The sequence below is a fragment of the Lepeophtheirus salmonis genome, chromosome 13 (assembly GCF_016086655.4).
Source record: "Lepeophtheirus salmonis chromosome 13, UVic_Lsal_1.4, whole genome shotgun sequence".
Taxonomy (NCBI): domain Eukaryota; kingdom Metazoa; phylum Arthropoda; class Copepoda; order Siphonostomatoida; family Caligidae; genus Lepeophtheirus; species Lepeophtheirus salmonis.
In genome coordinates this window covers 11408155-11480243 of record NC_052143.2, presented here as the reverse complement: position 1 = coordinate 11480243, position 72089 = coordinate 11408155, and the positions used below count along the sequence as shown (strand labels likewise).

General features: G+C 30.5%; 1 protein-coding gene across 1 annotated transcript; it reads right to left on the bottom strand.

The window, feature by feature from the left end:
- Positions 1-26585: 26585 nt before the first annotated feature.
- On the bottom strand, positions 26586-33428 carry LOC121127821 (latrophilin Cirl). The gene is made up of 7 exons (XM_040723352.2): positions 32958-33428; positions 31125-31329; positions 29736-30229; positions 29033-29668; positions 28328-28968; positions 28092-28259; positions 26586-28030 (listed from the first exon to the last, which is right to left on the bottom strand). The coding sequence occupies exons 1-7, from the start codon at positions 33031-33033 to the stop codon at positions 27248-27250; spliced, it is 3003 nt and encodes a 1000-aa protein (XP_040579286.1). The 5' UTR covers positions 33034-33428; the 3' UTR covers positions 26586-27247.
- Positions 33429-72089: the final 38661 nt, after the last annotated feature.

The following is a 72089-nucleotide window of genomic DNA, read 5'->3' as shown; positions in this document are numbered from 1 at the left end:
TGTTGAAAAAACTTTTTAGCGAAAATATAAATTTGTAGGATAAATTGAATCTTTTTGTAAACACTAATTTGTAAAATTAAATTAATAGGTTCAATTTTTTTTTCGTTCTGTAGTTGTTTAATTTGATTTATAATATGAATACAATAGTCATGAAATAAATAGATTGCATTGAATAAATCTACTTTTTGTACGAAAGTTGTTGTTTTTTACATCGTTTGATCTTCCTTTAAATTATGCATTTCAAATGCAAATATATATATATATTTTTAAGACAAAAAAGACACAAAAGATGCATGCTATTTTTTCTTATTTTAAATGTCTATTAAATTATGGTATAAAGTTTTTAGCGTAATAAAATCTAATAATTTGAAAGGTAAAAATGCACTTTCACTGTATGAATTTAAAGTACTTGAGCTTTGAGTCCAAGGATTGATTTTATGCATAGTTATATAATAGGAGTGTTATTTGAACAACATATGGCAAAAACTGTATTCGTAAAGCTTTATATATATATGGACTCACGCTTGTAAAAATAATATGATTTGTCTGTCGAAATCGTGTCAAAAACCATTGAAAACTGTTTAAAACTAATTGAAGTTTTTACAATTTGATTATAATCTTATGCACATTGTTGTAAGATACAAGCTCCTCCATTTTAATTTTTTCTAGTATTATTTATCTTTTCATTGTAAATCTGTTTGTAAAAAAAAATATCAAAGTTTGTGGATATGCACAAAAACCATATTAATTGTTGCAAAGTTTTAAATCATTTTACCCAAAATAAAAAAAGCACAAAAGGACAAATGCAATTATTGTGGCAAAACTTTAATGGTTAAATACTTAAATACAACTAGACTTTGCGTACCAGTGAGGAAAAAATATGAAACTAACATAGATGAAAACAAAACATAAACAAAATCAATTTGTTTAGAAATATTTCAACGAAATAATATACAATAAAAAAGATCTTCATGTATTCAAAAAAGTGGGATGAAATATAACTGTTCGAAAATTACAGAATATTCTTGTAGAATATTAGCCACTGACTACAACCCATCATTTAAAATTATTAGTTTTTTTATATTTGGCTCTAAGGCCCTTAACTATAGCTGCTAGTAAAACTAATTTCTTCATGCATATTTTTAGCATAGGGGAGCAAATGTACTTAAATATATATATATTTTTTTAAATATTTTATATTTTTCTTTTGAAATAAAGAAATGATTGATCATTTACTCACTCATTATCAATGTATGGATATTGTTATGATATTCATGCATATATATGTATGCAAATATAGCAGTTGCACCTAGTTGGTAAAAATAGTGCAGATATAGAACTTGAATAAAGCTCATAAGGCTTTACCTGCTTGAAACCCTTCGCAAATTGATTATCTGCACACTCTTCCCCTTTCTTTTATTTATTTATTTTTTCCAAACGCTTTTTTCAAATTTCTATCAGTCGAATACCATGTTATGAAATGAAAGAAGAAGTTGAATTAAACCAATAGGATTTTAAAACAAATATAGAAGTTATAATATTTTTTTATTAATTGATTTATTTTATCTTATCAGAATAATAATTAATAGAAAAGTTTTTTTTAATTCATTGAGACAAATATGAGTACTGAATTTTTTGGTTGTTTTACTTCAATTTTCTGTTTCATTTTATAAAAGGGTATTCGACAAAAAAGAAAAAAAAGTGAGGGAAGTACACGTAGCATGAATAGAGTTTTCTTTCGACAATTTTACACATTTCTAGTGGCATTGAAGTTCCAATATCTGGTCTGTTCAATGTACAAAACTATCCTTGTATGCTTCACAAAATAAAATTTTCATTTTTAGAAAGATTAAATAGAGTAAGTCTCTAGTCTTACAACCAGGAATATGTTTTCGAAGCGAATAGTTAAAAAAAACTATACTCTATTTGGACTTGTGGCTCAAGTCAAGCGATTTGTTTATTCTACTTGAGAGTAGTTGAATGTCCTTATTTTAAGTTCTTTGACTTTAATGTCAAGTTAAAAAATGCCGACTCAAAGTCCTAAAGTTTGAGTGGACTGTGACTTGTCCTGATATCTTTGCTCACAAGTATACATGTAATAAGTTATGCTGAATTTTTATTTATTTAACAATTAAGAACTTTAACTTATTAAAACCAAAATTTTAATTATGAGGAAGTATTTTTGATTACTTAAAAAAGGATTTTTGTTAAATAGAATGGAGTTTTTATCCTTAGTTTTCATTGTACTATTCAAAGCATATTTATGATTCGATGAAAGAATCAAAAGTGGGTTCGTCAATTGATTTTAAAAATTAAAGTTGCTTTTATATCAACTTTTAATTGTAGATTAATTTCAGTTTTATTTATTATTTTCCTTTGGCTTTGCCGTCTTAAACATAAATTTAATTTAAACAACTAAAATTTTATTATAGGTAAATAACATTTCATGATGATGAGAATTGATGAACGTGATTTACTTAAATGAACCAAATAAACGGATGTACCTGTACATACTAAGTTTTCGAGGACACAACTCCAATATTACAAAATCATGTTGTAGACATTAGTACAAGGAATATATATCTATAATAATCATGACAATGTTATGATTGAATTCATGGGTGGTCCTATTATGTTTAAGAAAAATATTATGAACTTGTAAAGATTTTTGTTCATTTTAGTGGATTACTTCTCTCTTTATATTTCAAGTAAAATATATCTCACTCCAAATTAAACAAACATTAATATATTTTTCCAATAATAGGATTATTTGAAGATTTAAAAAGGGCATAATTATTTTGACATTTACTTACTGTGCATGAATAAATACAATCAAGAGACTTTATAAGGGTGTTGGACCTCTGAAGGACTGTATGATTGAAAAAAACTGTTGCAATGCACCTTTTTTCTCAATCATCATGTTGAAATTCATTACAATAATTAGATTTGTGCATACTCGTAAATACGGAAAAATAAATTTTTTGACATAAATAGAGAATAATATCGTCTATAATTGGTTTATTTTTCCAAATATTGCAAAAATCTTGTAATAAAATGTTCTGGAAATGAAAATTAATATATTTAAAGGTATTAAAGTTTATAATTTTATCTCCATATTGCATTGTTTTGTGCCATTTTTTTTAAAATCCAAAATTGATTTTGATGAAAACAAGGAAAAAATGGAAAAAAAGGAAAATTATTCAGTATTTAACAGATATTTCTGTGACAAATCATTTTTTATTTGTCAAATTTGTATGCAAAGGAATTTATCAGACAATTTTGTTTTTATCTACAAATACAATATTTCATCATCTTTTTACACCTAAAAAAACCAAAGTGCAATTGTTCACCTATTTCTTATATTGCTCATAACTGTTTTGATTTTAATAGATATAGAAAACGTCCTTAATCGAAATTTTTTTATCCGTTTTTTATTTTGAGACGCTAGTCACATTTTCAGATATAACTCAAGCCCCTAACTGTTTAGTCTCTTTGAGCTCCAAAAACATTTTTTTTTGTTTTGGGTAAAAATATGTCCCCTTAAATGACCCCCACAGAAAATCCACACCAGAGCCTGGTCAGGTTCAAAAGAGGCACCCATATAAAGTGTTACCCTCCTAGGCCCAAGAGTGTGGCATCCATAAGGGACACAAATATCTTAACAATATTACATTTAAGTATATATATATACAGTCATGAGAATAAGTATTGGAACCCCACAATTTTACTTAGATTCCCTATAATTATAACAAAAAAAACGCAATAGGATGAAATGATAATATAAAAGTGGTTGATTGATAATTATTTATTTTAATTTTGTCTGCTTTGATAAACAGAAAAATTTATGAAATTTATTTTGTAGGCAATAATTTAAAAAAAACACGTGGCAAAAGTATTGGGACACCTTTATTAAATAGTTTATTGTATAACCTTTATTTCTGGTAGTTTCAACTAATCTTTTATTATAATTTACAATTACGTTCAAACAAGTTGTACAACAAATATTTTGCTATATTACTCTTCAATACTAAATGACTCTAGTTCTCAGAGTTTTTTTTTTTTTTTTTGGTTTTCTGGTATGAACCCGTTCTTTTAACTCCCTCCATAGATTTACAATAGGATTAAAGTCTGGATTGAAAGAAGGCAAGTCCAAAACTTTAATCTTACTTCTTTGAAGCCACGAGGATACAAATTTGCTGGATTGTTTTTGGTCATTGTCCTTCTGGAATAAAAGCTTACGACTAAGCCCTAAACTTTTTGAGGAGGATTTCAAACTTTTGTTTAAAATATTAACGTAATTCTCATTTTTATTTTCCTATTCACTCTGACAATTCTTTCAGTACTTTTGAAAAGAAAATCCGCCCCAATGCATGATTGATCCACACCTTGCTTTACTGTAGGTATTATGTTATGAGGAGAGAAGGACTCTCCGAATTTAGTAGGAGATAGTTTTGATGGGCGACCAGTTTTTTTACAATTACAAACTTCTCCATATTTCTTGATTTTACTGCAAACAGTTCATGTAAGAACATTCAATGTCTTGGAAATCGTTTTGTAATCTTTCCTTGCTTTAAAAAATGAGCAATCTTCTCTCTAACTTGAATTACTCAGATTAAAGAAGCTCTAAACTCTCCTGATCTTCTTGTTTGGGTAAAATGATATTTAAAAGGATATTCTAGACTTGTATGAAAAAACTACAACAAATATCAAGAGCTGACAATGCAAATAGTCGAAACTTTTGAGGGTGCCAATACTCATGCATATACCATTATCTAAATAAGTTATGAAATTTTGAAGAAAAACTATCTAAAGAACACCTTTTAGTATTTTTAAATAAGCATTTATAATAAACTGTAATTATTTTGGCCCAATATGTAATTTGGGAAAAACAAAAAATATATGAGGTTCCAATACATATGCGAATGACTGTAAATACAGATAATATATTTTCACTTTATAAAACAGCTTTAATCAAGACTAAGACTGTACAAATTATTGTAAACTAATCCATATTTTTGTTTGGATGAAAGCCTCTTTCAAAGCAAGGATTTTCAAACAAGTTATAGAAGCAAAGTTATTACTAAATGATCTTTTTATTAATGTATATTTTTAACTATAATCCATGAAGTATTTAAGTGAAAAACAGATTTGGAACATTCTACAAATTTGCATATTATATGCATAACAAGGCCTGTAGTAATTTAAATATATACATATTCAAACTCCATTGCAAATCATTTTAATAGCTGGTGATCCATCTACATATAATTATTGTTTCAGGCAATAAATTAGATGAGTTTGAACAAAATAAATTTCATACATTCTTAAAAATGAGCACACAATATAAATTACATGAAATTGTATAAATTCGTCTTGGAATCACAACTACAACGAAAATTGACGTGTAATAAATAACTCGCACAAAAAAAATGCTGAATTGAGTTGTTCAAAACAATAGACAATGGTATTGCTGAATAAGAGGCCCCCTCTCCTCCTCATTTGTGAGAGCATTTTGATATATTGAACATACATAAGTAACTTAATGTATGGGTATGGAGAAATAGCAATGATCATCATTCATATTTGAGTGAATTTGCTTTAAAAGCTAAGTCAAGGTTCCTTTGAAAGAACAGAGACAAAGTGTGCAAAAGGCTTTAAATATAAATGCATAAAGACAACCTCTCTAAGTGTATTCAAATATTTGAAAATGGGTTACTGAAAAAAAATCATCTATTTTGACATTTATAGTAAATGTTGGGCACTTTATCCTTTGTGGTATCTCTCAACCTTTCTCCAAAAAGAGAAGGAAAAATATTTAATTCCATAACTGACATCATTGTTCACAACGACTTAACAAGATATAATTCGATTACAACAAATCATTGTAAAGAATACTTAACCCATAAATGCTTAATGTTCCATATTAGGAACAAGTCTTTTATATGATAAATGAAAATGGAATCATAATTATTTTCTTTCAGGTTGTAAATTACTAAATCTTATATTTGATGTTTAAAGTAGACGTTTAAGAAGTTTAGATCCGTAGGGAAATTATTACAATTATCAAAATAAAGAGAATTTGACCCCTCCCTCACACTGACAAAATGCTAAAAATGTGGGATTTTTGAGGTGAGCGAAATATAGTTATTTTCTATTAGATTTGATATATAAACTTTATCAGTTGCGTAAAAATACCTTTTAATAAGAACGTATGCTAACCATTACCATTCTCCTGATTGGCATGATAGTTCCATATAATCATGGGTAATTATAATTGTGATGTCCAAACGATTTCAAATGTTTGAGTAAATCATTGTAATAATATTGAAAGGGCGAAACTATTTTTTAATGATGAAAATGAATTCAGGCAGTTCATGGTTGCCTGGCTAGTAGAAAAATGAATAGGAAACAAAAAATTCTGCTGTCGTTTTTTGTTTTGTTTTTTTTGGCATTTAAGACAAGCCATTTAAAACAAACATTATGTGCAAATTGTTACATTTTCGCCAAAAAGAGTTAAATTTGGTAAAAAATAGAAACAGTTAATTAAAAATTTATCTTCAAAGAAATATTACCTCTATAAAAATAAACTATGAGCCACTCAACTCTCTAAAGAGAAATCTTAATCATGGCTTTAAAAGGTTTCTGCATTTTGTTTTTGCCTGAAACCAAACTTACAGTTGAACTGTGACTTTCTTTTTTTTGGCCTGAATTGAAAGATATGGACTTGGACGATATGTGGTTTCAGTCGCAGCAAATATTACAATCGATTTATTGAAGAGTAAGTTTGGTGAGCGTCTTATCTCAAGAAATGGGCCAGTCAATTGGCCACCTCGCTCGTGCGATTTAACGCCTCTAGACTATTTTCTTTGGGGTCTCGTGAAATCCCTGGTATACACCAATAATCCGTCTTTAATTCTTTATTTTCCTTCGTCGCTAACTTTACTATCTGATTCCATTTAGAACAGGAAGGACTTTTATTAATAAAAATATACAAATCATGTGATCACGTTTACATATCTGAATATCATGATGGTTATTGAGTGTAAAGACTCTATTATTAATATGAAATTACTTAAAATACATGAAAAAGATTTACTTTTAAAAAATGTCATCTGAATACTCACAATGTGAATGACAAATCCCAGTTTTTCTTGCAAAATAATCCCATTTCTCAATCTAATAAATTTAAATTTGGTGCAAAAGTAGATATGTGTATTTGTTATACTGGGTGGTGAATTGAAATCTGAACACTTATTAATTCAATAAAATATAAATGTTGAGTGATTGAAGTTAATTAATATTTCGATTTTTTAATTATAAGCAATTAGTTACAAACAAAATTAACCTAAGCTCTCTAACTTATGTACAATTCAAGAAAATGAAACTTCAGTTTCATTTCAATGTGGTTCAATTCGTGGACTCTAAATAGTTGGGCGTCGCCAAGACTACTGTCTACGCCCTCAGCAAGTCCAAAACATTGAAAATTAAGAAGTACTCTGTCAAAAAGACCATTCTAGACCCGGAGAAGTTAAAAAACACTAGACTGTCCAGGGGCTATCCAAAAAGTGAATGGAACGAGTATGGTGAGGGCGGAGAGGCCAATTTTACCAACAACAATGATAGAAACCCATCTCCTCCTTTTCAAGACTTTTTTGAAGGAGTTTTCAATGAGTCTTTTAAATTTTTTTTTGATATTTTTGGCCCCCTACAGCCCTGATACCAACCCTTCGACTTCAACTTTTAGGCACCCTTCGAGGGGAAGGCCTGCGGTATCTGTCAACCGAACATTATCATCCAGCACTGGAACGCCATGACAGAAGACTACATCTGCAAAGGTATCAGGCCTTCTGCCGCCATCTGGATCCCATCATTGCCGCTAAGGGCAGCTACATCAATGATTAAGACAGCTCAGACAGCTTGGGGTATTAATTTTGTTCAAATTCTATTGTTAATTAATAAATTATATCTTGTTAAAGTTTAAAAATAAAGTCTTCAGATTTTAATGGACCACTCGGTACATCATAAAATGATGCAATAAAATCCATCAAAGTTAAGTATAAGGGTGTATTATATACTATTTGATAATTGCTAATATATTTATTGTAAAATTATTTTGTTTTCCTTCAATTCCTTCCTAATCCTATCAAAATACTGTTTGATAGAAAGTATGATTACATTTGTGGAAATTATACCTTTATTCGCTCGTCAAATTTTATGTTGCAGGCACTCTGAACAATATTTATTTTTATTTTTCAAAAATTTTATCCTTATTCTTTAATTTTTAAGGAGATAACATCTAAGTAAAAAGAACTAGGGGTACGTGTACTCTGAAAGACGGAGAGCAGTAATACTTAGGATGTGCTGTTGAGTGTTGTAATCCTAAACTACAAAGTAAAAAAATAGCTAAATATAAGAGAAAACAATTTCAGTACTGTGGTCCGCATACCCTAATGTTTATCTATACCTTAATTTCACTGGATACTAAGATAATAATATATATATAAAGTATTACTCAATAATCGTTATATTTTAGTTTAATCTATTTTTTAGCATTCATTAATGTGTTGTATCTTTATTTTTTATCCAAAAACTACACAAAATCATCAAAAAACATTTTGGAAAAACTTTAAGGCCGATGAGATAGGGTATAGGACATATTTAGATCTCTAAAAAAATTTCGAGCTTGTCACATAGTAAAGCATAAGAAAAAATACAGAAACATATAAAATTTCAAAAAAGTATATTTTTGAGTAGGTCTAGCTTGGGATTTGTGTTTATTCACTTCCACTTATAGCAGCTTCACAGCTAATTTAATGCAACATCATGAAAGCTAAAACGCTCTTCTCCAAAACATTTATCAAGTTGTCATAGATTCCATATTATTTTCCGGTTTTTCTTTTACAAACCAAATAATTTTATAATTTAAAAATGTATTTATTGCTTCCCTTAGCCCAAATATTTTCTTTCTAAACTTACTCCCTCAAAGAAAAAATATAACATTTTATTTGTTTTTTTATTATCAAAGAATATGGATGTTTGACTAATTAATGTTTTAAAAATAATACGTGTAATAATCAAAATAAATATTATGAATTGTTTACGGAGCTCCCTCCCCCATCCCCAAGACAGATTTAAAATAATTTCAAATATAGTAAAAAAAAAAATGTTATACAAATATGGCCAATAAAGTTTTATTGTGCCTGTCCCGCCCCTTTTATCAACTCTTGAAAAACGTTCCAAATTTGTAATCACTCTAATCTGAACTATTTAATCAAAGTAGCTGCTTCTGCTTACGAATTGATTTTTTCATTATAATTTAATGGCCTGGTTGTACACACTTGACTTAAATTTAAAGTTGGAACTGATGACGTCAAATAATCTAGGCTGTCATAGGCTGAAAACGTTAGTACATGACCAAATGAGATGCTTCTTTTTTTTTCCTTCTCCTAAATGGAATCCAAAAACAGTTGAAACAGTTGAAAACGTATAAATATACGTATAAAATAACCAAGCACATTACTATCATTTTTTTTACCTCTTGGGTTTTTTTTACCGAAAATAAAAGGAAAAAAACATTCTTTCCCATCTTTCTCTCTATACCCCTCTCTTTCTGTCTCTTTTGTCTACCTTCAATCTTAGTTTCTATTTCCCTTTTCCCCTTGCATTTTTTTTTCAATTCAGTCTTAAAGTCCCTAATAAAAAAAATGAACAATATTTTAACATTAACTAGTTCAATTTAGGTTCTATCAAATGTTATTGCTAATGTTCGAGCAAGTTTAATTAATAATATATCCAGTAAAGGAGATTTGCACACAAGGTACCCATCATGTACATTGTCCCTTTCTATAAGAGATACCCCACTTCTTCCTTGAAATACATTCATACGTACCTTAAAAACAGACTATTAATATCTCAGCACAATAAATTACCTTATCCAAACGTCTCTTATTCCTTACATGATTGCTCAAGGTGATTAAGAAGCAGCAGCACAAGTAGCTGCCATCAGATTGCAAAAATAATAATAAAATAACTATAAAAGCTATAGCCCTAGTCATATAACTACATACTATGTATCTACAACATAAATACATAAAGTAATTTATTTTCATCTTCATCATCAAGATGTAGAAAGAGGAACCTCCTCAATATCAAGGTTGGTCTAGCGATGCCATGATCTGGTAATGCGTATTCTACATAGATTTAAAAAAATGCATAAAACATACGTACAGGGTGGGGATTTTAAATCTAGAATAACTTCAGAACTTAATATCATGAGATTTATTTTTATAAAAGTGTGCTCATCAGATTCAGATTACAAAAATGTAATGGTAGTACAAGAAAAAATTTACATGTCCTCTAAAATACAAACACCGTGGTCTCTTAGCTCGCTGTATCTGAAGTCCTTGGATTACTACGTGTGGGGCTTCTTGGAGAAAGAGTCCCATAATTTGTAAATAATGCTGTGTACTCCTTTCAGGCTTACATTTTCGAAGAAATGGCCAACATGGATATGGAGTACCTGATCAAGGTCTGTTCCAGGTTCAGGGCAAGGTCGAAGGCTCTGGTTGAAGCTGGAATTGGTTGTTTTGAGTGATTGACTTCCCTATGGGGCATCACATGTAAGAGAAACATATTTTGTGAGTTGCGAATGCCTTTTTGGTAAATATACATTTTGTTATATATTCTGTCCTTATTTTTCAGGATTTAAAATCCCCACCCTGTTTATATATATATATATATATATAGGTTTAAACAAGCATCTATTTAAGCTTATATGAATATAAATCACTCAATGTATATTAGGATGATGCAGTTGCCCCTGAAATTAGAAATCCTTGTGATAATCCGTGGACCCTAACTTTTCTACCGCAGCTAGATAAGTACTAGTAATACGACATTGCATCTAGACTGTTTAGTAAATATAATAGATATGATTAAACTACAGAGAATAAAAAAAATGACATCATCTCTTCCTTTTTTTCTTACAAAATATAATTTAAATATATATGAATATTGTATTTATTTTCTAACATACACAAAAAATAACCACATTTTGTGTTGTAGTTTTCCCAAAAATTATAAATAATCTTCTTCAGATGACCCTTTCTATAATACTGCAATAACGTCGGTTGAACATATATACAGACACAGCTACTACATAGTACATTCGTCAAATTCTACTGTGCATTGCGTAAGTATTCATTTCTTTGTTTCAAGTACGTATTACTGTTAGACGAGTTTGATTAAACTGCGCACGCTTTGTTCATTAAAAGAATTGGTCAATATTTGAGTGTTGGGTTAAACAAGTCTGTAGCCTAAGTCATTATTCTGTTATGTATTGCATTATTTACTTAAAATTTGCACTAGAGGTTCTGATACACCTTTGAATACTTACTTGAGACGCCAGGGTCCAAACATGTCAAGATAACTGGATCTAGACTCCCAACATGGAATCTTATATTGTATGCTATCTTATATGGGAAACTTGTAGAAATTAGGGATGTAATAAAATCTACCAAAATATCAAGAAAGTGATGCTACATTACCAAAAGGCTCGTATTATTACAAAAACCAAGATGAAGATGGCTGAAAGTGTTGAAGCTTTGTATCACGAATATGTTCTATTTAAAAAGAAAATTAAACCCCAAAAGGAGTATTGACTGTGCCAAAATTCTTGGTGTTCCAAAACCATCGAATGAATATTCAAAATCATTCAGAGACATTATAGCTACATGCAGTTGCTTGAAGAATAAGATTGAAAGGAATCTATTTTGCGAATAGTGTTTGACACGACATCTTTTAACACTATTACAAGTACAAACAGTGTTTAGACATTGAAATTGTACAAGAGGTAAACGTAAACAAAATTTACTAAAATTTTGTAGCTGTGTTCTAATTACCTAGTTGAAGTATCCAAAATTACAAATATGAGTGTCATTGCAGACATCCAAGTCATCTTAGAAATCTAATACTTGATGTTAATACTTAAAAACCGAGAAATTCATATTGTTTAAATAAGTTTCTCAGTTCCATTTTATTACAAAAATAGAAAAACACTATTATTTGTAATAAATCAATGAAGTTTCTATTGTTCAATCTGTTAATAACATATTTGAGTCAATAATTTGGCTCTTAGTAAACAATATTTTTCTCCTATCAAGTATTTTTTCATTTGTCCTATGTCACAGAAAATGTTGCACTCACATTGAAGAACTGTCAAATGAAGAAAAAATATGGATATTATACATATATGTATATATTTGTATTGTTAAAATCTTAGCTTTAATACATCCTCTCATTTTCACAATGCAACCGATTTAATATTTCCTATTCCCTCCCCCAAATAAAATCTTTGAAGCATTCTTTATATTTGCAACATTCCAAACATATACAAAAATTATCAACCTGGATATAATCTGATTGGAAGAAGATTGTAAAATTATTATAATGGATTTGAATATTATTGTTCTAATGATAAGTTGAGACTAGTGGTTATCCCGGAATCTTAAAAAACTTATTTTGTTGATTCCCTAAATTTTTTGGGAATTATTGGGAAACACTAGTATATTAGATATCCTGAATCTGTAATAACAAATGAGTTTCTACAAGTTGATTATAATCTAGTGTGGTAAGATGCAAACTCAACCATTAAAATCCTGTTTTTATTATTTTTCATCCCATTGACACTCAGTTCTAAACCAAATGACTTTGTTTGTTTACTTAATACTCATTCTAGCAAAGTTGGGGATAATTTAACCATTTAAAAGAGGGACTCTCAACTATTTATCCAAATTCTATAGAACCAGAACGCAGTTCTTCAAGTCTTGAAATTTTTTATACTAGGCAATGCAATCGACTAATAGATGATACCCTTCATGCTTTGCTATTACTTTGTACAAATGTCAATTTTAAGGAGTTAAAACCTGAAATATTAAAGTTATTTGAGACAATAATATTTTAAGCATCTTTTTTCTTTATAAACGCTTTTCCTTGTTTTTATCCCCCTAATGTACATTTTTCTTCTTTTTTAGATCCCAAATATAACTGAGATGAAACAGCAGATTCTAAAGGTTAAGTTCGAACCTATAATATAAATAATAAATAGACGACAAAAATGTAATGCGGCAAAATCCACAGGAGGCGAAATTAACTGAGGTGAAAATGTGCGTAGTAATATTAACAGTACATTGTTATTACATTACAAAAACTAGTAGTTTTAGTATTCCTTGATTTTCCCTAGCAAAGGATCCCAATGACATCACGAAAAGTGGAATCGCCGTAGCTCATGTACAAAGCGTTTGGGAGAAGTTATTTGTTTTGAACTTAATGGGTTTAGGTTCGTGCTCAGGTGATTCCTAGAGGAAGAAATATACTTTATGTATATGGATTATACCAAAAGATTTCTAGGTTAGATGGAGTAAATGTAATACTTAAATGTTTACTTATACTTAATCGATGCAACTCCATCCAACCAATTAAAGGAACATTAAAAAAAGTGAAAGGGAGATTACTTAATACATAAATATGCCCTGCTCTTTTTTTGTTGCCTAACCTTGTGTTAAAATAGCACACTCTAATTAGATACTTCGTCACTCTTTTGATTTTTAAGCTCTTGTAGAGTATAAATTAAACAGACATAACTTTGTTTCAAGTTATTTGTATTCGATAATCTATATTAATAAAACAAACTTGGTCTGTTTATATATATATACAGTGTGCCATGTGAAATCGGGCAATTTACATTAAATTAATCTAGATTTCTTTAAGGTGAATTAAATTTTCTCCGTGCTAAAGTGACTCACAGAGTCTTGTTACAAGTTTAAAATCATGGTGACTTCAGGTTCCTTGAGAGGTCCCCTGGAAATGGTAATCCCTGGAAAATCGGGATCATGGAGGACCAGATCACCGGAAGTGCAACCAAGTTGATGAGGCAGTACGCCAAATCTCTCAATTTCACTGATTGTACTGAGGAATGTAAAGGATTTGGGGAAGGCTTATGATGTACGAAGACATTGGCAACTTCTTTCAACAGCAAACAAGGCGACTAGGTCAAGAGAGGTCATAAACTGTTGACTTGGATATACTATAAAGTTTGGTTTGACCACCTTCCATCCCAGAATTTTCCCCCTTCGATTATACCTTTTGGGGCATTCTCGAAAAAAGTGCCTGTGCTACCCCTCACCGAAGTTTGGATGACCTCAAGGCCTCAGTCGAGCAGCAATGGGCGGCCATGTGTGGGGGCTTCATAAACAAGTGTTGTGGCGCCATTAGGTCCAAGGTAGAGATCATGGTAGCAGCCAAAAGAAATCATTTCCTTAAAAAGAAAGATATTTATTAATAAAGAAGTCTGTGATAAAACCCCAATGTTACAAACCCTTTTCATTCTTGCAAAAGCCTACCCTTTTTGAGTGTTATCAAAAAGTCAAAATATTTATATCGCGCACTGTATATACATACATCAATGTATAGTCAATTTTGAGTATATCTTAGAACTGCCAAGCTACTTAATTTAATAAATAGCAATATAATCGAGCGTGCACGTCATTCAAAAAAAGAAAAGAAAAGTAGATAATGTTTATGGCTGTAAATACTTAGGAATCTGTAGCAAGAGAGTTTAGTTGTTGTTAAAAACCTCAACAATGTTTTCATTTATTTTCTCAAAAATATTTAGGAGAGAATACTTGATAATTGAGTTTGTACATACTGTGAGTGTACTTATGAAAAACGGAGAGTAACACTGAAGATTTCTCGGGGAGTTCTCTTCTATATTATTAAAGCAAAGTTTGTATGTTCCTCAACACCTCATTACTATAGGAAGGCCGGGAACTACCACTAGTGATTTTGAAAGAAACAAATCAACCTAGTTCCTCAGCTCGATGGGAAGAAGTAAAAAAATAATTTAATTATTGAAGAAGTTTTAAATAACGAATTCATAGTAATTTAAATATGTATAGGAACATTAATGGATTATTTTTTTTACAAAATAAGAGTCGGGGCCCCGTAATTCTTGCAACACTGAGTCATATTTTAACTATATTTATAGTTCAAATAATATGTATTAATACAATTTAAGTTCTTGGTTTTTTAAACATGTAAATGAGCAATTAAAGACATGAATTAATAATATTTTGTCAGTTATAGTTGAATATAGTGTACAAAATTGAATCTACATTACTTAAATTGATGTAATAATATTTATTTAATTCCAAATACGTAATTACTTTTTATTTGAAAAGTAGATTGAACACTAGGAACAAATCAAAATGTTATACTACCAGTCATTTGATTAAACATAGATTTAATATAAGTAAATAAAGTTTCAATAATACCAATAAGAATGATAATGCCCTTACTTAGTTCAAAAATATTTGGGTTCATGAAGTACAACAATAATAGACATGTCTTTGATTTTCAACAAGTGTAGTTATGTAGATACTAAAGTTTATCTTACAAGATTTCGGTATCTGATTTCACAGGATTTCTAGTGTTTATAACCTACCAGAAATAAAACTCTCCCCGTCTCCAATTTTAATAGCCCCTTACAGGCGATACGTTAATTAATTTACCTTTACATTTGTATAACTGTGAATTTTTCAATCTAAATGCAAGCCAATTAAAGGCGATAATTATTTAGGACAGTTAGAAAAAAATTGTTTCTTTTACATCTAAAAAGACCCATGGAAGAAGTATAGCCTCTGTTGTAAGGATAAATTATATCTTGAAAGAAAAATAATTCCTTATACTTATCCCTACGTGGAGACTTGTCATATCATAAGGGTAACCCTCAAAAATCATAATAAAGTGGGCATATCAGTATTTTGAACAATGATACCATAAGTCTTTCTCCTCCACCCCTCCCCCCACCGTTTCTCCTTGCACGCGTTTTTCTCTACAGAATTATCAACATTGGGACTCATATGTACTACTTTTCTAAAAGGAAAAATATTTTGACCAATAATATCTGAACAACTAGGAATATGAAGAGTCACGAAACCTCGCATTGTAAAAATACATTATGCCAGGGTAGATGAGTTTTATTGAGTGGCTCGGTAGTTTTAGTTTATCGACGATTTGGATGGATCTCTTCGACAGAACATTTTGATATACTGTTCCATTGATTTCATTTATACGTACTTTCAACTAAATATTTTAGCCTTACTTCATTGATAAGCAAACACATTTGTGACATATTATAAGCTGTTTTTGAGCGTAAGAAAAACGCATTCAAATAGTCTCATTATTTATTAAAATGAATAAAATTTGAAGAAACAATATAGTAATTACTAGTATAATGGTTAATTTATTTTGTAATTAAAGAAGCAATGTGAACACTCAAGTTTTTCCTTTCCCTTACACATTGGACATTTTCAACATCTTAACTGAGAGGTAGACCTTCTTAGGTGGAAACCATTGTCGCGTCTCAAGCATTTGATATCTGTTCCTCTCATAATCAATAAAGACTAGGTCTTTGTCTCTGTGTTTTGTACTTGATTAAGGTCTACAGGAAAGTATGACTTACTAGTTATAAATAAGGTGGAGGTACATTTGTTCTAGCTCTCATAAGTTCTGAAGCTAAAACAGCAGAAGCACTACTGATCGGTTTAATATAGGCCACCACCCTTTTTTCATCTAATTACCCCTCCATTTTATTTTATCCAGATGAACTCATAACATGTCGTTGTTATATTTAGCAATACTATCAGGAACTGCCATGTTCACATACTTCGTTTTAACTCTATTATAACATTTTGCCTTAGAAAATTGAATATCTTTGAAAGCATCGCTGGCTATGTAGTATGGTCAATTATTTTTTTATCGTGTGGCTCGGTAGTTTTGGTTTATCGATGATTTAGATTGATTTCTTTATAGAACATTTGAATATACGGATCTGCACCTATTTTTCTAATGAATCCATGTCTTTCCATTAGCCCATTTGCCAATTCTTATTACATCGCGATATATAATAGTTACAATGTGTTATTTCAATTTTGGGTTGAGTCTATATATTTTTCATTGAGATGGTCTAAAATTTGGTTAACAGTAATATATTTCTAACTGATTTTTTTCTTCTGATAAATCACTATGTTTACCCTACTGGTGAGGTTGAATTTATTACTACTAAATTTCAAGAAATAAAAGGAAATGATTGGAAAATTGATTCTGAGCAACATCAAGGATCAAAAACAACATTTTCAATACATTTAAATATGTATATTTTATACTTCACGAGATATTTGACTTTTCCTAGATGCCATTATTTTTTCATTGAGCAACACTCTCGATTCAAGCTAAACGCTTAAGTAATGTGTCACCCCAGTACTACGGATGAACCAAAATTAATCAATTCATCATACAAATTTCCCTCATGTATGTATGTATAAATGATAATATTTAATATCTCTTGTGGGAATTTTCCGGGGTATTGCAGAAGGAGGTAATTCTACCGGGTAATCAAAAAATCTAATGCATACTTAGCAATTTAGTAATGCTCTCAGTATTATCTTTTGCAGAGTATTCTATTCCAGTCATGAAAAAAAAAATAGCACACACATATATGAACTTTTGTGCTAAACATTACTTTAACAACAGCTTATTTTTATGTCCTATATATATAAAAACATACTTTGTGTATATGTTCACGAAAAAAGCTCCTATTACTATTAAATTTTTTCCAGACTTTTAGAAAGCAATTTATGATCCATATGGAAAAGCAGAACATGAGAAGGACCAAATGCCTCTTTACTATATATGTATATTGTAAACCCTCCCACTCCACATATTATAAGTCAATAATCATAAAAAACCGTTTGTGTTTATTTATTTCTGCAAATGGCCTCCTAAAGTGGGTCATTGACAGACCCATTCAAATGCTGTGTCCCTTAATATACTGTATAAATTATTTCAATCACATGGTTGCGTGACAGATTTGCCTATTAATAGTTATTTAGTCCATAAACATCTCTGTAATTAGAGGGGATCCAAAAGAAGTACATATATACATGGCTAGGTAGGAAGGAGTAAATGATGACAAATGTGTATGGAATGAATATATAGTTGTATAATAATAATTTATGTATGTAAAATGTACATTTATAAATTGCCACTTATTAGAGTGGAGCTTCTCGTTAATCTGACGTGCTAATTAGTACTGACTCTTTTCTAGCAATTAACTCTTTGATTTGTAGCTTTAAAAAATGCTGAATCCATAACAAAATATAGCTTGTAAACATATTTGTAGAACAATGTCCATGTACATATACAGGGTTTGTAAGCAAACGTTGACTGAATGACTGATTTTAGAAAAATGTCAATAATTTTTTTTTTTGAAAATATAATTTTGAATTTTTTTTTTCAAAACTTTGAGACACGACCTTTGTGAACATGTTCACTCAATATGGCCGCCCTCAGCAGCAGTCATAGCCACCACACGGCGGCAAAAAGCATTGCAGGAGTTGATGATGAACTTCTCAGACAAGTCCACGTTCGGATGAGATGTCCGGTTAGTATCCCTCTCCAAAGTGCCCCACACAGCAAAGTCCAACGGGTTCATATCCGGTGAAGATGATGGCCACATGTTCTTGGGCCAAAAACAGCCATGTTGTCGGGGTAGAACTTCTGGCATTTTGGCAGATATGTGTGAGGGTGCACCATCTTAGTTCAACACATAGTTTTCCTCCGGGTAGGTGGCCTTGAGCCATGGCAGTATGGTGAACCTCAGCATCTTGTACTAGGCCTCCTGGCCGATCTTCTCCCCAGCCTTAAAAAAGAAGGGAGACATCTTTTTGCCGTAGGACCCCACAACCCCCAGGACCATCGTGTCTGCTGGATGTTTTCTACAGAGCACCCCCTTGACCTGCTCTGGTGATCCCCCAAGCCAAAGAGAAATTTTTTACTGTGGATACATTTGCCTTGATCCACTCACGAACTTTCTTGCACCTCTGCAGTCTCCTATCCTTCAGAGTGGCATCCACTTCAAACTCGTTAGAGAGGCGATTCACGGATTTTGTGGGGTTCTCCTTGATCTTCTTCTTCAGGTCCCCCAGAAACTCAGAATCCCTTTTCAAGTTGTGCCCCCACTTCCTTCTTTCCTCAAAATGTCTTTCCCGTCCTTTTTCATCTTGGCCACCTTGAAAATGAGACTCCTGGACCACTTCACAATGTCGAAAATCTCTATTCCACCTCAATTTTGGCATCCAGAATGTCTGAGATCCTCTGCTGTTTTGCTTCTGGCTCACTCATGATGAAAGATTTTTGCAATGTTTATTATTGTTTACTTATGCAGAAAGGACAGGAGATTTGGAATATCCAGGAAAAAATAAGCAAACCTCTCTATTTTAATTACACAATTAGCATTTATTAACAGTCTACGTTTTGCTTCCAAACCCTGTATGTATTTCATTAAAATAACAATAATATGTCGTACCTACACATATGTCATGTATAAGTTGGGACTCTGTAGAAGTTGCTATTAACTGATCCTTTCATTTCCTTTTTATCTGCTAATTTTACTAAATATCATGTAGCCATGAGTGATAGAGATGCAGTCCCTCGAATACTCTAACACAATAGTTCTTTACGAGGTGGTGCGAGATTATTCTCCCTCCCTCTCCTCCAAGGAGCAATTATGAATTTTTTAAAGAATAATATTTATAGAATTCAATTTGAACGTAAACATGTGTTACTACTTGTTGTATAAAGGCAAATTAAATATGTACTTTCATTTTTAAATTCAAATTTTGAGACATGTGGCATTGCCATATCCTTAAACCAACCAAGATTAGGATTTGGACCCCATGCAGTACGGTTAGCATTGGGCTCCACAATACTTAAAGCTAGCCCTGAACACAGTGGTTCTTGACATGGAAAGGAAGATTCCTCCCCCCTCTAAGTGGCAATTCTGAATTTTAAAGAGGGAAATTTTTTGCAAGTCAATTTGCAAACAATTAATACAACATGTTGTCATTAGGATAATACAATAATTTCATTCTCAAAAAAAATAGTTGGGAATGAGAATGGCTCTTTTGAGATTCTAAAATTAGGTAGTTCAACCTCCCTGATAACACTTTTTAGAATATGACTGAAACATTCAATCTTATTATATTATATTTTTATTTATCCTGATAATGTTTTGTTTATTATTTATTTGTATATTCAGCCATTTATAATCGAGGTTAGATGAATTTAGTTAATTTGTTTGATTAAAAGTCGTTTCTTTGTAATTTCCTTTTGAATATTTGTATTATTATTTTTTTCAATGTTACGGTAGCTATAAAATTATAATATTGCAACTATCACATTTTATCATACACGCAACCTCTTCAAAAAACTGTGGAGTACTATTTTGATTCACAAAAATATTTCATACAAATTCTTATCAGAAATTAAAATTTCATAGATATATACCCCCTCCCCTAATAATTATGAACAAACCTCTAAATGAAGTATAGTAAAAATCTATTGCACTTTTTTACTTTATTACTAAGTAATGCTTAAATCCTTAAAAAAAAAAAGGCTTTAAAGGCCAAACCTGTAAAGTTTTGAAAGTTTTAATAGGCATTTTCCTGTTCTACGGCTTAAATAACAAAATGAAATGTGTATTTCAGCCTGGGGTTGCTCCAAGACCTTCATTTTGTTGAATAGTGGTCTCATTCAGGGAGTTGAAGACGGTGTCACTCACCCTCGCTCTGTTTACAAACTAATATAAGTAAACAACGTTCATGTCTCATTACTTGTATGTAAGTAGAACAGAATTAGTATGACAGAAATATATTTGTCTTAAAAATAATAGATATATATATATGTACCACAATTACCACTCAAGTATGTATATTATAGACTATAATATAAAATTTAGTACTATAGTTATGAGTAGTACCTAAGTAAATGGTGAGAATAGCTAACATCTAAGTATGTGTGATAAAAAAAATTCTTCTCATCCTTTCCTAAATTGTAAGAACTATTTTTGCCAATAACGTTATCAAAGATATGAGTCAATCAATCTGCCTCCGCTATTTTTGAGCTATTAACATTCAATGCCTATAAGAATAAAACAACCTTTATCAAGATTAATGGCATACTATTTTCGTTAGTGAAAGATACTCTTGGTTTTACTTAACAAATTCAATAGGGCATGAGCAAACTAAATATATATATATTATCTGCAAGGAGGTGAGACAGTCTTAAGCTTGTTGTTTTAAAGTGGTGCATACTCAGAGGAATTTTGAAAATACTCCCTATGAGAGAAACATACGTATATTATTTTTTTATTTAATAATAATATCATTCAGGGAGTTGTATTATTTTGCCACAAGACGGTGTTACTCTTTGTCCCTTTGTTCACAAACAAATATAAGATAACAACGCTTATATCCTTACGTTGGAAGTCAAGGTCTCAGGGTCGTCCGCAGAGCATTGGAAGGAGGAGCCCAAGCCTCCAAAAATTTAGGAACTATTATTTTTACTAGAAAATTTAAAATTTTATTTTTTTATTTCAAAAAATTAATATTTCAAATTTTTTCCAAAAAAAATAATTTTCTGTAAGTAGCTATAAATTTTGAAATTTTTTTTGAAAAATATAATTAAGTCTTTTTTTTTTTTAATTTTATATTTGAAATTTAATTTTTGAACTTTTTATTCTAAAAAATTAAATTTTTTGAAGACAACTGTGGATTTTAGAATTATTTTTTGAGAAGGGATACGGATTTTTGAATTTTATTTTACAAAAAAATATAATTTTTCTGATTTTTTCAAAAAAAAAATAATTTTTGGATTTTTTTCCAAAAAAGCCTAAAAATGAAGCTCCCCCAAAAAAAAAAAAAAAAATATATATATATATATCTATAATCCTGCAGACACCCCGGGGTGTGTCCATGGCCTTCCCTGCAATGACTATTTTTAATAAAAATTTAATAAAAAAATACAGGAATCAAAAAAATAATAATAAGATTTGAAAATATAATAAAAACTAATCGGATTCAGGCTTTCATATCCATAAAATTACTTAAATTTAATATTCCTGATAATGATAACATATAATAATATGTAATTTTAAAATATGGGGCTGAAACCGAACTAATTCAGTCTAACAAAAATCTCGGTCTGGACTGATCTCATAGAAAAGTTCGGTCAAGATCGATCCAAAGAAAAAATACAGTCTAGATCAGTCAAATAGAAAAGTTCGGTCTAAATCGATCCAAGGAAAAATTGGGTCTTATTCGGTCCCAAAAAAACCAGTCTAGACTGATTTTATAGATAAATTATTTATAACATGACATCATATGTATTTTCAAGTACAATGACGTTATACGAAGTTTAAATAGAGATAGCTCGCATGAATAAATTTATGTTATATGTATACAGTACCTATTTGTTCTAGAACATATGATATACTTTCGAGATTTTCAAGGTTATCCAGATATTTATTCTTTGTTAAATATAATGAATAAATCAATGACGGTCGATCAAAAAAAAAAAAATTTGGTCCCTCATAATATATATATGATACCCAAAAAAATATCTCCAAAGGGTAAGACCATAAATTGAGACTTTAAAAAAATCGGTCCACAAAGTGAGACCGAAAACAATCGGTCCACGGTCTGAGACAGCGGTCTGGACTCAAATATCGGTTCAGATAGGTCTAGAAAAAATTATTTGAAACCGAACCGAAAAAAAAATTCGGTGCTGGACCGAGTCTCAACACTAATATTTATGCATGTAGAGTAAGCGTACCTACTTACTTATGAAAATGGGCACTCGCATATTACAAATTATGTTTCCAAATCTCAGATTTAAAAAAAAAAATGAGGCCGATAGTTATGATGGAAGATAAGACTGGTTAATTTTTCTAGTTAAATTTTCTAGTGTATTTTCTAAGTGATCCCATTTTGAAATTTTAAAATTACGTACTCATGGTAAATGGATTGCTTTATTGTTTCGATCCTGATATCTTATTCCACCCTACTCTCTTATGAGGTCAGATAGTTTTCTTCGGAAGAATTCTCCTCCCATCATTCCTCGTGGAATTTGGAGTCCGAATTAAAAAAATTCTTGAGATGGATAATCAAGGTAGAAGTATCTTACTTTGATTACCTCGATCTTTCTTTTTAGGAGGCATGACGTCATGAATTTGGCATTGAAATCGTAAAAAAATATGATGCTAATTTTTACTATTTGATAGTACACCCCCATAAAAAAATGGAATCACTACAAAATGGAACAAGAATCCTTGAAGATGCAAATTTTTTAAGATGATCTTTCTTTTAATTTATATATTGAAGATTTTTCTATAATATAGACTACGATATTCCTCATTACTATGAATATGAATAAGTTATAATGGTAAAAAGAAGAGTGCCGTTTTTCATCATTTTTCAGCCTAAAAATGGAAATATATCGAGTTCAGAACAAAATACAGAATCAATAAAACCACTTTTTGATCATAAAAAACAATCTTACATAAGTTTTATTAATCCTACTTTAAATTTGCAAATTGTTTTAAGAGTAAAAAATGACTCTGAAGAATAATAATATCAAATAACTATAATCCCAGATATTTCAGAATTCAGATGACTGAGAGAAAACTGAGATCAATTTTGGATTCTACACTTAAAGATAAATTCCTTTTATGGGTTGAACTTATTTGTACAAAATGAGTATTTCCCATTGTAATTCATCTTATTCTGGCTCTAAAATGCAATTTATAAGTATTATAGGAACCACAGTAGGGAATTGGACTCAAGTCCATATTTTGAAGACTTACGACTCACATTGATCACAACATCAAATACTCAAGATTTTTCTTGGATTTAAAAGTGTTTTTTAACTTTTCACTCTATATAAAGTATTTTTAAAGTATATTTAATTTTCCGAGAATTAGAAGTGAGGACGATGAAAATATTCATGGAGGTGACATGTGAGTAGTCCTTGAGATTATCCTTCGACTTGAAGTAAAATGACTTTTTCTCCACCTTTGATGGGAACTATATGGAATCATTTATGATTCCGAAATAAAATTATTGTCGACAAGGGATCTACATAACTACATCTATGTACTACTGAAAAAACATTACTATTCATAAAAAGGGTGTATATTTTATAATATGCTGAAGCTGAGGGATTATGCAGGGACTCATTAATTTAAATTTAATTTATGCATATTTTTTTACTCATATTTCATATTATAGAGTCATGAAGGATGAGGAAGGGGGCGGAAACTCCTTTGAAATTGCAAAAAATATATTTATAAAAATTGCATCGTCGTAGCTTTGAGGAAATTAATAATAGAAATGGAATTCGTCTAAAAACGTACACAAGACACATTAAAATTCCAGCTTTACAAGTGCATACAGGACTCTCACATCTCACACATTTTCACCGCATGTCACGCTCTCACACCCCGAATGGTATTTTCATGCATTCGTATTCTTATCACCAATTATGGGGATATAAACGACTGATTTATAATTGCGATGTTTCAAATAAGAGCCCCTTGACCCTGCTATAAAGATATAAAAATAAGCCACAAGTGTCATATAATATTTCATTTTATTTTTAAGTCAATAATTTTTTTTGTTTGTACTATTTCTTATTTGTCAGGTATTTAAAACTGGAGATTTCTATTGAATCACTTCATTATCATGATGACGTCACGTATAAATTTCATGCCGAATATATTTCAAACTTATGAACCCTAGTACATTTAAATGATAGTGCCCGAATGGCCATATCCCATATGTATAAGTACCCGTAGATAGAGTCTAGAATCAAAGACGGGGTTTGAAGTTAATACAAGGTTCACTAATGGTTATAAATTTGTTCTATGTGTGGGGGGGGGTATCAGGGAAGGAATATTTTTTTTACTCATATACTAGGGATATAATATTTATTTAATATTATGGGTACATGTTCATTGAACATTGTTCATACAATAATTCTTGAGGTATAGTGGAGTTAAACCAATCATTTTTATGTTAGTGAGCACGGCGTTACCTAACGAACATAAAATTTTATAAAGTGTACTGTATATCTACACTTTTCATAACATATGATATTAATTCATAAATGTCCAATATTTTGTTGTCAACTGTTGACATTTCTGCTTGTTTTGCTCCAATCAGTCTTCTCAAAATTGATTTTTTCAAATCGAGTCAGCTACTATTAAGCTTTGAACAATAATTATCATTGATACATAAAATATGTCCTGTTGGTTTGTATGAATAAAAAATCGATAATGAACGCAGTAATTCTGATAATTTAGATTGCTTAGCTGTCATGATGTTTTATTAGACAGACTGCAAGCAGCCATGAAATGAAGGAAATACACAGAAACTCCACTCCGTACATAGCAAGGACATAAAGGCTAGAATTACTCCTATGTCAATCCTCAATTCTACTCCGAGTTTAACTCAAAGTTACCCATATAACTCCCGAGCAAACCCTCCTCGTTACTTTCCATCTTTAATGTGCACATACACTAGTTATAATTTGATGTTCGCTCTTTGGTACAGGTCCTTAAGACTGTCAGTACTAGAACTGATTTAACGAAGAAGATATAAAGTTGAGTAAGGTCATCTTAAACCGAACTTTATAAGTTCGGTTTAAGACTGATATACAGGACCGAGACTGAACTGGAAGGGACTGCAGTCTTCCGTCCTAAATAAGAACGGACACAGCACTAATTACACCAGCGATAAAATTTCCAAACAGTTGTTTTTGTATGTTTTTTAAGAGGAAAAGTTGCGAGATGCTATAGAGGTAACGATGTAACTATCTGTCAATGTGTCCCTTAATTACGACGTTATCTTTGTTGAATATTGAAACCTTTCTACGAAAATGAACAGGAAGGAAATGTTTCCAAATCAGCAGTTATTTAGCTAATTCATTCACGCGGTATAATTTTTTAAATAGTTTGCTCGCACAGCATTATAAAACTACTATTCAATTATTGCTGGTTATTGTTCCTGGCTTAACAACATCTAATTAGAATTTAACCCTTAAACGTTATGTCTTCTTCTTTTTTTTCCAAAACGTAGGAAATCTAGCCGGAACAAATAATAGTATACTCCTATAATAGAAATAAAGGATCGAAGGAACAAAAAAAATACATAGATCTGCATTATGAAACTCTTAGTTACCCTACTCCTGAAAGTTCTGGCGTTATAAGTTAAAAATTGAGTGAACAATGGATCAAATAAACGGAGAGAATTCGTAGTGACCACAACCAACATTGGACATTCCAGGTCTAGAACTTTCTTCGAATCCTAACTAGAACAATTAAATTGCTTTTCATTTATTTAAAGAAGTACGTCCCTGATTTAGTAGGAAAACACAGCGACTATCTTACTACACGCCATGAGATTGCTTCTAACTATAAATCATAGTTTATTAACGCTAACATGGGCGGACTTACCTAATTCGTTGCTTCTTCAAGTAACAACTCATTCACCCTTGAACATATTTCATTCCGAATCATGAAAGGGAACTAATGATTAAAACAAGGAAAAAAAAACTCCTTCCACACCCCTTAGTACCAAATACCAACAAATTATTATTATTTACTCGTTATTGAAACACAAGAACCGCATGTCAAGAGTATATAGGTATGTATATATTTTTATATTTTCTCAATAAATAAAACAAAAAAAAAAAAAGAGAGACGATATCACATTGGAGGCATACGATAGAGTACTAATAAGGGTTTTATATGTATATATATAAGATTTAGAAAGTCTTTGGCAATGATACTTAAATGATTAATTATTCATCTGCATATAGAAAAAAAAACAGGGTAAACACCAACTTAATTAGACTTATATATACATATATAATGGAAAATATTTTTCTAAAAAAAATAATTATTAATGTTAACTTTTATAAAAAAAAACTTTAAATTCTGACAGAGGCGGAAATAAAAAATGAAACCCGCAAAAACAGGGAATTCATCTTTTTGTAAATAAATATATATTTTAAAAAAAAGTTAATGAAAGAAAAAAAACTGGGTTAGCTTTCTTTTCTGAAACAAAACAATTACATTTAGGGGTTGAGGATTAATCACTTGTACAAAAAGGAAAGATACCACATGTTTAACACAATAATAAAAAAAAATACACAATCGTCACCTTCTTTTAAAAAAAATTACAATAATGGTCTTTTGTATTCTTAATAATTTCACAGCCTGTTTATATAAAGTATACAACGGAAAGATAGAAACTCTACTCAAATGTTTGATTTTGATGATGATCAATTCCTCTTAGACTTTCCTATGTTTACTATTTTCACGAAAGACTTGACCATTTGGGACGCTGCCTCCCCGACCCATGTGATTTTGAATTTTTGCAAGAATATAGTCATTACTTTTCACTGAGGCAGGAATGGAGCGAATATCTCTAATTTGCACCTGTCTTTGAACTTCATCAAAGTTTCCTCCGTGGCGACGAAAGGTTGAGGATGATATTTTATGTTGACTGGATGAAAGAGGTTGTTGCTGTGAATGATATCTAAGTGAATTGAATCGCCCAGTATCCGTAATATGACTATTGTTCGTTAATGACTCTGAAATCATTGAGAGTTCAGCAAAGGGATTTACTAGCACATTAGCAGGAGTAGAAGAGCCTGACTCATCATCCTCTCTTATTAAGGAACGATTGTCACTGTAGCGATTGGATGATTGTCGAGAGACGTCATCACTGGATTCCTCTTCCTTTTTTGGATCTATTTCCCAGTAAACATGACCATGAGGAGAGACCGCACGAAAAACAACTTCCTTTTCTGGAAGAATCGTATCGTCGTTTTTCATGGATTCACAATGTATTTGAGTCTCTGAGGGATGGTGGAAGTGATCACTATTGCAATGTTTCTTTTTAGCTTTAAGAGTATTGGTCAGTTGAGATAGTTGAGGACTCATGTAGACCACATCTCTTAGTTGCTTCGTAGCATTCATAGGATCCTCTGAATCCAATTGATAGGATTTGAACGTTCCAGATTTAGGTTCTATACTTCCATTTGAATATCCTGACGATGGATCAGTAATAAACTGGAAAACAAAAGAAAAGTTAGTATGAAAAAGTCTAGAGAGTAAAGATAAATCAACTTACTCTGCTAAGTGTTGATTTGTAAGGAACAACGTTCTGCTGAGAGGATGACGACATTAAATTGACACCATTGTAGAAGCTTTGACTCTTAGGACAACCACTAAGCCCTGATTTTTTCTCATCTTTGAAGCAATCGTATTTCATCAAAAGTTTGTAAATCTTCATACGGTACTAAAATAGGAAAATAAATCCGATTAAAGCTTGCTCAAAACAAAGGTAGCAAGTATGCAATTCCTTACCTTAAATATGATTATACAAATGAAAATGAGTGAAAGTGTAGCAGCAACATAAATTGCAATTTCCAAAGTCAAAATCGTGTTATTAGATAAAGAACTCTCAGACTGATCATGATTCATGTAGAGAGAAGATTTTCCTGGAAGAGTCATCATGAGTCCGTAGTTAGAGAATCGATTACACCTGCAAACGGTTTTTTGTTCCAAAGTGTTGGTCTCCAGAACAGAGCAACCATCATCACTCCAAGTATGAAGATCATAGTCCCAAACAACGCAGACAGGATTTGTTGCATTGGGAACAAGATGACTTAGTGTGACTGAGATACCAGGAGAAGTAGTTTTTTGCCCAAACTTGTAGCCAACCATAGTCGCTGATATGATTCTGGAATTCAAGACTCGTTCCTCATATGGAGTAGTTAGGAAGTTTTTCTCGCCATGGATAAGAATTTCGTCTAAATCTTGATAGGAAAAGAATACAATTTTAGCCAAATTATTTGTGTCAGAATGTTCCAATAGAGTTGAGTGCTCGATATGAATTGAATCTTCTTGAAGCCATTGTTCGAAAACACGGTTAGTAGAAGAAGACTTTAAAGGATATCCTGTTCCATTAGTATTGAAATTGACTCTACTAACAGATAGAGCCATCACTGAAAAAAGTAAAAAATAAATCAGTAACTCATGGAAATATAGTATATGTTTCAATAAACTTACTTATATTCGTTGAAATTTCTTCCAGAAACTCTGGATTATCTATCACTTTGGCGAGGAGTAAGGCATTTTCTTGCAAAGAGATGATGAGTGAATTCGCAATCTTCATTTGTCTAGATCGATGAACATCATTCCATGCTTCACGATGTTTACGAGCAATAAGATTACCCGCACTACGAATAACATTCTGGAACGTTTCTTGGATATACGATTCACCATTGTAGAATGAATCCGCATCATTCTTCAGTAAAAAATTGATTCTGTTTGAAATAGTTCTCAAAACAGTGACACTGGATTCCAAATCACCCCCATAAATATCTTTAGATGCTGTCAAATGTGCTAAAGAATAAGCCAAAGTGTTTTCCGACTCCTTTTCTCGAACTCGGACTTCTAAGTCAGTCATTCCAATGGATTTGCAATCACTCATATCAGGTTGGATACCTGCCCACTCAGATCCAAAATCCGATTCATCTTCAACACAAGCCCAACGAGCGAGTCCAGTAGCACCGTGAGGACATTGAACAATGGCAATATCACCTTTTTGAGTCCAAGGCCACACAACATTTCGTGACTCCGTAGAAGAACATAGATTTTTGAGATCATCTTTATCCATATTAATTATTTCAATGGAGTCGGCCTCTGAAATTACGGAATAGGAAAATAAGTTTTAAAAAAATTAATAGAGGGTAAGACATGATTTCCTTACGTTCAATGATGGGAAATTCTGATGATTCAACATATGGATCAAATTCCAAAGTGGGAGCGACTGTTGTGGAACTCGTAGAAACAGTTGTGGTTGAGGAATCCTTAGTTGTCGTACTTGAGGCAGAGGAAGTGGTAATTATTCTAGGAGTCGTGATAGGAATACGAACAGGGGTAGAAGGATGTGTCACCATAATGGGACGTCGATCATTAGCCAATGGAGCTGGTAGCATTGTTGGATCAGTTTCTTTTTTGTTTTCAGTCGTGGTGGGGGTCAAAGAGGATGTGGAGGTTTGATCCTCCAAGGAAATTTTACTGTTCCAAAGTTCAGAAGCTCCATTTTCAAGGAACCATGGTGGCAGAGGCTTTTTCGTGGTTGTAGTTTGAAATTTGGGAATACAGGCATAATGAACTTCAACATATTTTTGAGTTTGTGGGCAAGGATCTCCAAATACATTGGAGTTGACGGGCATAGTGCAATTCATGCGGCCATCACATCTAAAATGACATTAAAAAATGGGGTTATGAATGATTTGTTCGTTTGAATTATGTAAAAATGGTCAAAACAAAATCATAGGAGTCCACAACGAATTAGGTAGAATTATTATATAGCGTTTAAGGGTAGATATCTATTTAAGCATGTTTTCTGTCGCTCTATAATAGGCTGAGCACACATGTATTTTTCTAAAGAGTACTACTACAAATACATACATAGTAGTCCTTCTAATTATGTGAGTACAAGGGAGATACAGAAAAAACAAATCCAAGGATTTTCCTTGGAGACTTTTTTTTTCTTCTTCTTTTTAATTATACATATTAACAAAATATAAAAGATCTTTTCATACAATTCGTAAGAATACACATTTATACGGTACATAATATGAGCGTTCCCTCCTCTTTTTGAAAAAAAAAACAAAAAAACTCTCAGCTGCAGATGTCATTCGTACCATATAGCAGTTTATTTATTCTCAACAATATGACAAAAAGAAGCAAAAAAACACTAATAATAACCAAATCCATGTAATTTTTTAAGAGAGTAATTTAGTATTAGTTTTTTAGGAGGAAGAAGAAGGGATAATCTCTTAATGAAATGGTCATAATAATTATCATTATTATTAATTGTAAGCAGTTTTCTTGTTTTAAATCCATGAAGAGGACCTTGAGAAATCATTTTTTTGTTTCCTTCCCCCCTTCATCTTATTCTTTTCTTAGGAATTGCTAATAAGTAATAATAATAACCAACTACACACATATTATGTACAATGTACATCAATATAATAAAAGAACAAGATATTATTCTCCTACTCTTCTTCCAGGGCGGTCCCCATATTAGGGTATTATTATTACTATTATTAATACCCCAGGATCTCATATACAAAAATCCGGTACTTACTTATTTTGGAACACCCGAGTAGTTCGTGGAGACATGCAGTTAACTGACCAATCTGTGTAGCCATGTTTGTTACAGATGGCAATACTGAATCGTCCGTAGTTGGCTCGAATAACACGGATGGTTCCGGATACGTCACATTTGATGAATATATCATCACCTTCACATTTATATGCGGTTTTGTACTTTGTGCCATCCGGGTCCTCACCTACAAGTAAAACAAAAAATAAAACACAATGAGTACATGAGTGTGTAAGTACATATATAATAGGTATAAAAGAACTAGGATGATTACATGTCGACCCAAAAAATATGGTGGATGAAAATGATGATCACAACATGTACCTACCTCCAAGGGTGTTGGAGGAAAGGAAAGGAACCAAAACAAGAGTAATAAGAATAATAACATAGTAATTATGAGTTTCAATTCCATGAGAAAGAGAGAAACAACCATAGAGAGAAAGAGAGACAAAGCCTAACGGAAACCATCAATGACAATTTGGCGTGAGAAGGATAATTAGAGAGACGCCATGAGGAATTAAGACACGAGTAGGTACTTACATAACTAGCCAGCTAGCTACCTGATCCCTCGCAGAATGTAGCATTCATCACGCAACTAATAACATGTACATATTTCACATGCATAATAAATTAATTGCTGAATCGAAAGAGAGGTTGAGTGTGTTAATTAGTATGTTATATTATGAACTTTATTTTACTTGCAACAAAAACCAAAAAGCCATTAATAACTCCACCACAAAGCCACAAAACTTGGTGTTTAGGCTTTGAAAAAAATAAAAATAATAATAAAAATTAACACAATACAAAGTTTTTCACAACAATACAATATTAATGGAAAAAAAATCATCATTTCATTAATATCATATCAACAATAACAGTGAAATTTATCAATGTATCCAGCCACAATATAGGGATACGAGTAAAAGACACGATTTCACTACCATTTTATCAAAATGAAGAGAGAGAGAAAAGTAATGATAAAAACAAAGTGGTTGATGGATGACTTTGTTGTTGGCTGGCTACTACTCACTCTTCTTCACCTTCAATGAAATGGACAGAGAAAATAATTAATTTACTTGGTCAATAAATAATAATAATACAAATTTGTCAAACGAGACAAAATATTATTGAGAAATATTAATTTTCGTAGCAGGTTGTTGTAAGTATAGGAATGAACAAACCAAGAATTGAATTTATTTATATTATTATTAGGTATAGTTTTAATGTCCATGTACAATTCATCAAATGATATAAACACAAAGTATCAATGCAATATGGAAGGAAGATACTTGAATGAGCTATCCACGAAAAGGTTTGAAAGATTGTAAAACATCATAAAAGAGAACAAAAAATAGGATGAAAATCCAGAAAGTTAATTATTATTCATGATGACGATCCTTCTTTGATCTCAAGTGGAATGAAAGAAAGGATGAATCGACGATTTCTTTAGAGAAGGAAAATATTAAACAGAGGTAGAAAGTGTGGTGGAGAGTTAAATACATGAATGATATCTGGATATCCAGGATGGTTGATCTAAATGCTCCCTTATTTTTTCGTGATAATAAAAGGGAAATCTTTTGTTTAAGTCGATATTATAATTATTGTTATTGTTACTTATTAGTTATTACTGTTGTTATTGTTTGTTGTCAATGATAGGATAAGGAGAAAGAAGTTTGTGACGGGTCACCTTTGGGTTACTAATTATTGCTATCAGACGGCTCAAAGAACAGTAACAACTTAATACATCTTTGTTCAAATTTTGAATCAAGACTTTAACTACTACACCAGGAAATAACAATGGACAATTATTCTTACCTTGTGGAAAGGGTCCTGGAGCTCCAAATATCCCACTAAATAACACTAATAGAACAGACAGAAATAAGACAGACATGTTCTTCCTTAGTTAATATAAAGAGGGTTGCAGAATGTATCAAAGTTGCAGTTGATTCAGAATGATGAATTAATTGTTAATAATTATATATTGCCGCTGCTAACCCTCATTTAGGAGGAGAAGTCTCTACTCATAAATCCTTTCCTTTCATACACAAATTGACACTTGATGCAAATGATTATGAAAAAAAAAACACACTTTTTCACTCAAGATATAACCTCATTGTTATTCATTTATTTTTATGACAAATACTGAGTCGTTCACGAGCACTTCTTTTGATTTATTTTCTAACACATAGTTTATTTATTTTTTCGGGAAAAAAACACACCCTCTACCATCTGATATGAATTAGTAACTGATGAGAGGTTGGTTGTTTTTGAAGGAACTATAGTAGTAGTAATTGTATTATTATTTTTTTGGAAGCGTCCTGACGCACTGTCTTTTAAGCAGGCCCGCATTTGGTTTTTTTTCTTTTCTTTCCCTTCTACATATTATTATTGTATTTTGTATGATGAGTATTATTTTATTTATAACATTTTTGTTTTTTGAATTGTTTGGATTGGATTAAGATGGGTGGAAAATGGTTTGATGGATAGATAAATATATATTTCAGACTTTGATGGAATATAAATATTAATAATCGTGTCGTTGATTTTTTGCCACTTTTTGGCCATGTATTATTTTCAATATTTAAATAAATACATTCAGTCATGTTTTGAAGATATAAGATATGTATTTATAGAACCATTTTTACAATTATTTTCCAAATTGAGATTCAATGATATATTTAATACATAAATATGCTTTTTGGGTAGAGCTAAACACTTTTTTAAAAAGGTTTAAAAAAATATTTAGCTACGTAGAGTTCGTCAACCTTTTCATGGTCTAAAGTAGATAATTCTCATTCCTGAACAAACACGTTCAAATTCGCTTCTACGTTATTCATTAAACTCTCAAAGACTTCTAAATTCAACAATACTTTGGATGCACAAAGTACACATTCATTGGAGTCATTAACTCCGTAGTGTCCCTATTACGCATTACATAAAAACATCTTAATATTTATTTGACGATTTCATAAAAAAAAAGGAGGGAAATACCTCTGACTATATGTACGCCATTGTTAGTTGGTGTACTTTGAGTCCTTACTCACTACTATAAGCTAAATATATGTATATAAGTAACTAATAATCATGGTATTATGAGCCACCACCTGCTACCCATGAAGTTAACTTTGCAGTAAATTTGAATTGAATTTATGTTAATTTTATGGGTTTTTTTTGTATATGTTTAGGAAATTGTCCCTTGTATTTTGGGAAAAACACCTCTTTATTTATAGGGACATTCAGGATTACATTTATACGAACTATGGTCCCAATGATGAGGAGTTGTGAAAGATTACACTCAGGGGTATCCCCAGGGTTTTTATAGGTCAGGTTTTGTTTATATTGAGGTTATTATTATTATTTTTTTTTTGAAATGATAATTTTTAAGCGAGGGGATTCAGCGGATGCCTCTAGTACTTGACACTTTACATAAGGGACAGCGAATAAACATCAAGAAGGATCAAGGGGATAACACCCTGGCAATTTATGTGCTAGTCTGTGTGTGAAGGGGAATTATAAAATGGTGACGTCATCAGACGCGTCTGCTTGATTTTATTTGGATGGGGGGAGGTAGGGTCGTGACAATGATTTTTCTTTGGGACGGCCTTTTTGACAAGCTTCTATTTGTTTTTTATAAATGCCAACTCAATTAATAGAATTTTTTTTTTCTTTGGGGAGACAAAAAACTTTATTTCGAAATTTAAGAGGTCATTTTTTTTTAAAGAGACTAAATTTAAACGAATAACCTTTTTTTTAGAAAAGAAGATACTTTTTTGACAAATATAAAAAAATTATATTTGCAGTTACAAATTCTGTAAATACGGGGGGAGGGGCAATGTGCCTCTTTCAACACAATTATGTGTTTCAGTTCAGGGGCAAGGATGTATGTGCTAAGGAGAAATTTCCCATACATCCCTATGCTTTAGGGCCAGCCTTGCTATACATCAAAGAGTCAATCCTTCCAGAGCTCAAGGAGTATCATCCCTAGAAGTCTAGAAACCATGACTATTTCTTTTAGTCTGGATTAAATGATCACCATAGGAAATCTTACTAAAATCACGAAAAAATTAAAGTATTTTTTCTTTTTTGTCTCAACCATTAAATGAAGAATAGTGTCTCAAGGTTAATAGAAATACAAGGTTAGACGATAATGAATTGCTCGAATTTTCAATCTGATATATTGTACCAACTGCTAGGCAAGACAGGTAGGTTTTGACAAAACCCACACCCACTTATAGTCTATGACGTCATTATAGCTAGAATTTTCAATTTAATGTATCGTACCTACTGCTGGGCAAGAAAAACAGATTTCGACAATACACACAACCACTAATCTACTATGACGTGAAAGTGTGGGGGAAGTCAAACATCAGTCGTATATGCGTTATGGTATAACCTTGTATTTCTATGAACCTTGGTGTCTACCAAGTTCAAGAAGACAAAAAGTGTTGGTTTATAAAGATCACAATTCTATTACACATTTGTTTTCTTTTTTTAAATGGCCTATCTCTAGGGACTTTACTATTTAGTTACTTTAAATAAAATGAGTGTTTAGGAAACAAATTGTTCAAAAAGGTTTTTGTTGTTTCAACTTAAAGAAAGAAAAAACAAACTGTTTTTATCTGTTACACGCTTGTATGGAAAATAAATATATCCTTTTAAAGAACCTTGTTAATTTTTATAGAATTGGAAAAACAAAACTTTTTTGTATCTTATTTAAATATTTATGAAAAGAAAAACAAATATCTAAAAATTCAAAACGAAATGTGAGCAAATTTCGAAATAAATTTGTAAAAGATGCTAAACTTTTTTTTTGAAAGAATGCTATGATTTTCAAACTCGAGGTCTTGAATTTTTAAAATAGGTTGGAAATCTATTGGTTGATATTTTACATAAAAACATTCGGATTTAAATATTGTATTTCTATGATGGTTTAAGGATATGAAGTATAATTTGGACTAAAATGAGTTCAAATGTATGTAACATCAATTGGTATCTGTCTCTGAAAAAATTAATGATTTGAGGTGCAGTAAACATGTTATGGCCTAGATCCAAGGAGATAAACTTTTGAGTAAAAGAGATTTATTAAAGAAATGGTACTTTTTAAAGTGTTAAATTCAGAAAAGGACATCTGCCTGTCAAGCTTTCGAAAATAATTCCCTACAATTTTATGAACAGATTCCTACAAATGGGAAGAATTGAGTAGCTAACAGATAATTTCCAAGGTTAATAAAAGTACAAGGTGAGACGATAATGTAATCGGGTTTGCTAGAATTTTCAATCTGATGTATTGTACCGACTGCTGGACAAGATAGGCAGATCTTGAAACAACACACAACCACTCATTGTCTATGACGTCACTATTGCTAGAATTTTCAATTAATGTATCGTACCGACTGCGGGGCAACAAAAACATTTTTGGCAACATACACAACCACTCACACACTATGATGTCAATATTAAAAGGGCGGTGGAAGTCAAGCATTAGTCGTACACGCGTTATGGTATAACCTTGTATTTGTATTTGTAAAAAAAAATTCAAAAAGGCATCATTATATATATATATATATAACCCCCCACTGTTAAAGTAGAAATTAATTTTATTTACAAGAAAAATTTCAATATAAAACTTTTGTAAAAAGTAATTCTAATATTAAATTTTCTAGTAAAAAGCAAAAATTCCTTTTTTTTGGGGGGAGGGGCAGTAGCCCATCATGTTCACACTCAATGGCAATGGTAGTTGATATTTAAAACTATTTATATTTATAATTCTCACCTTAATTACACTTTAAATTACGCTTTTTGACAGGTCACAAAAACAAAACTTCATTTCCCCATCCTAAATTACAGATTAGAGACCCAAAACTTGTAGTAGTATGACTAAATTACGAAAAATATGGTGTTCACGGAATAACAGAAATCATAACTCCAAACAATGTTGTAATATTTTTAAATACTATATTGTTTTATCTAATATGTCCTTCTTTACAAGCAATAACAGCTTCGACACACCAGCGGACAGATTGACAGTTATCAGCGATGAAGGTCTTTTCCATGGTGTACTCCACTATCATGATGGCAGCTCGGAGCGAAAACAAATTTGGCATTATTCTCCAAGACCTCTTCAACTTCAAAGTCCAGGAGGTTGATATCAGGGTTGGAAAAAGGCCTCCTGGAGGCAGGCAAGAAGTCAGCTATATTGTTGTTGAAGAAGTATTGATTCTTCTTGGCTGTATGGAACCGACACAGAGGAGATCGCATACACACTGCTTTTTTGTTGTAGCTTCGACATTTTTACACATTTTTTAGACAAAAAATATATAGAAAACTTATTGATTTGGTTTCAGTCGCGTTGTTAGTCGCGTAATAAAAACTTGTAATTTAAAGTAAAGGGGATACAATCGTATTTTTTTTTTTTGGGAACCCCCTCTGGTTGTGATTACCAGAGATGTGAAAATGAGCTTATTTTTAAGCGTGTAAAGATAAAATTGTACAAGTTACAACATAGATTTAATAATTTTCAAAAGCAAATTTTGTTCTTTTTGATTCTTAGCAAGCTTAAAAGTGCGCACATTTTCTCATTTTTGTTAATTAATCTCATATTGTATAAAAAGTATCAAATGGAGTTGTTGAAATAAATTCTTAGTCTAAAACATTTTTCAGAAGTCTTCTTTTTCCTCTATTCCGTTTCTTATTTAAAAATGTAACTACGTCCTACATTTTACAGTCATCATCAGTCAAGACTAATTTTTTTAAAATATAGAGTAAAAAATGTTTAATAACAAAAAAGAAAATAATAATTTTTAATCCGATTTAATTTGTCTCCACATTTTTAAAATATTATTTTTGATTAAATAATGAGTGAAGAAAAAATGTACGTCTTGCGTTCGCGTCTCTTCCTCCTCACCCCTCTCTTCCTCCTTGGAATCCTTAAATGCTTCATATTTAAGTAAATTATTCATACAGGGTATATTTTTTACCTTTACCTCGGAGTATGTCTCGTTTTGTTTCCCTTCCAATCATTTTTTTAGAATATTGCAAGACACACAGTTGTTACAAATTATTTAATTAATTCCTTTTTTATTCTTATAAAGTAGATATAATCCGAGACAACGTATAATGTAGGTTTCACTAGATGGTATTTTTTAGAATAAATTAAATAGTAACGTCTCGTACTACAAGTATTTTAGAAACTGAAGTTTGTGATTGGTAGTAAATTTACTTAATTTAGTAAATGCAGAATGACCAAATAAGATAAGAAATAAATCTTTAAAATAAAGACCATACATTTAGAAAAAGATTAACCTTACCTAAAAAAAAAAAATAATGTAATAAAACATGAATTTTTTAAATTAAAATTAAAACATTGATAAAATAAGGAATATTTTGATTTGACATAACGAAGGGCATCACATTTTTTTTAAAACTATATTTTAAAGAAGCAAGCTGTCTGACAGTTTTGGCAATTGGATAATGCCTTGAGGTGTCGGAGATAATAATATTTTGTAGGACAGCTTCAATTTGTATCTATATATTTTTTTAATTTATAAACTTTTTAAATTGATAACATTTTATATACTTTTTTTTTATGAAAGACATTTTTAATCACCTTTTTTCATTGCCACGTTTTGTTACTATTTTTTTTTTTTTTTTCAATACATGATTTACATTTATACAAACAATTAGAAATTGATTGTTCGAATATTATTTGGTGTACTACTGCCTCCATCTTTTACGTCTATGGAGAACAAAAAATTATATTACACAGATTTTGCTCGTAAATCAAAGTGTTCACTGTCTTTCAAAATCCATACAACTCCGGAAATTTCATAAATGAACGTCATTTCCCTCTTTTTCAATTCTTTTATTCACTCTTTTCGATGAAGGTATATTGTGCCAAGCTTACATAATATTCTTAAATCTAAAAAAGACTATATTCATGGTTTGATTGGTGTACCATTATATATTTAGTATGTGTGTATATGAGCAATCAAAATGGAAAAAGTAGCATCCCTCTCTTCTCCTTTTGGACCTCTTTAAAAGAAAAGAGAGATGATTAATTCCTAACAGTTCTGTCACTTTTAGGGGGAGAAAAAGAGGAGCTACAAAGGAATTGTTCCCTAGGAGTGTAAGCATTGTGGACCACCCGCTAATGCCCGAATGAAGAAAAGATATACTATTAATTCATCTACATACATACATTATTACAGGATGAAAAATGGAGCATTAAATGTGTGTACAACGTTACTCCCTGAATTCTATTTTAAATATAATTTTTCTACAAAAAAAATAATTATTATTTAACATTTGATTAAAATACATGATTTCTTTCCATTCTTTTTTGAAGGAGAATTTAACACACGGATGCATTTTTATACATAGCACTCTGTTGCACCAATAAATAAATAATGATAACAAAAGAATAAGAAATATAAAAAAAAACACACACAAACTAGGTCGCTCATTTTTAAATCCTTAATGAGCAGTGGAGTCACTATACTACCCACTACCTTTTCTGCGCTTCTTTATGTGTACGTACTATCTAGTTATCTATACATAGTGACCTGATGATATACATTATACATACATTTATTTAAAACCTCTCAAAATTATACTTTTCATTATTATTACTATATTTTCACCATGAAAAAAAAATCAATTTTCTAAATAATTATTTTGTAGGTGATGATTAAGTTCAATCAATTTAATGCACATCGTACATACAGAGATGCGTGTGTCTATATTTTTCTAATTTTTTTCCTATTTGAAAGAAGAAAAATTAGGGTATCTGGAAATATGGAAAAAATCGACCATAGATGAACTATGTATATAAGCTGTTGTTTTAATGAAAGGTTTGAAACTTTTGTATTTATTTATTTGTGGTTTGTATTCAAGGTAGTTGAAATAAATAACAATCATCCGGGATGTGGAGTAACCAATAGACTTAATCCTTATAATTCGTCGAAGGAAACTTTTCTGACACGTAAAGCAAGGTACTATAATGTATTAGTGTTTACTTGTTCTCTTCTCTTATTTTCTTGTATATATATAAATGTAAAGTACAGTCTTTTACATCATTTTAAGTATAAATAGTCGTGTATTTATAAGAATAGGTTTTTTTAACTAATAATATAGATGTACCTATAAACAAGACTTGTATTATTCCTCCACGCCTTTCCTTCTCCTCACTTCTCTCGGTCGTCCTGGATCTCTCCTCCTTATAAATAATTGGAACCTCCTCGCCTTCGTCAAGACGCAACATTGGCGACGAGGATGGGATCAGGATCACGTGACCTCCCTGCTGTGGGATCGTCGGCGAAGCTAGCCCTGCTGGAGTTGGGTAGCCTTTTTCGTCGACAGGTAGAACACTCATTCGTCTACCGAAGGTGGGGCAATACGGGCTGTGCCTCAGTTGGGGCCTAGTGGAGGAAGGAAGAGAACCATGGTCACTTACAAGAAGTAAAGTGTGTGTCCGTGTCAGGGATTACGTCATTCAAAGTGGATTTCATCCTATGAAGTTCTGGTTCTCCGTTGTTCCTACTCTCCCGTTCACCTCATTGGGTTATGAATGTGCAATGGTTTCTCCTCTGGATCATCCCGAGTTGGATGAGGGTACATCGAGTGAGATCGATATGTCTCGCAGGGAACTCGTGTCCCTAAAACCTCTATAAGGGTGAACGATATTTCTCCCAGGAACGGGCTGTGTGCTCGCTTTCCTAAAACCTCTATGAGGAGTAGTGTTCTCCTTTCTCCGGTACATGTGCTGAGAGTACGGCACGTCTATGGTGATCAATTTTATCTATACAAGAGCAAATGGTTTGTCCGCGCCTGGTTATGGATGGAGCAGATCAATAAGCTTCTATTCATGAAGCGGAATCTGTTTAAGCACAGGCATGGATTTGGTGCTTGGGGGGGGTAATGTATTAGTGTTTTCTTCCCACTTGTTCTCTTCTCTTATTTTCTTGTATATATATGGGTGTAAAGTACAGTCTTTTACCTCGTTTTAAGTATAAATAGTCGTGTATTTTATGTATGTATTAGAGAAGGTTTTTGTATTAATAAGAATACAGATGTTCTTATAAATAAGCCTTGTTTTATTCCTCCACGTCTTTCCTCGCCTCAATTCTCTCGGTCATCCTGGATTCATTGGTTTAAATAGTTTGTGTCTCCTCAACCTTGTCAAGACACAACAGGTACATCTAAATGTTTAGCCCATGGTAGCTGTTAGGGGACGCATACATCCCATGTTTACATCATTTATGTAGGGACACCCTTGTCTGGCCTTTCCATTTAAAAATCCTAAATGTGCACTTGGTTTAATTTATAAAACATAAAAGAGTATTGCAGTAGTATTTAATCATAATTTTATCTCCGTTTTAATTAAAAGGTTTCATAAAGTAACCAAACGACAGCTGAAACTTAAATAAACAAGTTTAGTTTTTATCCAGTGTCTTAAGTTTGAAAATGTCGGAGAAACAAAGCAACGTGTACGGGATCACTTCCGTGCCAGTTTCAGTGGTGAAAAGGCTGCAAGGACTATTGGCATCTTCATTTGGACTGCCTACAACATCAAGAAGTCCATTCCGGCCCCATACAGCCAAGAAAAACTAAAACTAATGGAGCAACAATATGTCTGACTTCTGGCTTGCCTCCATGACATCCGTTTCTAGCTCTGATCTCAACCTCCTGGTCTTTCAGGTTGAAGTTTCTAGAAGGAGAATGTCTGTTGCACTTCTCATCCTAAGTTGGATTCGCTACGAACTCCCATCATAACGGTGTAGTACCCCATAGACACGGACTTCAACCTTAATAGCTGCCAATCTGTTTGCCACCTTGGTGAGGCTGGTATTGCTTGTAAAGGAGGACATACCGAGTAAAGAATATAGCTAAATATAGTACCTAAACATATTACAAATTAATTAGGAGTTGTCTTTTCTTGGTTCAATAAAAATCACATTTTCTAAATTTAGTTATTCTACTGCAAGTTTTAGGTCCCCATTCTGTAAATTATACAAACCAGTATAGATGCATTGCGTAAAGTTTTGTATAGAAAAATTTGATATCCCATTCGAAATCATTAACACGCATCCGAATAAGAGACAAAAGAACAGACTAGCTCAGTGACGTTTATGGATACCAGCCATTAGATTGTCATTAATCTATGTATCTTAGCCATAAAGAAAGAAAAATAATATAGAAGCAGCAAGTTATTTTTGGTGACAGTTTGAGATTAGGGATGTTTTTTTATTGGAAAAACAAGTTTGGACTCTTTTACATAAACACTAATCATTGTTTTATTGTTATTTAACAGCAGTTGGACGAATAAAAATAATTGATTGATTGGCCAAAACAATGAGAGATATAAAATTGATTCCCTATTGGTTATATGGATAGCTTACCCTAAAATTAAATTGAATAGTCAATCTTCTCAGTCCTTCTTAGTTTGAGCATTTATTGTATATTAATATATGAAAAAACTTTTGGATACGAACTTTAATCTCAGAACACATATTGACACGTAAAAAAAACTAAGATCCAGACTCAACCCTGTCAGCAATAGCGAAACATAATGATCATCAGCTTTTTGCACACCTATTTTCACCTCAATATATATTTCTGTCCCTATGATATCGTTTATCTTAGAGGTATAAATATCGTATAATTGTAACTACCTTAATTAAGTGTGTATTAAGAATACTACTACTCTATTATCATGTACTTATCTCTCCTCATATAAGTTACAATGGAAGAAACTAAAATTTTTACTCTTCATCACAAATTGTATGTCTATCACAAAGCGATACTAGTTGAAAGTCCATATGAACCACCACTTTGACCCTAGAATCCAAAATACCCTATAATCCTACATCCTATAATTTTAACTGATCCCGTGTCTAAATCTATCAAAAATGTATCACTTAGTCAATAAATAAATGCTAATTATTAATTAATTTCCAATCTCAGGATAACATATTTTATCGATCTCATATTATTTCATATCGTTTAAATCTTGAATTTATTTTTATAAACCCACATTTTATTTGATCACTCTACAAATCCCCAACTTATTAAAATGTCAATATTGAACAAAAGGATTTATCATGTGGAATATTTTAAATAATTGATTTCTCAGAGTCATAATTGGGGATTATTAACTCAATGGGTTTTTATGACTCATTATTAATAACCATATACATATATCATAATTTTAAATAGATGATTGCCGAAATTGACTACTGAAATATTCATTATTGTTTTATGAGGATGATTATTTGAGGATTACAAATTCTTTGAGAAGATTTTGTGATAAATAAATCCTTGGTAAGAAAAGTTTTAACCCTCAACTCAATGTTATTGTTGTTTTCTTTTAATTATTCGTCGTTGTTTTTTAAGAATAAGAGATAAACCCTAATTGACATCCTATCGATTGTTTATCATACCCTAATTTGAAAGATTACTCTGTCCCCTCTAATTGATTTCTTCTAAGCAGAGATACGGTCCTTTCTTTGTATATACATATAAGTAGATAAAAGAATCCTGTATCCTGTTTGCTATTTTTAATCACTTCTCATCAACCGTTGCTTATAAAAAAAATCCTAAAAACTATTTAGCTTAAAGCAACAAATGTGAATTAAATTGAATTAATTTTAAATAATATACAAACATTCATTTGCTATTTCTAAAAAACAAAAGAAAACAAATTATAATTATTTATCTTTTCTTAAAGAAGAAATTTCATTTTCACAAAATAATATTTACATAATTTTGATTAAACCCTTCTTAATCGGATTTTGATTTACGTATTTATTATTAAAACGTTTGGTTAACCACTACATTAGACACCCATTTGTAGGTATATAAGAAGGTAATATGGTTGAAGTTCTAGGTATATTTCATAACGTGTACATTTTGGTCTCCATATCACATGTATTCGATATTTTCTTGATAAAAAAAATAATAAAAAGATATAAGACAATAAAGCTATTTCAAGGTTAGAAATATAAAGAGAGTCCGACCCATCGAACCGTTGAGCTCTATGCCGTTAATACCCACCGCACAGACATGGGTATTATATAAATATGTGTGGATGTGGGAATATCTCTTCAAGTTGTTAGGAGAGAGAGATATAAGCTTAAAAACTAATTAAGATTGTAAATAAGTTTACTTTGCAAATATTGTTAATATCGTAAGCAAGCGGATTTGCAATAACAAAAACAGCAGCAGACACGTAATGAAAAAAATGCCACCCAAGATCAAATAACAAGTATATATTTTGACAAAAGATGATTGATTTGATTCCCTTCCTTACATGATTAATAAGTGAGGCTGAAAAGAAAGGCCTGCTAGAATACAGTCTCATATACTCATCTTTATTAAAATGTGTTTGAAAGATATGATTGGTAAATTCGTTATGGATCCCTCAAAAGAGAGCAATCAATTTATATAGGATCAAAGGTATAAATAATCTCTGCATGACGTCCCAGGTAATTAAATATCAAATGAGCTAAGAACAGCTGTTGTTCCCTCACTCTCTCCCTGGTTCATTTATGAAATGTTCGGAACAGCTCAAAGGATGAGTGAAAAAAAGAATAGATCTAACTTTTATTGATATATATATATATATACAAAAAATACTTTTTTGTTTGAGTTTCCAAACTTGAATTTCCTTGAGTTTTTATGGAATGATATTGTTTTTTTACTCGACAGTCTTTTTACTTTTATATTATATATTTTGTTCTTCTCATAAAAGTATATAACAACCCACTCTCTCCTTGGTCATCTAATTGAGAAAAGTTATCCCCTATTCCATTTGTCTAAAACTCAGATATTATACAATGGTGTTGTGTTCAAGACCACTTTACCCAAAACCAAAAAATAACTAATACTATTCCAGGGATATAGAACAAAATATATAAAACTGAACGGCGTTAATTTCACCACTTTTTTATAACTATCCTCAATTTTGTAGTGCTAGGCAAATCAAAAAGGGGTTCTTTAGATGAAAACTATCGTGGAAACCAGTTTTTCAAGTAAAAAGTTCTCATGCATAGCCAAACTATAGCTTTGCCCTAATAGGCAATATTTTCAGACAAGTACTTCTTGAACCAGCAGTAGCAACATGGTATTATAAATTATGGGAAGGGTATGATATTTAATTATATTATTCTATGAACAACTGAAAAAATAAAAGAATAAGCGGGGAAAAAAGAATGAATGAGCGTAGGAATGCAAAATTTTCAGAAAATGAACAAATGAATGGGAAAAGTGGTAACGAGTCCAAGTTTGCAATTAAACGGTTTAATAACTGAGTCATTCTACAATCAATCAATTGACCACAATGAACTCCTGGCCTTGAAGTATGAACCTATAAATAAAGTATTGCCTTTGATCAAATAATATTAATTTTTAATTTAAATTAATATCCACCCGTTTATGTTTGTGAATGTATACTTCAAAAATAGCAATAAACTCTGAATGGTCATTACAAAAAGTTAAAATGAAGGATTTTTCAATATGGGTTGAAATGTGATACATTTTGTAGTTCCATATCGTGATCTTTAAATAGAAAAATGTATCAAATACTTACTGGAAGAATTCTGACATCAATGAACATGTTTGTTCGTACTTCTTTGTGACTTCTTAGTGGCTTTGACATCGTATATTGTTCATTTTTTCAAGAAAAAAATAAGTATCACCATGACGAGTAACCTAATATCTTTTTTTGTTTTGTTATTGTAAACACACACACTTTAAATTTTTTTCAAAGTCCTCAAATGTCTAACCTATTTAACTGATGAAGTCAACATATAGAGTCAAATTTGTGCTTAGAAATTAATAAAAAGACTTTCTCTGTATACATATATACAATGTAGACATGAATATTGAAGTAAATAAAGACGTTATTGCTTTTATTAATTCTTCTCTGTCCTATAAAATAAGAGAATGAGTTTTATAAAATATTTATGGGTGACAATAGTTTTATTTATTAACCATTCTTGCCAATTTTGTTTAATTCAAAAGCGTTTATAGAAAGAATTCAATCTATTTTTTGGGGCAAAGTAATTTTTTTAAAGTAATAGTATTGTCAATTATGAACCATGAAAGGACCTTTAACCTTTTATTCCCAAGGGACTCATTAATATAATTTTGACCTTTGTAGAAACAATATGTATATAAGGATAGAATAGTTACAGCTCCATGGAGTAGAAAGATTGTGTTGTCATCAAACCATAATGGGAAGAGAAAAAATAAATTTGTCAAAAAATAATAGCCATTTGTGTTGTTTTTTTCTCTCCTTTCTTCTTCAAAAATATTATCTATTTCTTCAAATATTGACTTTTTTTTATTTTTTTGTATGCACATATGTATTTTTTTTTCTTACTTTTTGATAAGTTTAGGGAATAATCTCAAGAAATCGGATGTTTGTTCAAGATGAATCAATATACATGTTTACATATTAAATGTATACATAAGTACGTATATCCATAGCGTAAAAGTCTTGAGTACTTTTTCCCCCGTTTCTTCTCCTTTATTGAAGAGATCCAATTTCCTCTTTGAAAAAAAAAAAAAAAAATATGACGTCATATTTTATGAGTTCAAGACTGATAGTCATCATTATAACATTAAATAATTCTTACTTTTTCTTGTTTTTATTCCAAGCTTTCTGCTGGACGAGAGTCTTTCAAGATGGAGGGAAATAAGTTGATGTTATCTGTTAATAGACAAAAAAAAAATTTAGTTATGATCATGTATTTTTTTACAGTTAAAAAAAAGGAAATTTATGTTTGCGATGAAAAAGTTAGGACTGTTTCCTGATACGATGAGAACACTTTTTATGGTCTGAGAGATTGCTTCTTTTTTCTTGTTTGAGAGAATGAGGACGGAGGGTATTTAAATCTATAGATGATTTTATGGGTGTGAAACTTTTATATATATATCTTTAAAAGCGTTTAATAAATGAACATTTAACGTTTTTGAATGTTACAATATTCTTTTTATAACTTAATACGTACACTGTTCTACTTTCGTTTTTCCACTTAACTTCCTTGTCAGTGACTCATTTCCATAATTTGTGCATGTTTACTCCGCATCTGTCGGTATCAAAGAGCAAATCCTTAATCTGACAAACTAAGGTCTCATTAGTAAGGTTTCTTTCACTTCCTTTTGAGCAAGTACATAAGTCCTTTCATTTCCCATTTGTTTCGAAAAATAATCCTAGTAGAGTTGATTACTCACTAAATAAGTAAAAATAATATACAGCATATTTTTCCAATATTAATAATGAATATTGTGCTGTTTTTTTTAGGGAATGCTAAAGACATCTGTCTGATTATTTTGAATACTCAATTAGGAACTGTTGATTTCTACGACTGTTTGTTGTACATTAACATAGCTAAAAAAATATTAATGACATCTGCAATAGCATTCGATGACATTAAAAACATCTTTTGTCTCTCTACTTATAAAAAAACTAATATGTTAAGAAGTAAAAAAAAAAAAATTATTTTTCAATTATATACTTATAATATAATAATTTATTTCTGATATGTAAACTACATATATATAATATATTATATATAGTTTTTAATAAACCGTACTCATACTTCTATTTATGATTTATTTTGATTAAATAAACAATATTTTCTGAACCAAAACAATTTAAAATTAACATACAGAAGTTGCCAAAAAAGAGGGAGTTTCTTTTTTACTCGCAAGTATTTATTTATTCATTAGCTATTAATTAGTATATGTGTATATTCAATTTACATAACTATATTAATTAGTGGTTAATTACGTCTTCTACAGACATTGTTATTTGTATTGTTGTACATGCTAATTCTACAAGTTGTAGGAATTTAAAAATAGTTATAAGATTTTAAATGAAGAATTTGCAGTATGTACTTGGCAATATTAAAATTCAGTTATTTTTTACCAATCTTATAAAATATGACCATTTTTTTCAATAATATATAATTTTTTTTAGTTTAGTATTAAAAAAAATAATATAGATTACCCTTTAACAAAAAATACATATTTTTTTATAACCCTTTTTTTTTTGTCAAAAATATAAGGTTTATAATTCATTTATAATGTTGCCAAAAAAATGTCATTTGAGTAATTAAAAAAAAAAAAAATCATTTTTAGTTTTGGCTACATAATTAGATTTTTGTCAAGAAACACTGCCTTTTTGACAATAAAACTTTATTCCGAAAGAGGTTTTAATCTTCTCCTTCCATCACAGCTCTCCGTATTCAGGGACCAGGCTCAATTGTCAAACTTCCATTCATTACGTTTGATGTATAATATGGAAGACTTGAGACTTGAATATGAATCTAAAGCTAAGGAAAACGTTTTCATAATTATTTCTATTTTTTCAATGGATATAAAGTAACCTTCAATGTAGGTACAATAAAATAATAAGCTCAATTTAACTTTAGGATAAGTAGCAAAATAATAACATTTGAAATTTAGTTCATTTTTGGACATTTTTTTTGATTCATTATAACTTACTCTTACTGGACTCAAGAAAAGCCTAAAAACTCAAATCAATATATAAACCATCTTGGAGTTGTATTTAAAAGTGCGATATGACATTTTTATATATTCTCCTTAATCAAGAAAAAGTTAATATTACTGTAACTAAAATTTAAAGTATCTTTTACAAATTTAGAACCATAAGAACTCTATTACTCTAAAATTTTATCTTATATGACCATAATGAATTTAATTTTTCTAATGTTTTTGTATAACAAGAATACACACACACACACACAAAAAAAAAAGGTTTTAAAATGAGCTCAAAAAAAAAAAAAAAATTAAAGCACTTGTTAAAAATATTTGAGCACCTGTACATGTGAAAAAATATTTCAGACTTGCAGTATAGGTAAGGACTTTCTCCCACCTCTGGAATCTAGTTCCAAGCACATAAATAGGAAAAAATTGATATATCATGTGCAAGTTTCTCTAAAGAATTTTCATCGACCAACAAATATTACTTTAACTATATACATGGCATACATACATAGTTTATGTAGATGTGAATCGGAGAAGATTGAACATAGGGTACTATGACTTGGCCCAGTGTGTTTGTGTGTATGTATATTACTTATATCAATCTATCTTAAGATAAGTTTATACATATATAAATAGTACATACACACACAACTGTATACAAAGTACATATATGTATATATAGACTATCATCTTCTGATGTGAAATATAAATAATAATAATAAAAATAATATAACACTATATGTGTTTTTTTTTGTTATGTATATCACACTTTGATCTTTTATACCCATCCACATTTTCTCTTTCTTTTATAAAATAATTGTATGTGTACACATGAATTTATTTCCCGGAATGCCGAGATTTCTCAGGGTTTTATACCTACGGGAAACTTCCGGGATATCTTGCGTTGTTATTTCATAATATCCGCTTCATTTAATTATTATAATTTTCTATGCATACCCGGTGGACTTTAAGACGAGAGGTCGGGTTTCGTATTAAACAACTGTACAACTACAAGCTACATCAATAATTAGTTAATATATCACTTACTGTGATAGTTTTTTTATAGCCGGTCGGATCGGGGTGGACAAAACCAAATTGTTCACATGGAGTGATAAAGATCAAATGAAGAAAATGAGAATCGAGAATATATTATGGGTTAGACTCGTTTTAAAGTTAGTTAGTACTTCTTAAACTATACAAAATACTTAAGCTTGACTTTATTTACATATTATTCCCTACATTTCCTGAGTTCCCTCTATTTAAAAATCTATTTCTTGTGATCCTGCTTTACGACAATTTCCCGGGAAATGTAAAACTACATAAGCCATATATCACGATTTTTGGGTATATAGTATGTATGATATAAAGAAAGATATTCTGAATAGAATGAGGAGAGTTTATGTCCATACTTATATTGGTACATATTTATTCACACTCTACTTACACATATGCATACATACTATTTACATGAAAAACTCCATTCCAAAATGAATATATTTAAAGATGTCTTACGTCCTTAGCAGTAGTGATATTATTCTATTATCTGTTCAATTTTTTTACACAATAAATTATGAAATTAAATTTTATATGTAATTTTTTTATTTTTAAATAACACGGCGTTTTTTTACTAACAAAAAAGTGAACAATGCATTTTTCTGTAAGCTGCCGATGTTAATAACAGATAATTTTCACTGAATCAGTTTCCTGAACGTTAAATTAGAATTAGCGCTTTCTAATCTAGGATCAATTCTCAACAAGTATAAATAGTTTTTTTTTATTGCCCAGATGACTTTTTTTAGCAAATACATTTTTCTTTTTTAACAAATATTTTTTTTCTTCAAACAATTTATAATTTTTTGGAATTTTTTTAAAAATTTAATTACTCGAAATATTAAATTCCGTATCCATGGATCAAATAGAATACCTTTAGAAACTTCAGTATTCGAATATTCTTTATTTGATTAACACCTCTATAGGTCATTGGTATAGCTCTATTTACTCATTGCTTAGAAAAGTACTATGTATTTACAACTAAAATAAATTTTTATTTAAAATCAACACAACACAAAAGAAAGCTAGAGTAAATTTTTTTAAATTGAATGTGGATTAAATTTGTACTCTTCGGCGAATTATCGTCAATTTCTATCAACAAACTATTCTGATTAAACATATGGAGGTGCCACGAATTCCATATAAAGTAGCCAAATTGATCAACTCCACGAAAGAAGGAGAAATTGATAAATTATATTTGATTTGACATATCGGGAGCAATCTCATATGTTCAGCTTTATATGATTCTATATAAATATACCCACTACAGGGGCGTCTATTGGGGAGGACTGGAGGGGCTGTATCCCCCTCCCCCGCATATTTATGAAATTTTTTTTTCAAAAAGTTTAATATTTTAATTTAATTAAGTTTATGACATTTGTTTTACAAAAAAATCATTTTTCACAAAATAATTTTTGTTATGAATAGCTATAGAATTTTTAAACTGTTTCCAAAAAAATAATTTATATGGATAGCTATTGAGTTTCATTTTTTTTTCCGAAAATTAAATGCTGAATTTTTGAAATTTTTTTCCAAAAAAATTAATTTTTCTAACTATTTTCCAATTCTTTTTATTTTTTTTGAATAACTATTGATTTTATATATATTTATATACTTTAAATTAATTTTCTATGAATAACTATAGATTTTTTTAAATTTTTCTCCGAAAAATTTAATTTTTTGTCAATAGAATTTTCAATTTTTTTTCGTACAAATTCAAAAATTAAACACCCCCTCCAAATAAAAAAAAAAAACTCTGCGGACACCCCTGCAATATAATACCATTATTAATGTTAACAAAAATACCCCCGCCATTAAAATATGATTCAATTCCCATGATACATTTATCAAGTTTTTGAAAAAATAATTCTGAAATATATTAAGTCAATTGTATACCTATTGAAACGCAGCTTTGGGGAGTTCAATCCTGTAGGTGTCGGTATATTTATCAAGAAAGGTTATAATTAATGATATATTCTTGAAGAGAGAGAAAAAAAAAGAGATATAAATTAAAATGAGTATTATGTTTAAAATATAAATTTGGCCATCACAGCTGGAGTGCAAAAAGTAAATATCAAAATTAACTGTAGATTAATTATTATTTCTTATATTTAAAAAAAAAGAAGTATTAATCTTTTGGATGATGCTAAATAAAGAGGTATGAAGGTCATGCGATATGTTACCTGAATAAATACATAAGCACAATGGAGACAAGGAAAAAAATTGCAAACCCATTAGAGGTATAATTAATCCATTATTCTAATAAATCTTTTTTTTTCTTTTTTTTGGCACATGTTTGCATAATATTCTTTAGTTATTTGACATGAAGTTGAATCGGGGTGTCGAGTTGAAGACTCAGTACTTTTTCTTTACCATTTTTATTACTCCTGAAAAAGAATAAAAATAAATAACACCCCACAGCCTTCCTCCTTGACACAAACAGACAAAAGATGGGTTAAACACATACTTATGGTTATTCATGGCTGTATATTTTTTCCCTTGTTTTTCTTTAAGTGAAGGAAGGTTAAATTATAAGGGACTGTTTTAATATTACTCTCTGTGTACCCTTTGATAACCCATAGTATTAGTGGGTACCTATGTATATGGAGTGGGGGGATAGGAAACAGGGACAATCAATAACAAAAAAACAACGGTTAAATACATTTTAATTAGGTGTACTGTGGTTGTTATTCTGGTGGCAAACACACAAAGACAACCCATGTACGTACTTACATATGTACGTAAGCTGTCATTAATCTGTTGTGAGAATGATTCTGAAAAAACAACAACAGAATGTTCAATGTACTGTTTTTTCCCCTTCCATGTATGGTATTAGTTAAAGCTCCTTGTTGTCGGCTTTACAATATCCCAAAATAGCCAACATTTCCATGAAGGACATTGAAGGGTATTTGGGTTGGAGAGCAAAACTCTAGTACTACATCACATGTATACTTGCAAATGTATCACGAACAGTTAATGATTTAATTGTTCTATATTATTTACTCATTTTTCTTCTTTTGCCTCATTATCCGCTAATTATAATGGCTGTTGTACTTAGTGAGGGCCAGAATAAAGTAATTATCCCTCTTATAATCCACTGAATATTCCAAAGTGTCCTTCTCTTTCATTGAATGTGTCGCATTTGCAGACAAAAGAAAGAATGTTTTTCATTGATGGTGCAGGAGTTTATACGTACATCTGAACTAAACTTAGACCATTATTTGTTTTTTTCACACCACGGCTACCACATGCCGATACAGTGGGGGGCGGGCGGGTGAATGCAAATCCCTCTATCAACACAAAAATTCCTTTCTTTTGATGATTTGATCTTTCTACATCATATATACATTTATGAGGGATATAAGCCCTTGTAATATCCCCTTCAAAATGCATGCCTTCAAATAATGTAAGAATACCATGCAAATAGGTATCTGTACAAAATGAATGCAGCACGTTTCATTGTCCATAATAAAAGCCCACACAGATGCATATGCAATAAGAAGTAATGAATCAATTATAACTTTTTCTGTTAAAATAGTAGAAATTAAAATAAAACGGAAGTGGAGACAAAAAATAGATGCCCTTCCTAAATATATATGTATGTAGATATATACATAGCTAGAAACAATAATCATCCCTTAGTACATATGATTACAGAGTAAGGGAAGATTTTCCATTTCCGTTGGAGATACTCCATGATTATCATTCCTTCCTTCGTATGTGAGTGAGCGAATAAACAAATGGACGATAGTGTATCTAAGTATACCTACGAATGTTCTTACAAAGGAAGGAGAAATGTAAAAGAACCATTCTTGTTAATACAACTGGAGACATAACTATTTATTTATATATTGTAAAACAAATTCCCTTTTGGGAAATTATTAATATTATTAATGATATTTTTTGCTCATCAGTAATAATAAATAATAAAATTATTCCATCACTCTTGATGCATGCACATTTTGGTGTGCTATGAAAGTGTGCTCAGAGTTCAACAACCCAAGCAAAATATAGAGAAAAACACACAAATTACTTCACCACCTTGAAAAGAATTGCAAATCGCCAATAATTATTACTCTTTTTTTATAGTCAGATAAACTATGGAGTTTATTCATTTGCTAAGCTGTTACATTATGGATAAATTATTTGGAATGATGTAAATGTCTTACGTATTTATGCAATTTCCTTTCTTATTTGATAATGAGCTTCGTAGTATTATTGTTTTTTTATGTTTATGCATACAAATGACACACATATACATGAGTATAAAGACCATCTTACGCGTCATACTTTTTATTTAAGTAAGAACTATACTTTTCACTTTGTTAGAGACAGAATTTGGTCTCCAATCTCAACGGACTTCAACCCCATGGACTTTTTTTTTGTGTCTGGCGCAGTTGAGTAACACACTAACATATCCTCTTGTATGAAAAAATCATCACTAATGCCCGAGATCCGGAAGAATTTCTGGAATCTATCAAAGGGGACTGTCATGAGGACCTGGTCCCGTTTCTGAGGTGGAGTCGAGGCCGTTATTGACTAATAGCAATAATAAATTAATTATCTACATGTCTTTGATTTTTATTAAAATTGGATGATTAGCTTACTATTCTAAAAAAGTCGTGTTGTTTGCCAAATAGAGGTAGCACCCTTTATATATATATGGGCGTTGTTATTTGTACTTTAAAAATTAATTCATACATTTTATTTTTCTAAATTGGTTCCCTAAACTACCCCACAAATGCGTATAGGTTCTAAAATTCTATATATATTGCTAGATCAGTCGTTCTCTCTATAACATAAATTCGAAACAAAACGTTTTGATATCAGTATCCGATTGTATTTAAATTATTCCTTACAACTTCAAGGGAAGTTAGTTTTTGGATTATTCAATAATGGAAATAAACTTTGACAAGTTTATTTTCAAATTGAAAATAAACTTATACCTTCAAAATCTAGAATGCCGACCTATTAATAAAAGTTCGAGAAACTTAAGACTACAAAGTGTTACCAAAGTTTAGTCAATTAAGAAAACATCACTAAGACTCGTAAGGTCTTTATATACACAGGAAAGTTAATATCAACTCCTAATTGACTAAAACAAATGTATATTTTGTGTGATGTGAATATAGTTGGAAAACAAGTTCAATTGTTTTATTATACTCAACTATGTTGATTGTATGACTTCCCATGTTCTCTAATGTACATAGATATATATATATATATTTACAATGTTTTCATTTAGTAGTTGCGTAGAAACAAGATCACTATAAATAGACCGTATTAAATAGCATTTGCATATTAGATAAGCTATTTTTGCGTGTCAAATGTAATCAAGTTTTATAAATAGCTAAACCTTATTGTTGTATCTAATTAATAATTAATTTAGTAGCTTAATACCAAAGTGCATCCGAATTAATGCATTAACTAATAACTTGTTATTTGTTGTAATCCTTATTTTGCATCTATTTAAATCTATATCTAAGTAGAAATAATATAAATATAACAACTTTTCATGTATGTTATATTTTTCAGTTGCATAATATAAAAATGGTACTAGGAAATTTGACCAAAACAGAATATTGTCACCAAAAAGCCAAATTCGTAGTTAGAGTTTAACAAATGAAGAGGCACATAACTAAAACCTATAACACTCTTGAAACTGCCTGAAGTCAACAAATTTTTGTTTTTAAGCCAATTTAACTTTGAAAATGTATTTGTTTCATTTAATTTTATCGTTAAAAGGCTTCATGTACAATATTTTGTTAATAATCGCCTTTCTTTTTTTACTCTTTTAAATTGTGTTGAATTGAAAATAAAGGAAGATGGTAAAAAAATCATATTTATCTTTAACTTTGGACAAAAACAATTTCATCTTTATTTTCATTCACAAATTTATAAAGGAGAGACAAGTTCCACTATTATATTTTGGATCCTTAAAAAAATACGTAGAATGATAAAAACTAAGCTGAATATACATATATCTTAATTGTTTATTTTTTTGTTTCAAAGGCTACTTTTTTCAAAATTTTGTGTGTTTAAAAAAATTTGTATAAGCATATATTTTACTTCAAAATGTATAGATTGTAACAAACAAATGTAGGCTTTAAAAAAATAATAAGTCTCTGTGGAATGATTTGTAGTCTCTGAACAAACTTTGTATTATTAGGAAGACTTTAGGAAAATCTCAACAATGCTATTAAAAAAGTGACTTTGAATATTCATAATACATAGTTGTTTTTTTAAAATTGCCCAACATTTGGTTTTTCGAACAGATTCCCATGTTAAACCAAACAATTTGAAAGCTGAAAAAGAACTCAATTAATAAGGATTCCAAATACGAAACTATTGAGAAATACATTTTGAAATTTGATCAAAAATGGTTTTTAAAAAAAAAAAAAAAAAAAAAAAAAAAAAAAAAAAAGAACGTGTAAAATCAAGGACATCTAACTTTTTTTGTGCTATGGACCAGTGTCATGATTTAAAAAAAATGTATAGCTCTATTCAATTTATCTTTTTTAATCATTAATGACACAATATTTTGAATATAAGGCCCTTGACACCAGGGGAAAGGAGATAAAACCCCCAAGTTTTTTTTTATATAGAATATTTTTCGATGTATTATATGCAGTTAAAAGAAAATTTAAATACCCTCCTCCTCTTTAAATTTATCTCCCCCATGTCAATTCACCATATCTATGGCCCCAAAATTCAAATTATATTTTATGAAATAGATACATACGCATGTTTTAGTCTTTAAGCTTTTCTACACGGACCTAACTTTTAAAGCTCAAATTATTTTCGACAGATAATAATAAAACGTTTTTAATGAGCCAGTGCCGCAGAAACTCTGCTCTAGAAACCATCTAAAAATGTACCGTTCAAAATTTTAGTGTCCTGTTATTAATTTTAAGGGCAATTTGAATGAAATGCAGAAATCATTCTATCGAAAAGTATTGGGTAAATGATGTAATCATAGATATCACAAAAGGTAATCCAAGATTGAAAATGGTTGAGCTAGCAAAGAAAAACCGCCATTGCCAATGCTATAGTGCCAAGATCCGTAAATTTGCTGGTGGTAAGTCCTTCAGGCTTCATAAACAACCTATACTTAGTCAGATCCATAAAAAAACTCGTCTACAGACCAGTAAATGCATTATAAATTATCGTAAAGATCATGGAAATTTTTTGTTTATTGATGAAAAACCTTTACTTATGATCTTGTTATTAACAGGCAAAATGATGGACATAAAACCCTGGATAAATCCTTGTAAAACAGGATCCTGGGAGAGAAACCTGTAATAGTATACGTGAAAATGTTACCTTGTACAAGGTACTTTATATTTAATGGACTTTTTCCAGGATTTATAATTGAGACGATATTGGACAAAAGCTACTTGAAGTTCCATATTGTTAGACTGATACAACACCATAGCTATTTTTTTACTTTATGAGTCGAAATTGTGAAAACTTAGCCAATTATTTCTTAGTAGTTATTTCTGTTTATCTGACCTAAGTCTATTTTTTATTTTTGATGCTGTAACTAAATAATTAAGTTCAAAAAGCACCTTTCATGATTAATAATAACAATAAGCTTTATTTTGCGTGTTCCTGAATTGAATAACATATGTTAAAATAAATAGATGAAAAAGAATTTTCTATTGAGAAGAGACTTTTTTCACAAAGCAGGTATTAAAAATTATTATATGTATATAAAAATACTATACCTATATATATATATAATATAATGTTTATAATATGTTATAAGGGAAAAAAAAAAGAAATTCCGAACAATGGAGATTTTTGTTTTATATTTAATGTCTGATGAAGAGAAGAGGGTGTATTATACAATATGTTGTATTTCTATGTCGTGCAATAAAAGTACATTGATAGCTTTTAGAGAAGTGGTTTTGGGCACTCAGTTATGGAGAAGGTGGCTCGTGTTGCAACACATTTTTTATCTTATGTTAAAAAAAAAACTTATTCAATAACTTTTCATTGAAAAAAAGTTCACCACCTATTCAGGGATGATGAAATTTTCGATAACCTAGAGTTAATTGGTATTGGTCCTTATTTAGAACCACACTCCCGTCCAGTACTACTTGTCGGTCCTTAAAAATCTAAAATGGATCTCTTCTGATGTCATTGAGTGTGTTTTTTCTGTTTTTAATTATTCTTTTATATAATAAAATACATAATATAACTAAGAAAAATTATAATATGTTCGTAATATATTTAGAGTTGAATATTTACAACAAAAATAATGCTTACTCCAGAGGGAAAAGTTCACACCTGGACGACATATTAAATAATGAACAAAAAAACAAAAAAAGAGCACACGCAAAAAACGTTTTTTCTTTCCTAATTTTTAAAGGCAATTTCTTATTACAAACTATTCCACTCAAACTATAATCGTATAACATTAAAATACAAGTAAGAATACTTTTAGCAAGCTATGTGCAATGCTCTTCATACATAAAGTATATATCTTATTTGGCTAAATAAACCATCAACATTTTTAGTTAAAAAATCCTAGGACCGACAATTGAGGACCGGTCTCAAGGATGAAAGTACTGGTTTTAAGACTCGACAGGACTGGACCAAATAAATAAGGACCAGCACAATAATACCCTGGAGCCCTTGAGAAGGAGATATTTTAATTTTATTCCAGTAACCAGAGCCCAGCCGATCTTGGAGGGTATTCAAGGGACTTGTAACAATCCCCACTTTCTATTACGGGATTACGGGCCTCAAGCATCATGTTCAAGAACGGTAAATATACATATAAATAATACATTTAAAAGAAGGTAATATGAATTTTACTCTTTCTAAAACAGTAAAATTATTTTTGACAATGGAAGGAAAGATATGGACCCTGCATATGTAACTTTCCCAAGGATCATGCACGCTGTCACCGCCTCTACTTGAAATATTAAGCTTTAATATTGGGCTTTCGGGAACACTAGCTAAATTGCACAACCTTCTAAGTATTATTCTTGAAGAAAAATACATGATGGTAAACCTATATCAATTTTGTATAATTATAAGACTTTAAAGTTTTATCATTATTGTCATGTTATAGTTACATCACCTGATACTTTAACTATCTTTTCAATTTACGATAATATTTAAAATATAACAGTTAGAAGATTGGGTAAGCTAATAATCTAAAAAATGGCTCTCAGCTCTGCTCAGAAATGTTTGAGTAACCCTGAGTTAAGCGATGGAAAAATCTATTTAATATCAAGAACCAACGATATTTAGTCGATAGTTACACGAAACTGAAATTTGTTTTTTCTTAAGCCCTCCTGTTAATTCGTAAAAAAATTAGCTTTTTTGTTATATGATGTGTTTACTTGATAAACAATTTATTTTATTTTCTTCATTTGTTAGAAAATTAATGATTTTCTCTCGTTCTCAACAAACTTTCTAACTATGGCACACAGAAAAAGCTGACTATTATAATTTCTATAGAAACACAAATAATGGATTATATTTCAAAGTATATTTTTTCCTACTTTTATTTATTATTTAGACCTGTCATTTTATGTCTATAGTATGACTTAGTTAAGCATTATATGTATATTATATAACGTTTCCTGATTTAAAGATTTCTTAATTACTATTTTATTTTAAACATGTGAGATAATATGCACATATCATATCTCTACAAATATGAAGTTTCAGTAATCATCCACAGCAAAAAGTGTGGGCCACATCAATGCATTTATTGAGAGATTAAATATATTTATGTGATTAAAAGGAATTCCCTAAGTGGCATTCTAACTAAGCTGTTTACATCGAGGTTATTTGATATTCTTTCTAAATTTTATTTCTCCCCTCAAAAAGTTTTTATTCATTCAGCTATTGTCAACCATCTTTTTAAACATACATAAAATGTAGAACTATGATCTATTCTATTCATACCGTTGGAGTATATACAATCTTATATATCTTGTAATTATCCTTAATTTGTGAGTGCTAATAAATTACGGTAGATAAATGCAACGCCTGATTGTATCATTTTAATTATTTTGCACGAAAATATTAGTAGAAATATTTCAAAGCTACACAAATAGCTATGTGTGTATGTACGTACACGCTATCTCTGAAATAAATTGCAGAACCATGACAAATCTCGAGTTAAATTAGAATATCAACTCTAGAATACAAAGATCTACCAAGGAAAGAAAGTTAATAAAGATATTCAAAAAGGCAGTAAACATACATACGTATATAGAATCGACCTTCTATTTACCGTACACGTGCCATGTTGATCAAATGTCTCATTTCTAATTGATGAATATGAATTCTTTAGCTTTCTTGTTTACTAAAGGGAATCATTGATAAATATGTGTGAATTACTTTTTCTTCTTCTTTAGTTCATAACAATGTGTGTTCAATATTTATCAGCTATACAGAAAAAAAGTTTCCTTTGGTGAAATTTCACCCCTCATCGTCTTTCGTGCTAAAAAGATCACAATGCGACCCCTTACTGTGCGACAGACTTTCAAAAAAAAAAAAAAATAATAATAATAATACACATCTTTTTAAATAATGGAGATATAAAGTCTTGAATTTTAAATGAAAAAGGATTTTATAACTAAAAATATGTTTTAAATAAATAGATATTCCGTTAAAAAACATCACCACATGTTCAAGAACAAAATATACATACATATCGGACATTTAATCAGTCCATAGTCAATTTTGAAATTCAAGATATGTAGGTACCCATTATGAGCTCATGCAAAGTTTTATTATGATTTAGTACAATAGCTAGGTATGGAACAACAGGATCTATTTTTTTCCTCTACTCAAAAGAAAACCAATATTTACGAACCAAAAAACCTGGGACACACCTGCTTTTGAATTATTTATTTACATATAGGTATATATTTCTTTCACACAAAATAAATATATATTTGACTATATGAAACTCATTTCATGATAGTAACTCCTTATAATAGCGTTGCTCCTTCTGGGTATAAATAACAAATCTATAACCTGTTTCACATTTGAGATATTTTTGTACGTATTTATTGAAAAAATTTGAAAAATATTAAACTTTCAAGAGTTTTGGTTTCTATACCAGATGTTGGAGCTGAGAGGGGTTAAATGTCTTTGGGTACACTTCCATTATATTATACAAACGGTCCTCGTAAGTTGTTTGACTTTTACCCAAAGATATGGAAATTGTTAAATCATGTCTGGACCTTTCATCATTAATGCCAATTATAATTATTATTTAGAAGCTATCTATTGATCTGTATATAAGATATAAGTACACTTTTTTAAATGGGCTTTTATTAAACCATCAAACCAGAGTTGTAGCACTTTTCAACAATTATTGAAACACAGTAAAAAATATCATACATTGGGTTGCAAGTCCTAAGCATTTTAGCGTGCGATTTTTTTATGTTAACATGTGAACAGTGTTTTTTAATTTATATAGTTTTAAGATGTTATCTCTTCAATAATTAAAGAATAATGTGAAGTATAAAGTGGACCACAAGTGTTCGTGATCATGAACGACCAGGAGTAACATTGAGGATTTGTTAGAGAGTTATAAGTGTACAGGATTGTCCGCAGGAGATGGTGTGGAAGGGCTGTAGCCCCTTCAAATTAAGAAATGTTTGAAATTTTTAGTAAGTAGCTTTATATTTTGGAGTTATTTTCCAAAATTTAATATTAGAATTTTTTTCCATAAAATTTAATTTTCTCTGAATAGTTTTATGAAATTAAAAAAAAAAATATTAATATTTCAAATTTTTTCCCAAAAATATAATTTCCTGTGAGTAGCTATAGATTTTTGAAATTGTTTTCAAAAAATTTAATATTTGACATATTTTCTATAAATTTAATTTTCTGTAAATAGCTATGGGTTATATATATAATCCTACGGACACCTCTGGTGGAAGACCCGTTGGGAGACAGAGTAGGATGAAGGATCAACAATGTAGTTCCTGCCTATGCCCATGCTTGATACGGAGCGGGACTTGTGTTTATTTCCTTCTTTTCATAGATCCTTGCAGCTAATCTAATAAAACACCATCACAGATAAGTTGCTCTCTTTTACATAATTATCCAAGTTACCTTAATAATATTTTTTTGTACATACAAAAAATGCTTACGATTTACAACTTTAACCATACGTATGTTGGTATATGCAACTTTTGTGAGTTTTTTTTAACCGACAAAGAAAAAAGTTTTGCTGACTTAATTTACTGAATGCTTATTTATTAACTATAAATACAAATATAAATATGAAAAAGTTTATCCATAGCAAGAGATTTTTATCGAAATGTGTTGAAACCTTGAAAAAATCTTGTTTTGAAAATTGAATCAAGAGCCTCTACATTAATAATGATAATATATCCCTACAGCAATATATATATACACTCTAGTTAAGCAATAACTTGTTTCATGAAGTGAAATAGATTTTATGTCTTTAAGTTTTGATAATTTGATGCTTTCTTTAAAGGAAGTTTAACATATGAATATAAGCAGAATATGTTTAAAAGAAAATCGGGTCCGAACAATTAATACATTTCAAGTCAAAAACTTGTTAATTAATTAATATTAAATTTTTAATAAAAAGTGTTTATTTTTTCAAAGATATTGTTTTTTAACAACACATATTTGTACTTGTTTCAGTAAACGTACCATTTATTTAAAGAAGAACTTTATTTAAGCATTTCTGTATTTGTAAATTAATTATGTTATGGAATCAACTAGGTATCAAAAGAGTTGCCATATGTTGAAATAGAGATTGAAAGGTAGACTAATAACCTTATATAAATACAAGAAATTGACTTGTAAGATTTCTTCTCTAAATAAGCTCCTGAATAATATATGGAGTCAAAAAAAAAAAATCATCATAGAATTACACAACCTAGAAAAGTCAATAATTATTTTACAGTTGTTTCATGACTTAATTCCAAGTAGTTTATCGTCATAACTGTATATATATACATAATATGCATGTATTCATACCTATTCAAGATAATTTTATAATAATTAAGACCCACTAATTGTATTTTAATAACTTCAAGTTGTAAGGAAATCTAAACACATACGTATTATATTTATAATGTGTTTATGTAGAACTAACTTTACAGTTATTTTGCTTGACAATGCCTACTCTAATTCATTATTCATCATTTACAAATACACACCCAGGTGTATGTGTATACGTATACAATATAAATATCAAACAGTTTCGTATCAACGATACTCAAAACGAACATGGTTTTGAATTTCACTCGTTTTGTTTACAGTAGAGCTCTTACATATACTTATACATCACATAAATTAAACGCCTGAGTGAGAGAAAAAGACCTCAGCAGTGTTGTTTTTTCCTGTGTGTTATTGTCATTATGGTACTTCTTATTGCCTCTATGATAATGGTGATTACTGTTCCACTATTGAAATGACAAAATAATTACAGTGCGTGAAGTAAATTTACAGAATGAAATGTTTGTGCAGAGTTTCAGTAAACAGTAATTTTCAAACAGATAGTTTATTTGTTTTGTTCTCTAGATATACTTACATAGGTAGTAGATACCTGTGAGTGAGTTTATCTTTTTTTTTCTTTTAGAACCATTCGTGTCAGTGATAGTAGTAGCTCTTTTTGCAAAAAGAGACTACTAACCATTTATTAATTTACAATCTGGAAATAAAAGAATAAATTGTAAAAAGAAATTGGGAATCATAATTTTTTCTCCTCTACATACATATATAGTACATTATACGCATATACTTTTCATGTATGCACCAATATTGTTATATTTATTATCTATAGAACATATTCTTCGTGTTATAGAAAAGTGTTGGTAAATGATAAATGACTATTATTAAGAACCATTTTGTTACCAGGCTTCCTGTGTATATTCTATGAATTCAAGGAAAAGAGTTGGATTTATGATGTATCCTCTTTTAATATTGGGGATGTTATTATGAAGGTTTATTGTATATATCTATGACTACAAACCTTTGTAATGTACTACTAATTGTTTTTCCAATCCTCACCTGTTCCCCAAATTTGTTAAGTCCATTTAGCAGTTTTATTCGTTACAACATTACCTTGGACGTTGAACTAAGTTCATGTCAGAGAAATACTCATAATCCACAACTGAGCTAGAGCTTGATACTTAAAGCTATACAAGTATAATACCATTTTATGGCAATTATATCAGAGAATTGATGTATTGGAATATCATCATTTTGGATTAAATTGTTTTTTTTTGTAACTGCTTAATATTCTCTGTTGATGTAGAACATCAAATATGCTCTCTCCAAAAAGAACCAATTTTTAAGTATGTGATGCATCAGTATTATGGGTAAAATGGTCTTAAATATCTAAAATTTGCAGATAACATCATTTTTTGAATGTTTCTGAGTAGAAAAGAATTTAGTGTTGTTCTAAAAATATTTTCTTTCGAAAAAGGGGACACTTTATTACAGTATTTTTTCAAATGGTGCACCACAGTGCAAAAAAAAGCCGGGTGAGTCATAAAATTAGGTATTGTATAAACAAAATACATATTTTATTCAATGGTGGGGTTAAAGGTTTTAGTTATCTCATTCATACGCCACGGGATATATTTTTTGAGAAACACTGTTCTACAAATTATCTTATTGTAAGAAACTGAATGAATTTGTACAGTGCTGCCTACTATTAAATATGTATACTATCAAAATTGAAGACGGGTACAGTTACAACTTAAGGTATTACATCGTAAGCTGAGTTAGGACTGTATATTTCTACATTTGGATCAAATCAATATACTATAGAATATTTTGACAAATTTATAGCACAATATTCCCTACTGTGCTCAATATGAATAATAAAAACATATAATATATTGAAGTGGACTAGCGATGATGAGGAAACATATGTCCTTAACCCAAAAGGAATTGATACTTTTCAAATAACATTAATGTAAGTCAATTTTTTATTGTCTTTCATAGTAATATGTTCATTCTCTGTATTCAAAAAATGGAGGGAATAAAAAGAAACCATCGAATACATTTTTTTTAGCAGATGTATTATTTTTCTTTCTTTCAATATCACTCTGAGTGAGGTTATTTCTAATGGTATTATTATGGTAGAGGGGACTTGAAGAAAGGAGTTTTTGGTCTATAATTTTGATTCTCAATCATATACATACATAAATAACCAGAAAAAAGAAGGAATCGGTGCTTTTTTGTGCGAGTAAACACCTGTTTTTCAATTATCCTCTGAATGGTAAATAGGAGAATAGTAATCGAGGAAAGTGAGAGAGCGAGCGAGCGAGCGCCTAGACATTTGTCTGCTCCTTCGTTTTTTTCTGATGCTATAGTTATCATTCATTACTTCTACCTATCAATACTTCTTCAATGATGATGAGTTGTATAATTTCCAATCAAAACGTGAAATACGAGTTTCCTTCCACTCTTTCTTCCCAAAGGTCAACCTCTTCTTTTTTTTCTTTTAATTTCTCTAGCCTTGTTTTGGCAGATAATTATATAGATTGTATTTATAAAATCTTTTTTTACTAGTTCAATTTCGTTTCATGGTTGTACCATTCCAAAATAGGAAAAAACATCCTTATATAGAGAAAATACTCATTAGAGTGATAGACATATAATGACCCAACCTTTCTTTGTGTCAACTTATGTGTATTTTTTAATATATAAAATCCCAAAAAACAAATGGTTTTTTAAGATCAACACTTTCTTTGTCAATCCTTGGATTTATTTCTCTTAAATGAAAATAACAGTACTGAGTTATTAGTTTTTTTAAGAGAGTCATAATGTAGGTGGACTGTTCTCAAGAACCCTCTAAGACGAATGGATTATAAGGTATAAATCCTTTTGAAAAATATGGTTATCCATATAATTGAACTCTTCTAGACTCATAAACTAACCAGCTAGCTAATGATCTTCATTTATGTTACATGTTGCAAACAAACAAAAACATGTTAATTTAATCCTAATTGATACTTTTTTTTGGAGGAATTAGAAAACTAAACTCATTTTTAAATATAATCTGATTGGATCTTTTTAAAATTATATATATTTTTAAATATACCATTTCTCCATAATTTATTTCTAATTATAGAAAAGTAACACTCGTTTGTTTTTTGAAATTAAATCATTGACCATAAATTAAGGTCTGGTTCTCCTGATAAGAAGGATCCTTAGAAATGAAACAGAGGAGAGAGGAAATCTAATCTAAATGCATTCATACCCGATATATTTACCTATATTTTATGAACATCTATATTTGAACATATACTTATATCTATGAATGTATTTAGTTGACCAATTTATGTAGGTCTATTATAAATAATTTTAATCTTGATCCACCCAATCTTGGTATGCAACGATGTGACCAAGGTAGAACTTGTGTCATGCTCAATTCGTCATACAATCAACTCCTAGCACATTTGTACATATGATGCACATTGGTAATACCTTGAGTGAAAGTTACATATTATTAATAAACTTTGAATGTTGATGGACACTCTCTCAATGCATGAGTATATTAATATATTGCTTTAAAATTATTGGATTGAAAATAGTTTGTGTTGCAGATGTTACTTCTTAATTAATTAATGAAGTCATGTACACAGAAATATATGTGTTCATAACTAAATATAAAGGGTTGATATCAAACACCTATTTTATAGGTTAGTCCGTCAGACGCATAGTAATAGTAAAAATATTTTTCTGACTCGTAGATATCCAATTTAGCAAAAAAAAAAAAAAAAAATAAAGATCTTCATTAAGAATTTTAAAATTCGCCAAATTTGAATGTCAAAATGTTTCTGATAATTTGTGTCACTTAATTAAACGAGCTTCAGTTTTTATAATAAAAATGATTCGGTTACAATAAATAATAAAAATTCATAGAAATGAAATATATATTTGCACTTAATATTTTATCTAAATAGAGCTGTGGTACTCGAGTCTGGACTTGGAGTCAAGTTATTTTTATGGACTTGGAATAAATAAAGGAGCACAAGGACTTGTGCCTAACCAAAACATAGAAAAGATAGAGTCGAATACAGCTCTGAAGTCCTTGGGGCTTCAAATATTGTGCTTGGCTGATTTAGTCGTATATTATCGTGCGTCGATTATGGACTTCTCAAAAGAGGAAATCCCCATATTTTATTTACATTTTTACTATCTGAAAGGGAAAAATACTTTAAAAGGGTGTATACAGAGGGGATACTCTTTCGGTTCGTGCTGCACAACAGTAGTTCGAGTGATTCTTTTAAAGTGTGGGGGATGTGAATGATGCACCACGCACTCGGAGGCCTGCCATCGAAAATGTCGAGAATATCATGGAAAATATCCAACTAACACGTCATGTTAGCAGCTATGGTATCGCATAGGAGCTCAAAATATATCAGAAAATCGTTTTGAACCATTTACAGAAAGCTGGATACAAATAGATACTCGAATAGTATAGGAATTGTGTTTCATCAAGACAACACCAGGTCGCACACATTCTTGATAACGATCCAGAAGCTCTGGCAGCTCGGATGGGAAATTCTTATGCATCTAACCTACAGTTCAGACGTTGTACCAAGTTACTACCACTTGTCCCTATCTCTGGCCGATACGCTTGAGTGTAAAAATTTGGCCTCAATAGAGCACTGTGAAAATCTGTTGTCTGAGTTTTTTAACTATAGGCACCAGGGGTTCTACAAAAAGGGCATAATTAAGTTGGATTCTCATTAGCAACAAGTTATCTAACAGAACAGATCATCATTGGCTTAAATTGGATGATTGTAACACTTCTTATAAAGCATTGAAATAAAGCAAAAATACGAAATTACTTTTTCCTCCAAGCTAATACATTCAAACCATGAAATAATAATGTTATAAAGAAGTACATAAAGGTTCTTCGTATGATGAAAAAAATATAAAAGATAAAAAAGTTCAAGAGTATACCTAAAAACCGTAATTGTAACAAATCCATCTCTTATTTCCAATTACGAGACGTACATAAATAATGTGTACATGCCTATATGTACACATTTTATAATCTTAACTTTTAAATGTAAGATGACGAAACCGTTTTCATTATTATGTACATGCGTACCTATAAGATAATCTTAATGAAATACTTAATTAGCTTTTGTGCATTTACCACTTTATATACTCACTTACATAAATATATCAGCATTTAAGAATCCCTTAATAAAATAAAATAAAGTTAATTTTGCCTATGTCAAAATTTTGATCAAATGTTCTTAGCCTTATTGAACTTTCCTGCACTGCCTTATACCTATGAACCTCATAGGTTAGATATTGACATATTTATATTTTTCAATATTCGTGAATATTTACATACATGAATCTGGAATGTGTTTTTACACATTGGGTATCTGCAAAATTTTGCTATGAATGCCTCAATACTTAAATCTTATTAGATACATATGTTCTTATTATGTATATATTATTGGTGTAATTAAAATAGATTCATTATTTTTTCAATAGATGGATTTAGTAATGTATATCTTGCGTTATACTTGTGCAATCGATTTACCTTAGATGACGTTAGAATGATAATATTTTCAATTAAAAAAGTTTACAAAGTATTGCAATTGTTTGACTTGATATTCTTTGGGCGTGCATCAAAGATGGAGACCAGGAAAGAGAAAATAAGCCATATTTCAGAGGTTTCCCTCAATAATAGCGAAAAATCAAGCCAGATGGCTGAAAATGTGAATGGTGTTTATGGTCCTGATTTATATCAGCAAATTACACGCAATTTAGATTATGTCGACAATTTTTTTTCAGTAATTTTGATGCTAAAGATGCATCACGCCCTTGAAGGCTAATTGTCAAAAATGTGGAGATGAATACAAATAAAAAAAAAAAAAAAAAAAAAATACAAAAGTTCATTAAAAATAATGGATTTAATTTTACTACATTTGATGTGTATATATTAAATTGTTATCATTGTTGTATCTCGCAACCTTTCTTTCAAAAAGCAACAGAAATAGTCGTCCGAAAATCAATTTCTTGCTGTAAGCCATTTTTCCCATATATGAAGTTATAATTTTTCATAGTTTCTAATTGTTTCAAACTTAACCAGAACTACTGGTTGCGACAAAAAGTCTTTAAACTTTCTTTTTTGCTACATAAATCAAAGTTTTTGTTAATGCAGTAAAAGTTTTCCCGTAAAATACTAAAAATAAACAAAAAAACTTGGATCTTCCTATGTGTCTTATAAGCTGAGAAAATCCCACCACAACATGACCAACTAATTTTGGTCCGCCTACTTTTGGACGCTGCAAGAAACCAACGGAGGAGAAGTTGTTATTATGGGTCCAGACCAGCTACCTGTATATGGACGTGGTGTTCCAGCAGCTTGGTGCGCCTGTCCACATGTCCAAAAAGGCTCAGAAGGGGTTGGAGAACAACTTGCTTTTCTAACCGAAGAAAATGGAACCTCTACTAACCACCGCCTGGAAGACATCATTGCTGCCAAAGGGGCTAGGTCGATGATTAAGGTAGTCAATATATCAAATTAGTTATTTTTATTTTATTAACATATCCTATTAAAACTGGTTGTTAAAATACTTCTTGATAAAGTTTTAGATTGAAAGTGTAGGGATTTTTCGCCGCATCCCGTAATTCAAATTTAACCATTAAACTTTCAAAACACTGACAATGAGGAAAGAAACAGTTAAATCGATAGCTGACAACATAATACAGTGTAAATTATTATATTAGTTGGGGTACTCCTTGTATATGATACTCGTACATATACTTATCCTGTACACAAGAAGCTGCGATTTATGTACAATTTGCAGCTTATATTAAAATATTGAATAAATTACAATTTATGTGTCTCATTACACTTGATTGACTTCCATCATTGATAATTATAATTAACAACTACACATATATTTTAAGATATTATCACCTCACTTTGACCTGCTAAAAATACATATTTGTTATGTATTTAAGAGTTTTATAACTGTTGACATTGGAACTTTAGAATGAGCCACAAAATGTTTATCAATAGGGTATGAGCGTTGTTTACTTTTATTAGTTTGTAATAAAGGCTTCATAGATTGGCACCTTGTTGTGGGTAAATAATACAACTCCAAGAAGGATAATAGGTATAAGCTTTATTTAGTTAATTGTAACTTGACTACCACCTCTTGAACATTCATCAATCAACCTCGACCCCCTCCCCTTATGTTATAACATGCCTTTGAAAATATAACTAGTTTGAATGCATCAGACTCATAGAGAATCCCATAAATTGTTCGCTGGAATTAGAATCCGAAGCAGGGAATAAACCATTCATAAAATATTGAAGGAATCCTAGGAATTAATGTGCTATCATCATACCGAATGCAATCTATTCCTTCTCAAGGTGGAGTTGGTAGTATGGATAACGGATAAGAATCTCGACGAGATTTGTGTTCTCAGATTACAAGGGAGATTTATTTTTCAATTTTTATTTTATTTTACAATGGTGAATGCCGAAGGGTGACTGCCGCAGTGGTTTTTCTTCAATAAAATTACAACACCTCGCGGATGGAATAAATTTTTAACCCTATTAGTATGTTTTATTAAAATAGTCATAAATTACATCAAGGATATAAATTAGTTATTTCAAATGCTTCATCTCATTTTTTAATTTATAACTTGAACAATCTGATTAAACAAATTACAACTTTACATAATAAATATAATATTCAGGCTTTTCTGTATAGATATAATTGTTATTATTATTGTAAATAAATGTATCTGCAAACATCGCTGGGATTAGTTTGATTCATTGAGTAGATACTTTATTTAATAATAAAAATTTAATCACCCATGAAGTGAGTTTATTCTTTTATGGATTTGAAACTATCCAGGTTAGATCATTCACTTATCTTCATCACAAGAACATCAAAGCAAAAGGGAATCAAGGTGTAAGCCTAATGAAAAAAGTTCCTCATTTCACCTTTTTTACGATTTCGAAAGAATAAAAAAATAATTTTTAGACTTTTTTATGTTGTGAAACTGATAAGTTGTTTTAGAGTCACTCATTTGCATCTCTAGAATAGTTAATTTTCTCTATGAGCTTCTATATAAATTCATACATTAAGCAATATACGTAACCCGTCGTTAATGCACTTCTTTAAAATAAGAACTAAATATAGAAAAGACCATGATTTTCTGCAAAGTAACTTACTATTAATAAAAAAATAGTTATGTTTTGTTTTTAAATAACGATACCATTCACATTAAGAATGCTTAAGAATTTATCAACCAGAGAAAATTAATTTTAGAGATTGTGTTATTATGAATGTAACTGTTACATGTGTGCGCGTCTAAAACTGAACACTCTGAAATTTTTAAAAATAGTCAAATAATTATGTAATTTTTAAAGTGGTCGATGAATTAATTTATTCAACATGAAAGATGAGAGTCTTAGACACATGTCTATTTAATAAGGCCGCCCATGTTCTCCACTACCAACTCCAGCCTAGACTTGAACTTGCTGCATGATTTGGCGATGAAGCTCTGTTCGAGATTGGCTCAGGCATTCTTGAGGGCAGACTTCAGCTGGTCCATGGCCATGTATTGGACACCCAACAGCATCCCCTTTAAATGCTCAAACACTACGAAGTCAAGCGGCGATCAATCAGGCGAGTGAGGCCTTTTTCTTAAGTTTGTTGAAAAGAATGTTCGACCTTGCGAGACGTTTTTCCTTGTCTACAGGCTCGAGGGTTTGACGAGGGGTTCTCCTGCAGACATTAAGGCCAAAATATTTCTTAACTATCCGGTCCATGGTCCTTCTGCTGACGTTGACCTCCCTGGAGAGGCTGATGGGGACCTTTCCTCTCTTGTCCTCGACATACTTTTTCACGGCAGCAACCATTTCGTCCGACCTTCGAGCCTTGACTTAGATCTTGTAGTCTCCTCAAGAGTCCCTTTGGCTACCACGCTGTAAACAGTGGTGCGGCTGCAGTTTCCGTGGCAATTTCAGTGGGAGTTTTTCCCCGCGCGGAAAGTTCCAAAATAGCGACTGTTGTTTCACTGTTGCTATTTAGATTTTGCTGGAGTTTTGTTTATAACTAGTCAAGACCCTTCCCTGGAAGTATAAACTGGTTTCAACTTAATAAAAATCACGAATATGTGCATGGCGTAAAATTTAAAGGAGTGTTCATTTTTAGACGCGCACTCCTTTATATCTGTAGTATGAAAGTTATTTCCTTTGAGTAAAACAAAACGTAATTATATATGAGTAGGGTTAGACTAAATTTAAGGAAAGATTTTATTCCCTTTTCTGTGCTAATACAACAAAGAAATTTGCATATTCTCTATGTACTTGCGTATAAATAATAAAATGTAATTTGAAGGTCAGTTATATTAATA

Excerpts from the sequence above, each read along its gene's own strand:
- LOC121127821 (XM_040723352.2), bottom strand. The coding sequence starts at position 33,033 with ATGTCTGTCTTATTTCTGTCTGTTCTATTAGTGTTATTTAGTGGGATA. Across the intron at positions 29,669-29,735 it reads AGAATTTCCCATCATTGAAC|AGGCCGACTCCATTGAAATA; the intron begins GTAAGGAAATCA and ends CCGTAATTTCAG. Across the intron at positions 28,031-28,091 it reads ACAAATCAACACTTAGCAGA|TTTATTACTGATCCATCGTC; the intron begins GTAAGTTGATTT and ends TTTGTTTTCCAG.